A 72,089-nucleotide genomic window follows, 5' to 3' on the forward strand; every position below is an offset into this window, starting at 1 on the left:
GCTATTGAGTTGTTTGAACAGCCCAAGTGCCTGTTCAATGAATGCATAAAGAAAATGTGGGAAATATGTATATAATGGGATGTTATTCAGCCTTGAAAAAGAAGGAAATCTTGTCATTTATGACAATATGGATCAACTTGGAGGACTAAGTAAAATAATCAAGGCACAGAAAGACAAACATTGCATGATTTCACTTATTTGTGGAATCTAAAATATATGTATATATATATTTTTTAAGAGAGGGAAGGGGGAGGGGCAGAGGGAGAAGGATGGGGAGAATCTTAAGCAAGCTCCATGCTCAGCATGGAGCCAAATGCGGGGCTTCATCTCACAACCCTGAGATCATGACCTGAGCCGAAATCAAGAGTCAGATGCTTAACCACCTGAGCCATCCAGGTGCCCTGAGTTCCTTATATATTTTAGATATTAACCCCTCATCAGATTATGATTTGCAAATATTTTATCTCATTCCATAGGTTGCCTCTTCAATCTGTCAGTGGTTTCTTCTGCTTTCTTTTGCAAAAGCTTTATAGTTTGATGTAATTCCATTTGTCTACTTTTTCTTTCATTGCCTCTACTTTGGGAGTTGTAGCTAAAAAAAAAAATCATTGCCCTAACCAATGTCAAGAAGATTTTTTTCTGTGGTGTCTTCTAGTAGTTTTACAGTTTCAAGTCTTATGTTTTTAATATATTTTGAGTTGGTATTTGTATATGCTGTGAGTTAAGGGTCCAATTTCATTCTTCATCAACTGGATATCCAGTTTCCCCAGCACCATTTATTGAAGAGAGTCTCCTTTCCCCATTGTGTGTTCTTGGCTCTTTTGTAGAAGATTGAATGGCAGTAAATACTTGGATTCATATGCTCTCTACTCTGTTTCATTGGTCTGTATGTCTTTTTTTGTGCTGGTATCCTACTTTCTTTATTTTTTTAATATGTATGATGTCAAATGTACATATTTCATAGATGCCCTATATCAATTTGAGGAAGTTCACTTCTATTCAAAATTTATTGAGAGTTTTCAATCACTATTAGGTGTTGAATTGTATGCATTGCCTTTTCTGTGTATTATGAGGATTATATGGAGTTTTTTTGTCCTTCTATTAATATGCTGTGTTATATCAATTAGTTTTCAATGATAAGCCATCCTTTTATTCCATTTGCTCATGAATTTGACATGGATTGGTATTAATTTATCTTTGAATGTTGGTGGAATTAACCAGTGAAGCCATCAGGTCCTGAGCTTTTCTTTGTCAGGAGGTTTTTATTATTAATTCAATCTTTTCACTAGTACTTAGTCTATTCAGATTTTCTCTTTCTTCATGATTCAGTTATGGTGAGTTATATGTTTCTCAGAATTTATTTATTTGTTCTACAGAATCCAATTTGTTGGTGTATAATTGTTTATAGTAGTTTCTTATGAACTTCGTTTTTCTATGATATCAGCTACATTGGTAATTTATTTGAGTCTGCTCTTCTTTTCTTAGTCTGGATAAAGATTTCTCAATTTTGTTGATCTTTTCAGCAAACCGACTCCTAGTTTCATTAATCTTTTCTGCTGTTTTTCTAGTTTTTATTTCATTTAGTTCTGCTCTACTCTTTATTATTTCCTTCCCTCTGCTAACTTTGGGCTTAGTTTGTTCTTTTCCTAGTTCTGGGGAGGTATAGCATTAGGTTGTTTATTGGAGATATTTCTTATTTCTTAATGTGGGTATTTATCACTACAAACTTCTCAATTAGGACTGATTTTGCTGTATCCCTTAAGTTTGGGTATATTGTGTTTCTATTTTCATTTGTGTCAAGATATTTTTTAATTTCCCTTTTGGTTTTTTCTTTTACCCATTGGTTGTTCAGGGGTGTTTTGTTTAATTTCCATATTTGTGACTTTTCTAATTTTCCTCCTGCTATTAATTGCTCATTTCATACCATTGTGGTCAGAAAAGATATTTGGTATTTTTTCAGTTTTCTTAAATTTGTTCAGATGTGTTTTATGCCCTAACTTATAATTTGTCCTGGAGAATATTTTATATGTGCTTGTAAAGAATGTATATTCTGCTGCTGTTGGATGGAATGTTTTGTATTAGTCTGTTTGATCCATTTTGTCTCTAGTGTTGTTTAAGTCCAGTGTTTCCTTACTGATTTTCTGTCAGGATGATATATCCATTGTTGAAAGTAGGGTATCCAAGTCCCCTGCTATTACTGTATTGCTAAGATATGACCCCTTGAGGCCAAAAGACAATCATTGTCGATGCTCATAATCCCTGAAACTGGATGCTTTTGCTACTGTTACTGCTTCATCACCTCTTGATGTCAGACATAGGGGAAATTATACTCAGTGAAGAATACTCATTGCCAATTGTTATCACTCCCAATGATAAAACTTTCAGAATCATTGACATAGCCTTTTCTGTAGGATGACAGGGTTAGGAAATAATCTCTCTGATCAAGCACCAAGATTTCACTTCCATATTGGATAGTTTTGGGAAAAGTGAATCCACTAATCCTATCTCCTTCTACCATAACAGTGAATTATTTTTCATGAGCCTCTTTGTGCTTTTTCTACTATTTAGCCAGGGCCAGCGCCATCCCAGTGGATCTGATCCTTTAGTGTGAAGTCTCAAAAGAGACTTGGTCATCTCTCACTCCAGAAGGTCTTTCTGCTCCTCTGTAATGTTGTACAGCCCCTAATGAACTCTAGGCAGCAATATCCAAGCTTTATATTCCCATGGATATGTTCAAATGGAGGTAACACATTGTGGGGTCAGAGTCCCAGTACTGTCTCCTTCAAAAAATTAAAAATGACCAAGAAAAGGTTCTATACTGCAACAACGAAAAAATACAAATGACTGAATATAATCAAGTCTAAAGTATGCAAGGCAGACTGTAAATCCCTTTGGTCTTCTTCTATACTTTCACCAAGGGGAGCTCTACTTTTCTGCCTTTACAGTCACCATCACTGTCCTTCAAACAATACATTACTCTCTTATGTAATATAAAGGACAGAAGAATTAGATATGAGAATCAGAGGCAGAAAAATGAGGGCTTATATCTGATGCTGTACCTTCCCATGAGTCTTTCCCTGACTGGTCCTAAGATTTTACATAAATGATGCATGTCTGCAAACATATAGTATGCCCCTAATAAATGTGTATTGAACTGAGTACAACATGGCCAAATAATACTATGATTATACAGATATACACTGGATTTGCAACATCTCATTTAATTTTATCAACTTAAATATTTTTACTTCTATAGGAGCAAAAAAATTAAATGATGCAAAAGAGAAATAACTTAAATAATGCAGACAATTTCATCCAAGAAGCACATGCCTTAAAGTGAATGGTCATGAGAGAGATATTTAAGACCGCTGTGCCCTAAGTATGTTTTAGTCCCTATGGGAACTCATAGCATAGTAATTACACCATGCTGAGTGTGAACTTGAGGACTCATTATATGCATCGTTCATACACTATGGCCCCTCAGCATGAGTTGGCTCCACCATCTGGTGCTCATCTGAAGAAATCAAAGTCTATTTCAGTGTTGGAAGAAAACTGGCCATATTGGACTTGTTGAGAATTCCCTTATCAGTTTCCAATGTGGTACATAAGCCAAAGTAAATCTTGCGTCATGCTACCAAGAATATACAGAACAGAAATTATCAAGCCATGGCACCAAGCGCTCCATTGAGTACAATGTTGAGAAGTCAGGTGCAAGGTAATGGTAAATGACCGTGTGTGATTTTCATCTTAATGTTTTTATATTATAACACCCAAGGGAGATGCAACTCCATCATATTTATGATATTATTTTAAATCTAAGCTTTGAACAGTTGTACTTATTGACACATACCTTCTCATTTTCATTGTAATTGAATTTGAAATACACATAACATAGCTGCATAACCTTGAACTAGTCATATAAATTCTGTTTTGTCATCTGTAAAACCAGCGGGTAGGACTTTTTGATCACTAATGCCCCTTCCAGTAATATTATTCTCACTTGAAATACATTAAATCTCACTTTGTATGCAGAATAATCTAATTGGGAGATGATTTGGTTACAGCTTTGTTATAAAAATCAGAGCTAGGAAGCCATTTTTGTGACATGGAGAATAGTCAGACAGAATTGGGCATATGAGCTCGCTGGGTGAATTGTTACGATTAATACTAATGAGATTCTATTTTTATGAGTTGTCCCTTGACAGCAATTCTTAAGTAAAAAGATAGGACTAACATCTCAGGCTCAATGCACTGCACAATCAGCAAATAGAGAAATACCTTTATTAAATTACCCTTGAGTCAAAAGCCTGTTGTCTATAAGATTAGCCCTTGTAATCATTTTTGATTAAAAAACCAGCTACCACTTATGGCCAAGGATTTAATTTGAGGACATGTTGGAAAAATAACTATTTACAAGAGTTTTATACATTCGAAGCCCTTATTGGGCACATTTGAATTTCCATTACAATAAATACAAGAGGAATGTAATAATAAAGTATGATTTCTGATCATTCTCTACAAGCACTGGGAACTTAACCCTACCAGGCCCATCCTGACATAATGAAGACATACTTTGGTTACACATATTCTGCTACTCTAATTAGATATTTGCTAAAATGTATGTAACAACAAAAAATCTCTGGGACATACTGATAGATAATAGAAGTGTTTCAAATTATATTCCTATTATGAAAGTTTACATTTTAATCCAGATTTGAGTATTGCCTATACTTTGAAGGAAAGGTTGTGAGTCCATGGGGGAAAATATCTCCCCCAGTTAAACTCTTTACAAGTAGTTAAACTGCTCTGGTAGTTGTTTGTTTTGCTCCCATAGAGCATCATTTTTTTAATAGTCCCCGCATCCCCTGTTTATATGAACAATTGTCTAAGAAAATACTGAAAACTCAGAAAGTTGTTAAAGTTAATTGAGAGTAACAGGTCCAGAATTTAGAATTCAGCTTATTAAAAATTAGAGTCTGGGTCATTCATTTGCAATCAGATCATGGGGTTTTTTTTGTTTTGTTGTCTTGACCAATATGTTTTTAGTTCCTAGTATTTATTGTTACTTCATCTCCTATTAAGTAAGGCTCTAGCTTAAGTATTTTATGCTGAGGACCTCAGAAAGGGATGACTCAGCATAACACGCAACAATTAATTTTTGGCTTTTGACTCTGAAGACACATAATCATTGTTATGGCAAAAGGCGACTGCTCCATGAGAGAAGGCTTCCTGATCCCTCCCTCCCTCTCCCTAACTACTGTCACAATAACAATACCATGGGTTGCTGAAATGAGAGGAGAGCTGGGTGGTAAACAAACAAACAAACAAACAAACAAACAAAAAAAAACTTGGATAGGCGTGGGCTTCAAGAAGGAGCCCTGGGGGTGCCTGGGTGGCTCAGTCAGTTGAGCATCTGACTCTTGATTTCAGCTCAGGTCATGATCTCGGGGTCCTGGGATAGAGCCCTGCCTGGGGCTGTGCCCTCAGCTGGGAGTCTGCCTCAGATTCTCTCCCTCTGCCTCTGCCCCTTTCCCCACACTCTCCCTCCCCACCCCAATAAATAAATAAGTCTTTTTAAAAGAAGAAGCAGCAGAAGAAAAAGAAGCAGCAGCAGCAGCCCTAACCCTGAGACGGAGTCCCAAGGTGGGCATACAAATAAACCTAGAAGAGAGTGAGACCCCCAGGCCTGGTAGAGCAGATTCTCCTGGTTACCTGCTCTACATATACCTTTTCTTTAGTAACAGAAATGGCAAGTTTTAATTACCACATGGTCTTATAGGTAGGTAAGAGACTATTTTTTCCTTCTATAAAACAAAATTTGATCATGTGCGTTAAGTATAGCCTTTCCCCTTCTCCTTGCCTGCAATTAAAAAAAAAAATGGCAAAAACTGGACCACAATATAAAAGTCACAGGTTGAGGATAACAGAGCAAGACAGAGAAGCCTAAATAATGACACATTGAAAGCATTGTATCAGCCTTCAACCATGACACCAGCACAGAACCATCTTCCTATTTTTGCATGAAGGAGAAATGAACTTCTATCTTGTTCAAGTGACATTATTTTGATGCCTGAGAAAAGAGCTCAACTCTATCCTAATACACTAGGTAAAGCCCAAACATGGCCAAATATTGGTTTTCCCCACTCAGCATGGTGTGGGTATAGACAAAATTTCTGTAAGATATAAAGAAGCAAATTAGACTGAGATTCCTTGGATAGCCTCCATGGCGGCTACAGCAGAGTTTGGAAGGGCCAGGGAACATGGGAGTAGAGATTCCCACCACTCAGCATAGTGCAAGAAGGATTTGAAAACGTCTGGCAGTTGAAAACAAGGGAGACTCTCAATAGACACCTGGACTGATCACCAAAGTCCAGATAGGAATGAAAATTTATCAGCAAATGCCAATGTTGATAGACTATTGACCCAAACAACCTTGTGCCTACCTCCACCCTAAGCTAATGTGCCCTGCCATTACATCAACCCACTGGAATGTAGGCACAAACCCAGGGAGAAAGGAAGGGAATAAGGGGTTCTTAAATTTATTGAAAGTAATTTTTCCTCTGAAAAAATAGAATCTTGTTATAGACATTAAGTCCTAAAGCACTCAAGTTCCAGAAGTGAAAATATTCCCAATTCTTACATTTCTCACTTTGTGGTCTGTGACTTGTATTTGCTGTCCAGCAACTGGTGGATGGTAGAGTTTAAAATGTTTTCATAATAATCAGCTGCTGGATTACTCATTGCATTCATCCATTTACCAATCTGTCTCCAGTTCTTATGTAATGACTGGCATATAGTGAGCACTCAAATATTTTAAGATATTTCTGTAGTTATTCTAGTTCATTCTATGGTATTATATAAATAAACTGTGTTCCATAAATAATTAAAGGTAAATTTTAAAATTATCCCTCTCCTATTTTAAATATGTAGAAACTCCTTAAAGTTCCTATAGACATCCTCTAACCTATATACTACCAACTCATTACCTTGTATACACAGGTTCCATATTAGAATCTATTCTGTAATACCCTATTAAATTTGGTGATAATATTGGGTGACGTTTATCCTTTTAAAGCTATTTGAGTGATATTTTGCAATTGACAAAAAACTTTCATGTGGCATACTTAAATTTCCAAATTTTGTTTACCTTAACAATCATTACATATAGTATTCGTTATTTATTCAACACATATTTTTGAGCATTCATTATGCCCAAGATGTTGGGGTATCACTGCAGAGGTAGCAGAGAACAGGCCCAGTGAGGTTCTTAGAGTTTTAATAAGAAAGGAAAGTCTGTTTAAGATGAGATCTGACACTTGAATTGCATTAACTAGACCAATGGGGTGAAAGATGAGGGGGAGTGGAAGGGAAATGTTCCCAAACAGGGAAGAGCACATTTGAAGTCATAGAGGGAAGGAAGTGTGTCTGAAAAATTTCAGATTCTGAATGGCTCTATCATAGGAAAAAGGGAAGCTAAAAATGGTATACAACCCTAATGCAGATTTCAGGAGTCAGCAATCCCTAGGACCTATGGATAAAACCCACTTTCCTAAAAACTCTTACAGAGAGTTAGAGCCTTACAACCATAAGTCAGGTGCTTTCAAACTTGTGATTTAGCTCGAGTCAACTGTTTTCCTTTCTGCCTCTCAGTAGAAGGTATCAAGAGGTCTGGAGGAGAGAGCAACCAGCAGATTTGACCACATTTATGATTGTATATTTTAACAATTATTTAGGACCTTGACATATACTTTAGATTAATTTTATTGATTTTTACAAAGATTTACAGTTTATAGATTTTTTTAAGGGAATTTTTTTTCCCTACTTCCATTGCTGGTCCTCAGTATTAGACTGGAAATCTCTTCAGGAAAGAGATTATCGGTTGAGATAAACAGGGAAGAAAATTGATTTGCCCTCAACCTCTTGGACTGTTTTGCTCCAGGAACAGAAATAGAGTGCCTCTTGAATAAAGGATGGTGATTGGGTGAAAAATTGTTAAATTAGAAAAGCTAATTCAGTTCATTAATGGGTCATTTTATCTTCCCCAAACTGACAGAATTTGAGGTAATTCAAATTTGCCAAGACATAGGAAACTTACGACTGCTGGAAGAAATAAGAATACTTTGGGGAAAGCATCACTGTTCCTCACATCCTAGACACCAAGGCAAGATTGTGAACAAATTCTACTGAGAACTCTAAAAGAAATATCAATTAAATAACACATGATAGAAGACAACTCTGGACTTTAAAAACAGTCACATTGCCAATATTCCCTTAAAATTGCCAAACAAGAAGGGGTATCTATATAGGATGAATGAACCCCAGTTCAGAGTTAAGGGCTACAGTTACTACCCCTCAAGAAGATACACCAAAAATATTGGTATAGAATTCCAGATTTTGTAAGATATGGGATATTCTGACTATATTGGAATTAACTAGTTCACTAAATTGCAAACTTCCAAGACACGGGAAATGGTTGAAAAGAGAGGAAAGACTGGGAGAATATTTGAATATTCCAACTGTGTACAATTTGAAAATTGGCCTTAAAATAGCATGAAATTAGAGAATCCATTACATAAAGTCCAAAAGCCTTTCCCATAAGAGTAGATTCATCAAAGATCCAAAATTATAAATAAAAATAAAGAGGAGTAAAGGGGGCCTTTAAAAATAGACTTTTGGTAACTTTCAACCATTATTCTGGGGTAGATTCAACAGTAGAAGTCAAAGGAGCCTTGTTCTCTCTTATGTAATGGATTCAGAATGAGGGCCTGAAATGGGGCCATAGTCAGAAAAATAATTGGAGTGGGAAATTACCAATTTAGAAAATCTCCAACATGTGGCTAAATATTTTCAAAAAGTCCTAGAATGTAAACAAGCTAGAAATCAAAACAAACATCTGGCTCTACAAATAAAACAACTGCCCCCCCCCCCCCGCAAATACAAGTAAGAACAAAGGGTCCTCTATTCTCCAAGAACCAACAAACTATAAATAAAGATACTTGTAGATATTGCAAATGAAAGAGTCCTTGGAAGAGCCAATATCACTTCTTGGTTGCAAAACAAAGGACAGCTATTCCAATCGATTTAATGATCCTGCTCCAAGGGAAATATTAGAACCCAGTACTTCCTGTCCTTTCTTTAAAGTCCGTGAATTGTTTACAAATACAAATAAACAATAGTACACTTGTCTTATTGATACAGTCACTCTATATATTTCAATCCCCCTGCCATAGCAGATCAAATCCCTCAGAGCACTAAAACCACTCAAATAGTGGGATCCTAAGTCCTTTTCACTGTCCCAGCTTAAAATTGTTACTTGGGGACTATTATTAGAAAAACCCTCCTTTCTCTTCTGTGACAGAGCTTCTGCAAATTTAATAGGTATTAATCTACTTAGCAAATGGAACTGTGAGATAAAACATACTACGGAAGGATTATGTTTAGAAGTTGCAGAAAATTCTCCTACACACAATGAAATTACTGCTATTGTGGGTAGTAATATGCTTCCATTGAATATGATTCAAAAAACACCTGTAGTATTAGCTGGGGTTCCAGAAACTCCGTAGACAAAAGACTCTTCACACTTAGGCAAAAATAACTAGAGCAGAACCTATAGGATTCTAGATGGATTTTTCTAAAACTTTGCCTAAATTTCCTCAATGCCCTCTTAGAGCTGAGGTCAGTGAAGTTCTCACACTAATTGTGTTCCCATCTGGGACATTCCAACTTAACAATCAAGTGATAGGAAGACACATTTATTGGTACAGTTGTTTGTGAGTTATGCAAAGCCTTGCCACAAACTCTAAAACTTTACCATATTTATCATTCTCAATACCCTGGAAGTGTAGTAAAAACAAGCGAGCCGTTAAAATTGAAACTACCTAAAAAATCAAATACCTTTGGGTGCCCATGGTCTCAGGTCCTACCCTCAGCCCCTACAGTCCTGTACTTTTCCCCCTTCAGGATCTCATAGATTCTCTCCTCATGAAGTAGTTACTACCAGCCATATGTGATAAGGGATAACTCCATGCAGACCTGATTCCAATCTTACATAAGTCCATGTAGCTAAATATTATAAAGAAAAAACAACTCAGTAAACTCTGTCCCATCATTTACAGGTACAGGCTATATCTGTCATCACCAGTCACTCATCTGTGTTTCAGGAACTAAAAGCAAATGATTTGTTAAACTGGGAAAACATCAGAGTGTAAGTGCTATACACTCATTATCTCATTCAAATCTTGTAGCAACTCTAGGTATTATTATTACCTTCATTTCGCAGAAGAGAAAACTCTTCATTAATTCTTTTGCCCAAGGTCATGTGTTAGTACGTGGGAAACCTGGGATTTGAACCCAGGTTGTCCAAGAAATGTAACTACTTGGAAAAATGACACATGCAGGGGATTTGAGAAATTAGTTGATATTGAATTTTATCAATACTGGGTAGCCCTTCAAAACTGAAATTCAATTACATTTGGTGTTATATTCCATAGAACTATGGCAGATTTGTTCACCAAAACTGCTTGATCAGGGGAGTCTCAGGTACTTCTTTCTTCTCTCTGGCATGGATTTTGTCACATCCATACATTGGAAATTGTGACTCAGAATGTTTATTTGTGCGCAATGAACAGGCAAAATTCTTAGAGATAATGATAGGAGAACATGTAATCCAGCTGTCATACGAAGACCCGACCAAAAACAATGTTGGTCTTTGAGAGTGGCATGATTAGTAAGAGAAGAACGAACAGGTTTTCAGAGTTCTGGCCAGTTCCATCATTTTGTGGTAGTAATTATCCTGAAAAATGACCCGACTTCTTGAGTTCTCACGGTAACTGGGTAAAATCTCCTCCTTCAGAACTTTCTTCCAGCTCTTCAAATTTGTGAGGCTGACAGAAACGAAGCTGGCAAATTAATGCGTAGAGCATCATCTCGCATATGTAGCTCTGCCCAGATTCTGCATATGCATATCGTTTTCTCATTAGCATTTACTGAAAGGAAAAGAGCACAAAATAATAGAGGCACATTGGCAATCTCTAGAGAAATAGAAATAATGAGGGCCTCGTCACTTTTAAATTCCTCTAAAAATATTTTTAGAAGGCAATTTCTGTTGATCTTTATTTTCACTGGTGTATGTTAAATAGCTCTCCTGGATTTGTTTTTGTTTTGCAATAGACATGACATGCATTTTCCTGAAGACTGGGAAATTAGATGCAGGCCCCACGTGCGTTTCTCATCCTGAAACTTACATTACAAGCACTTGATTTATTGGTCTTTTAAAAGTCCAGAACACCCACAGATCTGCCAACTGACTTTTATTTATTATCAATTTCCTCTAGTGTAGACTGAAGTAACTCCATCAGTTATTCTTCACCATTACCATATTCACTATCATCTACCTATATTCTTTTTCATTATGCGAAGTATTAATGTTCCTTTCAAATCCCTTTCTGCCACTGCTCCTCTTCATTTTATTTCCCCATCTTTGCCTTTCATTTCCCACACTAAATTTCTACTTACCTGGTGATTGCTTTCAAACCCTTTTGCATTAACCATAGATTTTGAACTTTGTCATAAATGCTTTATAGACCCATTTTCATTACTTAAAAAAAAAAGCATACTTGGGCTCCCAAATCCATGAGATTATAGAATCCAGCCATTTGATTTTAAAGTGGATATGCTTTATATAATATAAATTTATTATATTATATATAATAAAGATACATTTTAAATATACATTATTCCACACCAAATATCTAAATTTTCTGGGCTCAATTTTCTCATTACTCAATAAACCCTGGAAACTGAGTAAATTTTAATTGAATTCATCAAAGGAATATTCCTGAATGACAAATACAGTGTACATCCTTCGCAAGAAAGATCTTGTACCCATTTATGAATTTATGCAACCCATGAATAACCAAAATCATGTTCATTTAAAAGGCTTATTAATCCTGAATGAATTATTTAGATACCACCACCGGTCATTTTATAGAACTAAGGTGCCACATTGATCCCCTAAAAGAATGAATGAGTAAAAAGGTTGATAGAGCTGTGGCAGAATGTAAAAAATACAGACACTAGAGAAAAAAGCATGTTTCTAAAGCCATTTTAAAAAACCAAATAAACAACATTTTTCTGGACATCCCCAAATTGTGATCCCAGTGTTCCTCCTACCCAGCTGATAAGTAGAATTTCTGCTCATTATAAAATAATCATTGTGTATAGTGCATTGTTTTTCTTCAATTCTAACACCAAAATTGCCTTGGATAGCCCCTATTTAAAAGTGATTGGGTTTATTTTCAATGTCACGAATCAAAGAGTTCAAAATATATCATAGTAATTTTATTTAGGAATACATTTTGCTGCAAATCATAAAAAAACCTGTAATGGCGTAAAAATATATTTTGGTATGATAGTGGGTTTGTGGTTCAGAACTGACATAGCAGTTCAGTGATATCAATAGGTACACAGGCTCTTCTGTCTTTCCCACTTCAATCTGTAGTCTTTCATCTTCATGTTGTTTTACCTCATGATCACAAGATGGCTGCTGTATTAGTAGGCTTCATGTTTGTATTCCAAGCATGAGGAAGTGCAAAGAGACAAGTTATTCTTACATCTCAGAGAGATTTTGCCTTTATTCCTAGAAAGAAATCTTCCCAGAAGATTTGCCTCATTAGCAAAAACGATATAACATGGCACACTCAAAACCCCATCAGAGTCAGGAAATTGAATAATTTCATGTACTGGTCTGTATGCTAACAGCAAACAAAGATGAATAGGACTATGGGTGACTTTATAGTAATTGATCTGCATTATTTCAGTTTGTTCCTACTTCAGGATCGAAAAGGAAACCTGAGAGCTTACTCAAGATACTGTTATGACAAAGAAAGTTTTAAAAGATAATAATTGAGCATAAGATATACAGGATAAGTGTGGTGGGTTCTGAAGCTTGATGAGTTTGAACCTATTTTGATAACTGAGGAATACTGTGCTAAGGGGATTAAATCTGATCCTATGGACCACTATTTAATACTGGGCTATACACTAAAATCACTTAGAGGGCTTTTCAAAAATATCAATAGCAGTTAAATCAGAACTTCTAGGGGTAAGGCTTAAACATCTATATTTAAAATTTTCTGAGTGATTTTAAAGTGCAGCCAAAGTTCAGAAAAGTCCCTCTGAACATTATTGAGAGGATTCAAGATTTTAGAGGAAACCACAAGTGGAACTAACCATTTATAGATTCATTCATAACATAAATAGGGAATAAAATTGCCTGGTCAATGTAAATGTCCTTTACAGAAGACTCATGTAAATAGATCCTTAATGAATGGAACTTGACCATGAATAAAAATTTGGAACTTGAACATCTCTTTAGAAATTATTTGCAAAAGTGTAAAAGTACATCATTATTCATAGTTTTAATATCATTAATCATGAAGACCCTAAAAGCCCCAAATACATCACTGTCACTTTTGAATTACATGTTTTAAAGAATTTCTATTTAAAGCCTGATTTGTTTCAAAATACTTGAGGTGTTTTGATTTGTGCAGTATTCAACCTTGGTTGCATATTTTGGTATCCATGTCATATAATTAATTTGTATGACACTTGTGTTGATGCTAAATCCCTGAGTCTTCTTCATACAAACTGTAGATAACACCTGAGCTTCCTCTATGCCATTTTTTTATTATTTAAAATATATATATAATATAAAAAGCCTTATACTTATCCCTATTAAATCTCTGCTTATTTGTTCAAGTCTATTACCTCCCCCCCATTAAAATTCCTTTGAATCTTATCATTTTGATCCAAGTTTATTTCTTATCTTTCCTAATTTTCAATTATCTGTCAATATGATTATCAATTTTAATGACGTTTCAGCCGCAAGAAACATGAGTCATGTCAAACTTGTTTAAACAACAAATTTGTTTGTTTGTTATTATGTTGGCTCATAACAAGTGCAGAGGTAGAGATTGCTTTGGAGCTGAATGTTCCATCGTGTTATGTCATCAAGGACTCAGGGGCTCTCCACTCTTGCTCAGCAATTCATCCTAAGACTGCTCCTCTTTATGGTCATAAGATGCTTGTCAGAGCAATTGAGGCTACATGCTCCCACAGTCACATATAAGATAGGATATACCTTCTGTTCCAGTGACAATTTTCCAGAAGTCCCCAGAAAGTGTTCCATTGTACCCCACTGGCCCACCCCCTCTCAAACCCTCAATTAGAGAAGTGTCATGAACTGAATGACGTAAGCCTAGACTCCAAACCAATCATAGACGAATAATATGGGATGACTAGGATTGATTTAATTAATCGAGTCTAACTCCTAGAAATGTGGTCATTGTACAAACCCTTTAGTCTTCTGTAGTGTCGTTGGTTTACAAAGAATATTAGGAAGACAATACCAGCTTCCTCTATACTGGCCTCTTCAATTTTTATCCAAGTTGTTGATGAGACTCAAGATTTTTGCATATGCTTTTCCTTCTCCCTGGAATATCTTTCCCTGAGTATGTTTTCCCATGCTCACCCTTGCATTTTATCTGGTTCAGTTTTAGTTATCTTTTAGCTCTCATTCAAAATGTCATTTTTCTCTGTAATATCTTCCCTAAGCTTCTATTGCATACATACTCTGTCTCTCTTTGGTGCCCTTATAGCATCATATAGATCCTTAATCCTGTCATACAGAATGTTCCTAGAGCAGAGCAGAGTAGAGCATGGGATGTATCACTCCCTGTGGTTAGTGCTTTCTTTTTCCTTGGATTTCCCTGCTAAATTGTCTTGCTATCTCTGACATCACCAATGCACAGCCTAGGTACCTGCCACATAATAGGCTGTCAATAAATACTTATTGAATTAAAATGTTAAATTAAAAAAAATCTTTCAGATTCTGTGATTCTTATAAATTGACATTAATTAATGAATCAACTCTATTTTTATGTAAATTAAATTAATTAACATATAGTATATTATTAGTTCCAGAGGTAGAGTTTAGTGATTCATCAGTTGCATATAACACCCAGTACTCATTACATCAAGTGCCCTCCTTAATGCCCATCACCTAGTTACTCAGTCTCCCCACCCATCTCCCCTGCAGCAACCCAGTTTGTTAAGAGTCTCTTATGGTTTGTCTCCCTCTCTGATTTCATCTTATTTTATTTTTCCTCCCTTACCCTATGTTCATCTGGTTTGTTTCTTAAATTCCACATGAGTGAAATCATATAATTGTCTTTCTCTGATTTTGCTTAGCATAATACTGTCTAGTTCTATCCATGTCATTGCAAAAGATAAGATTTCATTTTTTGATGGATAATTAATATTCCATTATATATATATACATATCTATCTATCTATCTATCTATCTATACCCTCTAGTTCTATCCATGTCATTGCAAAAGATAAGATTTCATTTTTTGATGGATAATTAATATTCCATTTTATATATATATATATATATATATATATACACACACACATATATCTATCTATCTATCTATCTATCTATCTATCTATCTATCTATACCACATCTTCATTATCCATTCATCTGTTGATGGACATCTGGGCTCTTTCCATAGTTTGGCTATTGTGGACATTGCTGCTATAAACATTGGGGTGCAGGTGCCCCTTTGGATCACTACATTTGTATCTTTGTGGTAAATACCTAGGAGTGCAGTTGCTGGGTCTTAGGGTAGCTCTACTTTCAACTTTTTGAGGAACCTCCATACTGTTTTCCAGAGTGGCTGTACCAGCTTGCATTCCCACCCGCAATGTGAGAGGGTTCCCCTTTCTGTGCATTCTCACCAACATGTCATTTCCTGACTTGTTAGTTTTAACCATTCTGACTGCTGTGAGGTGGTATCTCACTGTGGCGTCAGGGAAATGAATCAACTTTAAATATAATTTTCCAAAGTAGTGATAACCCACCTAACTGGACTATCACCCAATCCAAATGTCTTCAAAAGGAGATCTGGAAGCCTAAGACTGATCATTCACTGAAACAGTCTATCATTTGCCCACATCACAAACACAGCAAATATCAGAAAATGAAATTCATTTCTGCGACTGGTTTTTAATAAACCCAAACTGGTTTTCCAAGATTACTGATGCTTTTCTTTCATTTTATACCTAAACATCTACAACATATCTGCTCATTAATAAAAGCAATAGAGGAATCAAATGTGGTATCATGAATCTAAGTTGAATATTTGTACCTTTGATGGAATGGAAGGCCAGATTTTACCACAGATAAATAGTAGATGGAGAAGGTTGTCCTGTTGCAGTTTGGATCATGGTTCTTCCTTTTCATTAGAGTTACTATCCAAGTATTGATTATTGCCCCTCTTTCTCCTCAGATTGTCATCATTTCCAGCCTGTGTTACGTGGGGGAAATCCAAAAGCATATTAGTAATGCGTGTTTCTCTTTTGTTATAAAAGTCTTCCTGGATTTTTCTCAGAGACTAATTTCTTATGGTATCAATTGAAGTTACATATTTCTACAAGACAATGAAGAGTGAAAGAAAAGAAACCAAGAAAAGCAATGTTTTACGCGGAGCCAATAAAAAGCAGACAGATTAGCTCTAAATCAACTTGCAGTGTGTCAGAGAAGTAAATTTAACTGCTCAGACTCAGAGGGAGAATTCATCTTTGTCTCTGTGGTTTAAGGAAGATTTTGACAAGAAATTTAATAACATGAAAGAATAAGTATGATACTATACACAGTGGTTTATTTCGTGAAAGGAAAGGATGAAAAAGTCACTAGATATAAGTCATCGTTCTCAAGTCATTGTTTCTAATTCATTGCATCTATTCATAAAAACAATCCTCACTCAACCTCCACGACTTTGGCAGTTGCAAATAAAAATGGAAGGAGAGAAAGAGTTCCCCAGAGTTTTTGACTGAGTGTTTGAGGCCGTAAACACTAAAGCAATATATTTAAAAATACTACACCATAAACACAAAACATTCCTATCTACTGAAATTAAAAATAGATTAATTCTAGATTTTTTTTTATCATAAAATTTTGGATAAGCTCATCAAACTACACGTTTATCTTTGCCCTGGCATTCCCATTTTAGAGGTCTCATAAACATGTGCCTGTCATTTTTGCCCATTGCATAATCTGCACTAGAATGTGTATATGTTCCAGTGGGGTTCTACTCTTATTAACTACTTCTTAGCAATGGAGAAGATACAACAAACATCAAACATCTTGGCCCACCAGTATGCCCTGTGTTCGTTACATGAATGCTTTTCAATTACATACTTTATGGAAGAACTGGATGAGTCCTTGGGTCTTCATGGAATAAAATGTTTCCTACTGTGAATATGTGGTCCTCAAAGGTAAGAGGGATTTTTATGATCTCTGAATTCCTTGGTGCCTGTTGCAGCATCTGACATTTGGTGGTGCTCATGGAACACTGCTTGAACAATATCACTGAGTGGAAAGGCTAGGGTCTTAGAATCATTAAGACTTGGCTTCAAATTCTTCCTCCTTCACTTATTAGCTTGGTGACTCAGAGGAATTTCCTTTTTTTCTCTGAGCCTTCAATGAAGACAAAATGGAGCGATGATATCAGCTTTGCAGAATTGTTCTGACAACTTGAGGTTGTGTAGAAGGGGAAAAAAGTCTAAACAACTAGATATGTATATAATAAGTTTATGAGTTGAATTTCATCCCCTCAAAATTCGTATGTGGAAGTCCCAACCCCAACACCTCAAACAGTGAGCTTACTTGGAGATCGAATTTTTATAGAGGTAATCAATTCAGCATGGGATCAATGGGGGAAAGAGTACTAATCCAATATAACTGATATTCTCATAAAAACAGGACATTTGGACACAGAGATTCACATAAGGGGAAACAATGCTAAGATGAAGGGAGAACACAGCCATCTACAAACCAGGAGAGAGACCTGGAACAGATCTTCCCTCAGGGACCTTAGAAGGAAAAAATCCTGACAGCACCTTGACCTTGGACTTCTAGACTCCAGAACTATGAGACAATAAATTTCTGTTGTTTAAGCCACCCTATCAATGGTACTTGGTACAAAATTATTGGTATTTACTTCCTTTGGCTGAACGCATTTTTATTCCCTCTTGGGTTTTACTTCTTTCAATCTCTTGGCTGTGATCAGTTTGATTTCTGACACACTGGCAGCCTTAGTTCAAGAGATGAATGCACACTAATGTATTAGCACACTAATATAACAAGTCAATAAAATTGGTTTATTTCCCATGTATTCACCTATAGACTCATTCTTTTATCAAGTCACTTGCTTTCCTTGAGCTCCCCACACTTTTTCTTTGCCATGTCCATGAGCATCCTCTAGGAAATGGGCTAGAGTAACCAGAACCTTGCTCTAGTGCACCCAGAAGTGTGGCTGGTAGAATTCACCACAATCGTTACAGTTTGTAGCCAGGCTCTCCCTATCTCTAGCCAGTGAAGTGGCTCCAGTTTGGGCAAGAGGGACAATAAAGGGAATGCAACTCGTTCGTCCCTGTGACTAGAAATAAGCAAAATTTTACCATAATTTTATCATGATACGCTTAATAACTTACAGTGACATAGTGCCTCTTTCTTTTTAAAATTAGCTTCTTGTATAAGAACTAAAGTTAAAAATTGAAGGATAAAAAGTTTATAAGATAGAACCTGGGTGGCTCAGTCAGTTAAGCAGCTGACTCTTGGTTTCAGCTCAGGTCATAATCTCAGGGTCCTGGGATGGAGCCCCTTGTCAGGCTCCCCACCGAGCAGGGAGTCTGCTTGAGGATTCTTTCTCTCCCTCTCTCTCTCTGCCCCTGTCCCTGTTTGCGCTCTCTCTCTCTCTCTCAGATAAATAAATAAACCTTTAAAATATTGAAGGATAGTTTGCATTCTCCTGGATTTGGCTGGCTTGATTGTAGGAGTCAGTGGTAAACCATTCTCTCATCCATTTTCTTGAGTTCTGAATGTCTTTCCTGTGTACCTCTTGATGTAAGGATAAACATTGCAACCATCTCCAGTGCCTTCCTTGAGTGGAAGTAAGAAAGGCACCATCGCTTAAAGATTCTGACCCCACACTAAAATTCCATTTTGTCCACACCAAAAGCACTGAGCATTTAGTAGCCCTGAATTCAGAATCTCTAAGCTGTTCAGACTTGACACAAATGTGCACAGTACCTAGCACCCTGGCAAAGAAGCAATTCCCTACTAGAAATTAACTAAAAGATGTCTATTTCCATTATTATTTGTATTTACTTCCTTTGGCTGAACGCATTTTCATTCCCTCTCGGGTTTTACTTCTTTCAATCTCTTGGCTGTGATCAGTTTGATTTCTGACACACTGGCAGCTTCAGTTCAAGAGATGAATGCAACCAATTTGGGAGATAAAATTCTAATCTTCCCTGTCTTGATTGTCAATTTTTGAAAGGTAATCTACGATGATGTCTTTATCCCATAATTTATGTTGTCTAGATTTGACTAACACCAGGTTTGAGGAGTTGATTACATTCTCTCATCTGATCAGCTGAAGGCTAAGACCAATGACACTGGCTCTAATTGTGGGAAAAGAACACATTTCCAAAATCTTTTGTGACAAAACATCAGCTATAAATTTGCCATTTAATGTGTTTATGAAGTTGCTAATGAATGAACTTGGCTTTCTTCCTTGAGGTCTGACTCACTCTGATTTCCTTGGTCCAGGAGAAAACTCTCTTGGCATATTTATGAAGAACTGGGAAAGATTTTCTTGCAGAGAGAATTCCCTCAGCTCCAAAGAAAACTCCATTCCACAAAGTAAACTTGATATCAGCCTGAGCAGGTGCCAGCCACTGGCATCTGGCACTGAGAAATATATTTATTAAATTATATTTTGGATCACAAGCCAGTGAAAAATATTTCTGCAAATTTAAAATCATCTAAATCACTTGTACCTGTCTAACAAAAACCTTACCTATAAAAAATACACATATATAAAAAAAATAAATTTAAACATACACACACACACACACACACACACCCTTGGAGCTCACTAACACTTAAATCCTGTAATCTCGGGACGCCTGGGTGGCTCAGTTGGTTAAGCGACTGCCTTCGGCTCAGGTCATGATCCTGGAGTCCCGGGATCGAGTCCCGCATTGGGCTCCCTGCTCGGCAGGGAGCCTGCTTCTCCCTCTGACCCTCCCCCCTCTCATGTACTCTCTCATTCTCGCTCTCTCAAATAAATAAATAAATCTTTAAAAAAAATAAATCCTGTAATCTCTTCATCTTGAAAGGTTCCGTTTACGCAAATGAGTTTAAACATTTTCACTTGAATTCTAGGCTTTTTTATTTAAGCCAATAACGAGCGGACTCATCTTTGTGCATTGCTAAGTAGAAAAGCACCCCCAGTGTCTTTGGACACAGCCTCCCTACACTAGGCCAGGACAGTGTCTCCCTGACTTTCTCAGCTTTAACCTTTAATGTGGCGTGAGCATCCCAAGCCCTGCATGTATGATAAATGGAATCTCCGGCCCATCTGAAAACGAGTTTATGTGGGCAAGAAGATTTAGTATCCCCCATGCACCCTCAAGATAAAAAATCATCTGGGCTTGTGGGAACAATTTGTCTAAGAAGAGTAATTTTAGAAATTCTTGCAATGTCTTCAGAGGGGCTGAATTCATAGTGGTTTTCCCCTTGATTTTATTTCAAACACCTGTTCTTCATGAACAGGAATAATTCGAAGCCCAAGTAATGGGGGCCCACAGATGCAAAAAACACACAGAGTTGACTTGTGTCCTTTGTGTGGTTTCTCTTCACATATTGAGTGTGAGCCTGTGTGTGTATTAAGAACATTTGCTAAAACTGGTTCTTGCATCTTCAAAACTGCAGTCTCTATTATGAGGCTCTCGCAGCATGATAATTCTAACTGATAAATTACTAAAACAAAAATAGAAAATTGATAGTTGCGATAACTTTCTTTAGTACACAGCTGGTGCGGGCATCTTGTTCTCACATCTGTGTGTCAGCAGCCTGCCCCCCATCCCACCACCGCAGACACTTCCCTTCTTCTCTGAAGTAAATCTCTTTGCCAAAAATCTGTTGGTACTGCTCAACAAACGGCGCATGTTCTTATTAATAAGCCCTCTTCCATTTCTCACAGGAACGCTTTCAATCGTCTTTTCCTTTCACTTAGCCTGTTGGCTAAAGCCTAACTTCCTAACTATAGGTAGTCTCCAGGTGAGCAATATTGTAGAGAACGTTTGTCTCTGGCCTCCTTGGGATTTTGCACAATAGCAAATGCTGTAACACTTAGTCTGGGTGAGCTGGCCAGTCCTAACGCAAGGAGAGCAGAGCGTTGGAGAGCAGGAAATCTGCAGCCGAGCAGACCGGACTCATGTGTTTGTTATGTGTGGGAACTGAGGAGGGTGAGTCCATCTCTCTGTGAGCCCAGGGTGCTCATTTACATCAGAGCCGTGGTGACACGGGTCAGAACCAGAATGCGGGCAGGATATTAATGCAGCCTGAGTTGAGGCTACTATCACAAAGACCTGGCATTAACCCAGTGGCTTACTTAACTGCTATAGAAGTTTACATCTTCTATATATCAGAGTCTGAAGGAAACATTCCAGATGGGTGGGTGGCCCTATTCAATATAGTCACTCAGACGACGCCATTCATGTTGCTCTGCTATTCCCTAGAACTTTGATTTTACCTGCAGAGCGTAGGCTGGGCTTCCATGGGTTATGGTTTGTTGACAGGGATACAGACCATCAAGGAAGCTTGCCCATGGCCTTACAGCTGTGGGCTTGACAGCTCATATTACTTCCTCTCAGATTCCATTAGCCTGGACATAGTCACATGATGGCACTTAACTGCAATGGAGGCTGGGAAATGTCATCTTGCAGGGGCCCAGGAATATAAAAGGTAGATGAAGGTGGGAAGTTTTAGAAGTCTAATAGAACCTATCTCAAACTCCTCAGATGATTAAGTGAAGTCACACATATTTCTCCCTGGCACGTGGTCAGTGTTCAATCCATGTAAACCCACATTACTAATAGTAGTAGCAGTATCTGATAAACATAAACGTTAGGGTGAAAACAGACTACCAGCAGACCGAGTCCCAGCATTTCATTAAGACGCCCTTCTGACACGATATTAGGAGCTTCTGCCCCACCAGAAAAGGGATCTGGAATTAGTCGACATTCTGATGTCTGCTGGTTGGACTCCATGTGAGGTGGGGTTTGCATGGGTTTCCAGGATGGCTCATAGTCCATTTCTTTGCTAGGTTAAGACACTCCCCCCACCACCTAGTTCTTAAAATTTCTTTTCTTCAGGACATGGACCCTGCTTTCTCTAACCCCAAGCATCTAAATGAGTTCCCCTCCCTCTTATTGAAATTGCCCCCTTACTTGTCTGCTTTCTACCTTAAACTATGAATTTTCCAAGAGCTGGCACAAGATATGCCTTATTTACCATTACATCCCAAACTTTCAACAAAGTACCTAGCAGATAGTAAGTGCTCAATAAGTATCTGAACAAAAGAGACACTAAATACAAAACAAGTGAAAAATATCCCTATAAACGTAATATGTCAGTTACTTTTCTTAGATATAAGCAAATGAAGCTGATAGTGAACAGAGTAAAGCAGAAAAAAATTTATTCTAAAAGGTCAACACACAGGAAGTTAGAATATTATTGAGAGCATGACAGAACTAGACTTGAGATCAAGCAACCAGGGCAACACCCAGATCCACACTGGAGACGGATCAGAGGCGAGAAAAGGTACCACCACTGACTAGAACAGTGTGTTTGTATCATTGCGACTTCTGCTCTCAGAACTTGATCCTGAAAAAACCATCAAACCATGCCTGGTTGCTTCTATTTGAGGCTACATCACATGCCAGTGCTTCTCTGCAAGGGGGTGCCCAGTGGCTGTGGTGTGAGTCAGTAGCTGCTGTCCCCCAGTATTCACAGAAGGAAAGCTTCTCAACAAACACAGGGAGGGTCAATTGGCCAATGCCAATTTAATGCTCTGATTCCATGGAAAGAAAGTGGACCTAAGATGCAAAGGAGGAAAGTATACCATACCATATGTTACTAAGAAAATTACTAAGATTTTGTCCTGCTTTCTCTTACTCTCCCACCTCTCCATGTATGTGTATTTCTGAAGGATTTCTTGACCAGTTTATTTATTCATTGTGGCACCAGCCATATTTTAACTCTCTCTAGATACAGAAGAGAATTGCACAAAGATTTCTCAAAATCTACTGCTGTACAAAGACAAGAGCTTATTCACATACACAAGATTAAGGCAGTTGCTAAGCTTTAGGACTGAGGTGTCTTTCCTCTTTGAGAGAACAGGAGACATATTCTCTCTATATTTATACATTTGCTTATTGTCTTTTTCCCCACAGGATGCAATCTTTATAAGGGCAGGAATAAAGGTATTTGTTTTTAATTGTTTGTTTGTTTGTTTCACTGCTGTAACCCCAGAACCTAGAATAATGTATGATGAATGGTAGGCACCCATAAATGTTTGTGGAATGAATGAATAAATGGGTATGTGCTATAAGAGTGTGGTGGTTAGCATAAAACTGAACATTCTGATCTGTTTTCTTTCTTCTTCATGAGGCTTTGGTCTTTGCATATTATCTTTCTATTGAGTAGGAGATAAGGAGACTATAGGAATCCGTGAAGAACTTATGTCCTTCCTCTCTCTACCTTTGACTAAGTGCCTAACCTCCAGAGTCTCTAATCCTGAAACTTCTTTCAGTAGGTAAAACCCTCATCCTCCTGCTTCTCTTACTCTTAACCTCAGACTGCTTGTTGGTCCTTTAACCCCACTTGGTTATTATTATTCATCATTACCTTTGTAACTTCTTCACCCTTCAGTCTGTATTCTACAATCATCATTTTAAGGATGCTCTTACTACCTGTACTGGGTTGAATCATGTTCCTCTAAAATTCATGTGAACATGAAGTCTCAGATTGTGACCTTACAGATTGTGAAATAGGGTCTTTGCAGATGTAATCAAGATAAAATGAGGCCATGTTGGGTGAGGGTTGAACATAAATCCAAGGACCGGTGTCCTTATAAGAAGAGAGAAATACAGAGGTACCAACAGACATACAGGGAAGAAAGCCATGTGAACACAGAGGCAGAGATTTTAGTCTTGTTGCCACAAAGCAAGAAATGCTAAGGATTGCTGGCAACCACCAGACGATAAAGGCAAGGAAGGAGCCTCACCTAAAGTCTTCAGAGAGAGCATGGCTCTGCTAACACCTTGATTTCATACTTCAGCCCCCACCCAGCACTGAGAGAGAATAAATTTATATTGTTTTACCACAGTTGTTCCTGGGACTTTGTAAAGGCAGCCTTAGGAAACAAATACACTATCTCTGGAGTCCCTCACTACCTTGTTCCCCTAATAAGTCATGATAACTCATCTCTAATTCTGAGTCCTTCCCAATATTTGCTGCTGGTTCTCTTAAGCTGAAAAGCTTGCTGGAAAAAGTCACACAAGGCACTGTCCTTGGCCTTCGCCCCATTTTTTCCCACCTAACACAATCCAGTAAAATACCCACCTCCCCCAACCCCACCCCTTACTTCTAGATTCTCTCTCTTCACTAGCCCCTTTTGGAAAACTTACCCTAAAAATCCTCTTGTGTCTCCATGACCTCTTAAGGACCATCTTCTTGCTTTCTCCCTCCTGCCATGCTTCTTAAAAGAATATACCTATGTACTTTCTCTGCATTTGCCCATCTCTCATTCTTCCCAAACACATCTGTGAGTACATTCTTGACATCTCTGTGGTGTTTGGCCCTACAAAGCACTCGTGATTTTCTTCCTAAAATCTTTCTCATGCATCAAATTTTGGGACTTTGTGTTGTTCTAGTTCCTTCCCTCCTTGACAACCACTCCTTTTCAAATGTCTCTTCCTCATTTCTATATCCCTTAATATTGGCATGCCCTCAGATCTGGTCTTTTTACCTTTTCTTTTACTATTCCTTTGATGATCATGTTTATTTTTCTGAATTCTTGTACCCTCTCTACTTTACCTATCACATGCTTTGGAAGGTCCTAAATACATTTTCTTTTTAAAGATTTTATTTATTTACTTGACAGGGAGAGACACAGTGAAGAGGGAACACAAGCAGGGGGCTGGGAGAGGGAGAAGCAGGCTTCCCACGGAGCAGGGAGCCCGATGTGGGGTTCAATCCCAGGACCCTGGGATCATGACCCGAGCCAAAAGGCAGACGCTTAATGACTGAGCCACCCAGGCGCCCCTAAATACATATTTTAATGAATAAATCAATGAAGCCCAAATCTGTATCTTTTAGATCCATGCATTTCTAAACATATATGAAACTGGGTTTATTTATTATATATCTAGAATACCTGCCATAGATCTGTGTTTTTCACATCCTGAATGAATGGCTATTTTTACACAAATATCCCATTCACACGTACAAAGTTCAATAAACCCAACCACTGAATGTATTTCCCCACCTGTACCCACAGCCAGATCTTCCTTTCATTTTTTTCCCCAGCTATATGTGTCACACCCATTTTCATTTTCATGTCCTCTCTTTCTCTTACACTCTATTAATTTCATGCCTATAAAACATTTTAAATCTCTTTTTTCCCATTCTCAATTCTCATATTCTAGATTGGCATTCACTTCTCTAGTGTTTTCCACATTTATTTCCATTCAGCCTAAACCTCATGATTATAACCCAAATTCTCATCTGTTTTTTCTTCCCATCTAGCCCCTATAGTAGTATAGCCTGGTTATTAGGAATACCAGTTCTGGTGTAAGCTGGACTCAGGTTGAATCCCCACCTCTGCCACTTACTAGCTGTGTGAACTTGGACCAAAATGCAATCTCCCTGAACCTCAGTGTCTCATTTGTAAAATAGGCAAAATAACAGTCCCTGCCTCACATGTGCAGAGCACTCTGTCTGGCATGTAGAGAGTGTTCAGTAAACATGAGGATTCATGAGTCTGCAGATGGTGGCCATGGTGGTAGCAGTAACAGCAGCTGGAGGTCCAGTGTCCATCCTTCCCGGCTCATCCAGTAACCTTTCAGAATCTCCTGAAACAGCATCTAATGACCAGCCATCCAAAGGCAGCCTTTTGCATCCGGGGAGGAAGAACACAAATGCCAGGAATGGCACAGCCAGTAAGACGCTAGAACCAACATCAGAGAATTTTGTAGGAATTCAACGAGAAAGTTCATATACAAAGGCCAGTGCAGTACCAAGCACAGAGTAAACACTCAGTAAGCAAAATAATCTTGGGGAATATTTTAGAGGGTTATGTATAATAGTACTACAATGAGGATGTAATCTTGTGGTAACCACACAAAGAGACTGTGGCAGACATTGGAGCCATTCTCCATTGTTTCAGCTCAGGAAGGGATTGCATTTTCCTGCCTTCTTCAAGTTAAGCACATCCAGAAGTTTTCTTTGGCCAATGAAATGTGAGCCAAGATGACCTCTTACTTCTACATGGAAACTCTTAATTGCCAATACTCACTTCTCTGAGATTCTCCTGCTAAGCAGAACCTCTCTGTTCATCTTCAGTGGACAGAACCTCTCTGTTCACCTTCAGTGGACATCAGGTGTGAGTAAGAAGTAAACCTTTGTTTTCCTAAGCCACTGAGATTTGGGAGTTGGTGTTACTGTGGCAAAACCCGCCCTATTCTGACTGTTAGGGCTTGATAACTAGAGTCAAGGGGAAATTCTGTGTGCCCAGAAAATTATCTAAACTTCCTTCCCACCCTTGAGTTATTTTTTTGATGAGGTGCTGCAAAATTTTTTAATGGACAAATTAGTAAAATCCTGGGAGTATCTCTTTAGTGAGAAATGGCACTGATACTCATAATTGGAACTTGCTAAAAGACCAAACACTGAAGGAATCTCATTTCTGTTCTCTAGCTTCCAGAACTATTCCACCCACTACTCTGCATCCTGGAATAGAGTTGCTTATCAGCTTATACCTCCTGCTCCATGCTTTGTTGACCTTTCCCACTATATCTCCTCAAGTTACACTAGATGAATATTCCCCTAATAAGCCATGTTTCCTTCTTTCACACATGCATGCTCACTGTTCCCTCTACCCAGAAAGCCTTTTTTTCCTTTTAAATCATTCCTTTCTCTGCACTTCTAAATTTTACCCATCATTCAGAGTCCAACATAAATAAATCCCATCTCTCTCTAAAAGACTTCTTGCTCCCCCCCTTTCTCTCTCTAAAATAAATATGTTTTTTAAAAAGGGGTGCTTGGGTGGCTCAGTTGGTTAAGTGTCAGACTCTTGATTTTGGCTCAGGTTATGACCTTGGGTCCTAAGATCAAGCCCCATATCAGGCTCCATGCTCAGCAGGGAGTCTGCTTGAGACTGTCTCCCTCCCTCTGCCTCTCCCTCTGCCACTCCCTCCTCCTGTGCATGCTCCCTCTCTCTTTTTCTCTCAAGTAAAGAAAGAAATCTTTAAATAAATAAATAAATAAATAAATAAATAAATAAATAAATAACTTCTTGCCCTTCCCAGATGGAAGTTAGGGCCCCTTTTTTAATGTCCTCATGGCATTTTATGTATGCCTCTCTTAACTTACTCTTTTTAAAATTTTGCATTCTTTTTATCGACCTATATATTTTAAATCCCTTAGGAGACTGAAGCTTTTTGATGGCTTGATCCACGACTCATATATGTTATCCTCAGTAATTTAACATATTGCCCAGGCCTTCGTAAATCCTTATAGATAATTATAATGAATGATGATGAATGACAAGTATTCCTTCATTTTTAATGGTATGACAAGACTTGGCCATCTATGGTCCAAGAGATAAACTATACTAAGATCTTTAAAAAGATATTTTGATGTTAAGAAACCTAACCACTCATCGCTACTCCCTTCCAAATTCTGACTCAATTGGGAAACTGACCCAGAAATGGAGTTTATGTGATTGTTTTTACGAATGATAAAACGGGACTGGAAAAGGTAACTTGGATTCAAGGCCAAAATGCGCATTCCTACAATAGGCCTCTGGAATAGACTGGCCCAACCGGTCACAGACATGGCAGCTGGAAGTGGGGGTGACCCTTTGCCTGGTGAGGATCCAACACAGTGGCCAGAGTGGAGTGGAGAGCATGCAATACTTGGGACGTCTTGAGACAGAATGAATCAAACTCCAGTCAAGACATGAGCAGTGACCTTCATCCAGACTCACCAACAAAACAAGACAGGAACAAGGGAGAGAAAGAACTATTTCCTGTTTGAGGGAACCAGGAAGAAACATAAGAAGGAAAGGCGAAGTGTCCTCCCTACAAAAGACTCAGAAGCATTGGCCATAAAAACTAAATGAAATCACTTAACCATAGTAGATCAGAATATAGAAGGAAGAGTACCCAATTCTTCCAACTTCCTGTGGTTTTAATGTCATATTTTTAAGAAACAACAGATATGCTAAGAAAAATAGGCATTAGATCATGTTTGGAGAGTCCTGTATGACTGGAGTCTCCGAAGTACATTTTTTAAAATATGCCAACTTTAGGGGGCGCCTGGGTGGCTCAGTTGGTTAAAATATGCCAACTTTGCACTGTTTAGTTATTCATTTACTCAGATACAATTTTTGTGCTTTAACGCATAATATTAGGTGGGCTACATCATATTGTCCAAAGATCTTATGGAAAGCAGAAGGTTTAAATAGGCATCACTGTTGTTGCCGACCTGACTGCCCAGATACCAGTAGACCATGGTGGTGTATGTACATAAGTGAAATCACATACTCACAGCGAAGTTTGTACTATTTTTACTTCTGACACTGCAGTCTTTCTGCCTGACCCAGAAATCCAAATATCCAGTTGTTTAAAAGAAGAATGTCAACTCTGTAGATTTAGCAGTCCAGGAAGCAAATGGCTTCTCTGGTGGGGAAAAAAAATACCCTGGCTCTCGGTAAAGTACATTTCATTAAAATTTAGAAGCAGGTTGAAAGTGTGCTATTGCTTCTATTGTTTGAATTATGTCTCCTATATGCCATATTTCATATTAGTTCCCTTACAAAGAGTCTTCAAATCATTAAAAGGCCATTGTTAATGGGGTAATGGGAAAAGAATAAGAAAGTGTCCCCTCCCCCCTCCATAATTCTGCCCCCTCCCCACACCCCAACACCTGGAATAAGCCATGCTGTGCTTTCATAAAAAGCTGTTGGAAGCCAGAGAAAAACAGGCCAGATAGAATTAAGAAAAATGGATGTATCCCACTGACCCTGAGTATAGAAGAGAAATGTGGAGAATGTGTGAATTATTAGCACAGTAGAAAAATATTTTATTTAAGAACCACATCTTCACAGCTCTGCCTGAAGGGTTTCATTCAAGCTGGAAAAGAAAAAAAAAAGTATAGATTCAAAGCTCTGGATACTCAAGAATCCATCATGTTGTGTGTAGGAGAATCATAAAATCACCAGCAAAAAAAGACACAGTGGGAGTCCCAACTTGTAAACCATTAAGCTCCCGGGCATGCATCATACTTCATCCTAAGGGACAAAAGAGGAATTTCAAAGGAATTTCCCAGCTCTGTCTCTGGAGTAGCTCTTTCTGACAATAAAGTTTATCTTTTAAGGAATCAAACACAGGGTTTTGTTTTATTTTGTTTTGCATTCATCTTCAACAAGAAATGAAATGCATTTACGTTATAGAGGTCCTCAACCTAAGAGATTGCAAAGAACTCACTGCAATTTGTTATCCAAAAAAGAAAGGAAAGAAGGAAGGGGGGAAGGGAGAGAGGGAGAAAGAAAACAAAACAAAACAAAACAAAACAAAAATGGTATCTCAGCTCTTAATTTAGTGAATCCTTGGATAATTCATGGGTCACCAGTGTAACAGCTGTATCTCAAAAGTCTGATAATGATAACTGTTCTACAGGAGCATTTGATTTTCTCTGGGTCTGTGGTAAAGAGTCTATCTGCATTTGCTCACTTCATGTGCACAACACATTGCCAACTCAATGCTTTGTAGAAGAAACAGGTGCTTACAGAGACAAAATCCTGTGTCACACTTAGAGTAAGTGGCAAAGCAGGAGTTTGATTCCCACCCCTGTCTGATTCTGAAGTCATGCTCCTAAAAGAGTTTCTCAGCTGGGGCACTTTTGTCATTTTTGGTCCAGATAATGCTATGTTGTGGGGGCTGTTCTGTACACTGAAGGATATTTAGTAGAATCCCTGGTTTCTACCCACGAAATGCCAGGAGCACCCCTCCCATTCAGGTATGACAACCAAAAATGTCTCTGGACATTGTCAAGTGACCCCCGGAGGCAACCCCCCCCCATAAGTACCACTACCCTAAACGAGTGTGACTCTGAAATGGGAAGCGTGCACTAGTTACCAGACTGCAAACATACAAAACTTGTGCCAGAATGCTAATTAACTCTGTCACTAAGCATACTGTTTACTTTGAATTTTTTTTTCAATAGCAAGACTTTCTTTTTTTTTTTTTTTTTAAGATTTTATTTATTTGACAGAGAGAGACACAGCGAGAGAGGGAACACAAGCAGGGGGAGTGGGAGAGGGAGAAGCAGGCTTCCCACGGAGCAGGGAGCCCGATGCGGGGCTCAATCCCAGGACCTTGGGATCATGACCTGGGCCGAAGGCAGACGCTTAACAACTGAGCCACCCAGGCGCCCCAATAGCAAGACTTTTTCAATGAAAGCAGCAATGTGTGGATTTTCATTCTGTGTCAAGCTCTTTATCTCTTCAAAGATCAGCATTATGGATCGGGTTGCCATAAATCACCGGTGTATTGCCTCCATGACATGGTGATATTCAATGAGGATTTAATAAATCAATACTTTTAAAGTTGTTTTTCCTCTTAAGCCCGTATTAGGCAGTGTTTATTCTGGCAAAACACCTCTCATCAGTGACAGAAAATTACTGTAAAGCAGAGTTTCAGAAATGGCTTGAAGGTTGGGTTTAAGTGTTGGATTGTACTGCTCACTCCCGGACCTCCAAGCTCTAAGATCATAGTCCCACGTGAAAAGCTCGGGGCCCAGCCACACAGCCTGTCCCACATCACGCTAATTCCAAGGTCTAACACAGCTCGGTCCAGAGTAGCCATTGCAACATACAGGTTACTGGGGACTCTGCAGTCCCCGCCATCCTCCTCTGCTGCTCTTCTCCGTGCCCATCGTTCCCTATATCCAATACAGTCGTCCATTGTCATGCTGTCCTCAGCCATCTCATCAACAAAAGCCCACCAATATCGGCACATAATGAGAAAATAACAACAGCAGTAGCAGTAACACTCTCCCGCAATGACTGAAAGCTCCGTTATATGTAAGGCAGTCATTAAGCTCTGGGTGTGCAGTAGCTCATACACTGGTCACCATAACCCTATGGAGTAGGCATCATTTTAATTTCCATTTTACAGATAAGGAAACTGCAATCAGAAAAATAAAAAAAAAATCTAAGCACTTTGAGAGAGTTCTTTTGACTGGAATCAGCCCCTGTTAGAAATCCAAAGTTTTGTTTTGTTTTTTTAACTTTTTACTATAAAAAATTTCAAATATATTTAAAAGTAGAAGAGTGTAATAACCCTCATGAATCAATCATCCAATTACAGCAATTACCAGCTCACGGACAATCTCCCTATATCCACAACCCCACTCACTTCCTCCCTACTTGTTACTATATTGCAAATCCCCACACAGCATCATCCATCAATATTTTAGGATGTATATAAAAAATATAAGAATTTTTTTAAAAATTATCACACCTTAAAATGTTGTCAATAAAATATCATTAAATCATTAATATCATTAAATCATTCAATATCAATTATATCATAATCGCTATGAATGTTTCTTTTGCTGTTTTGTAGTTTGTTTAAATCAGAAATCAATTCATTGTGAGTTCGTCTGTGACTTCAGTCTCTGTTAATCTCTCTTGGTTTTCTTTTTGCAATTTATTTTTGGAAAAAACTGGGTCAATAGTCCCCTAGAGGAGGCGTCTGTGTCACATTTTCTTCTTTAATTTTTTTTTAAGCTTTAAAAAATGGAAAATCATCCTAAACTTGAGGGCATACAAAAACAGGCAAGGGACAGGCTGTAGTTTGCAGATTGCTACTTTAGAACACCTCACAATCTGGATTTTGCTGAGTGCAACCTCATGGTGTCATTAACATGTTCCTCTATTCTTTGCATTTTCTGTAAATTGTGGTTGGATCTAAAGGCTTGATCAGATTCAGGATCAATTCTTTTAACAAATCGACTTCAGAAGTAGTAGTGTATTCGTCCACATGCAAGCACGTAATGTCTACTTTCTTTCTCTTCCCCAGATTTGTCTTTTGTTTTGTTTTTTTTTTTAAAGATTTTATTTATTTATTTGAGAGAGTGAGAGAGAGAGAGCACATGAGAGGGGGGAGGGTCAGAGGGAGAAGCAGACTCCCTGCCGAGCAGGGAGCCTGATGCGGGACTCGATCCAGGGACTCCAGGATCATGACCTGAGCCGAAGGCAATCGCTTAACCAACTGAGCCACCCAGGCACCCCCCAGATTTGTTTTTTAACATCAATGTTCTGTGTATGTTCTTGACTTCAAAGAACCTTTAAGTCCTTATCAGTACATACAATATACAAAAATATAGTATCAATACTAAATAAGTGGTTCCCTAACTCATTTGGGCAGTATTTATTGAGTAGCTACTCGGTGCTAAGCATCAGGTTGGACTTTTGATACACAGAAACTCTATCTTTAAGGAGGTCAGTCTTGTGATAAGTGCTTACTGGAGTCACGTGCGAGAGCTGGTGAAATAACCAAGCTGGCTTCTAGGGAACCAAGGAAGCTGAGAAGGAAATAGTTAAGAATAAGTATTTGGAGGAGGGGGAGATCAGGTCCTCTTGCTCTGTTCCAAGGATACTTCATAGAAACATGATATGAGTTGGACAAAGTATAGGTAAGAGGTGGGTAAATGGTGGAGTAGATTCCAATGCACAGGAATGGTGTGAACTAAAGTACTGGTGTAAGAAAGTATAGAGTGTGTAGATGGCCAGGGAGATGAGTGGTTGGGGGAAGCAGAGGAACCGTGTAAGTCATCACAGGCAGAAACCTATTATCTCATGCAATCTAAGTTATAAAATCTCCAGATCAGAAGGGGCCTTAGGAAACCATCTTGTTGAATAACAACAGCAACAAATATAATGATATTGAACACATTTATTTTCATATTTTATTCAATCATCATACCAATACCACTGGTTAGGAATTATTAATCCCTATTTTATAACTGAGAGAAAATTCTTAATTCTCTCCTACCCAAATTTACCTAACTTGTAAATGCCAGAGCAAGTATTTGAACTCAGGTCTGTGCTACTATGAACTTCTATGTTTTCGAGCACAACATGCTGTCCCTACCCTAGCTTAAAAACATAGACCCCCCTAAAAGAATATTCATAAGGGGTGACCCAATCTCTGATTTTAAACATCTCTAATGTTGGAGGTTATCCAGGAATATAACTTCCCAGGAGGAACTACCTATACTTCTTCAGATACTCATTTCTGTCCCAAATCATTTAGATGATTTTTTTTTTTTTAATTTAGGCTCACATCTTAAAAAAAAAAAAATGCATTGATAAAGAAATATCTAGTAAAATAGCAAGCCTGAGGAAAGCAAATAATTTACCAAACTGGTCAACACAGTTGCTCTGATTGATATAAAATCTGGCTCTAGGCTCTAAGAGCAAAAGGAAACAGAAGTAGGAAGGTAGAGAAGATACTCCTATTGACTGAGCATTTCTGTGCCTGGCACTATGCTAGGATTGATTAACATAATTCATTTAATGTCAAAACATCCCTGTGAGGTATTTGAGAGATGATAGAATGTTGTTTTCCTTTGAAGACAAAGTTCTTGAGTGTAGAGCCAGAGAAATTTCTCACGTAAGAGGAAACTGAGTTATAGAAGAGCCAATGCTATCAACAGAAGCTTTGCAAACAGCCTCTGCCAATAATACCCAAATCCTTGTCTTCAGTCATCTTTGCTGGTTAATACCCAAATTTTGGCAAATTCATAAGACTAAAATGATCTCAGGGTGCAATTTTAGTCTGTCCAAGTTTTATACGAGTTTAGAGGGGGGTGAGTAGTGACAACTAGCAATAGCTAAAAGACTGATAAGCAGAAATAATAAGCAGAGCAAAGAGAAAGGTGTCTGAGTAAATGGGGTGGGGTGCAAAATAAGGGAAAAAACCCAAATATTTATAACTTGCCTTCAAATTCAGTTACTGTTCAGCCTACCTTCTCTTCAGGAGACAGTCTCAAGAGAACAGATTCTTCTGGTTTGAAGTAGGTTTCTGAAAGACAGCTTTCCCCTCAAAAGTCCTTTTTCCTTGGTTCAGACCCTTTAGCCTCAGTAGCACCTGGTGGTAAGAGAAAACCATGGGATCCACTGTAGAGACAGAGTATTGATTGCTGATTATTCCTATAAGAATATTACTGCACATGAATGATACAACTAAGGTGCTAAAATTCAGGGGTGGGGGGAGAGATCTATTCAAATATGGAGCTCAAGAGCTAAATACTCCCAAAGTATTTCTGGAACAAATTGAAAATAACACTTTTCAAGTGAACTTAAATATTTATATCGGATTTGGTCTTTCTTTAAATGTTAATAATCTGAACATTTTCAGAGGTTAGATCATGCAGAGCTAGCCATAGGATAAACAATAAGTGCTGACTGATTGTAAGTAAATATTTCCCTGTCATTTCTTCTGAGAGCAACCTTCCTAGGTTAATATGGACTGGGCTAAAAATATTGATTCCAGAAATGAATATGAAATGTCGTGATTTCCAATTATTCTAAGAAATTGCTCTTTGAAATTCTGAATTATGGGAGGATAAAGCGGCTCCAATTTAATCTGTGAAACAGGACTTTTATTTAGAGTTCTTGCTCAAGTTAGGGAGGAAAAAAATAAGACAAGGAAAATGGTGGGAGAGTAATATTGTCGACTGGTGCCCTCCAGTGGCAAAACTTGAGGGTGTTTTTAGTTAAGTAAAATTCAAAGTGTCTTCTTCTTTTTTTTTTTTTTAATTTTATTATGTTATGTATTGCCAAGTCTCAAGCATTTAGAACAAATGAGCCCAAACCTTTTGACAGCCTCATAGTTACGAATCAAACCAAAAAGGCTTTAGACCGGACTTCATTTTACGTTGAACAGTCCTGAGATGCCAGCGATGGAGGTTGTTGGCTTGCCTCTAATATGAAGTTGTTTCACATGCTTGCAAAAGGCTGAGAGACACAGGTGCTCAATTTCAATTTCAATTGACTTAGCAGGAAGAGATTGGGAAGGCATTTTAGAATCCCCAGGTTGAATGCTTCCCTTTCTCATATTCCTCTATGACACCCCCTTTGGCTTGAAGGAGTCACCCTTCCAGGAAGGAGCAGGTCCTCACATGGGGATACAGACCATTTGCTTCTTTCTGGAGATGTCAACAATCCCACCTGCTGAAGTGGGTGTTTTAGAGGAAGCTGATGGCCACGCATTCACGGGACAAATGTCTAACTTGGGTCTCCTCGCCAAGCTCTAGGTCATTCATTTCCTGTGTTATTTTAATGTCTTTGCCTCGACTTCCTCAGGATGTCCCTAGGTCCTGTCTGTTTTCTTACTGATCTCCTGTAGGCTTCTTCCACCTTCCTCCAGAGTCTTCCTTTTCAGCAAGTATCAGTGTCTTCACTTCCCGCTGGGTCTGAGTAAGTGGAAAAGCCTCTCGGACATCAAGAGAGGCCTAAGGCACCTATGGTTTTGAGTATCTTGGTATATTAAAACATAAAGAAATGCCTAGAGAGATTTAGCAGATTTGTGGCGTAAGTTAATGTTTCCAAAATTGGAGTCTATTTTCCTGTTAATAATTTTTTTTTTTATTTGACAGAGAGAGAGAGATAGCGAGAGCAGGAACACAAGCAGGGGGAGTGGGAGAGGGAGAAGCAGGCTTCCCGCCGAGCAGGGAGCCCGATGTGGGGCTCCATCCCGGGACCCTGGGATCATGACCTGAGCCGAAGGCAGACGCTTAACGACTGAGCCACCCAGGCGCCCCTCCTGTTAATAATTTTAACACAAATGCAATATAAGCGTATTATTTGTAAGCTGATTACAGGTGATACTTCAAAAAGTTTGACTCCAAGCAAACTATGAAAAGAGATCTAGGACATACTCATAAATGTAAAGATGTATGAAGAACACCTTGCTCTATAAGTCCTGCCAATACATCTCTCTAACAATAAGTATAAATTCATTGAAGGATAATATGATAGCATCGAAAGTCTAAAATTATATAACATCACAAGTCTCAGCCCCGATTGTGACACGTGGACCAAATGAGCACTCGGCCTTCTCTGAGAGAGAGTAGTGTTGCTATGAAATAAACATGGAAGTAAGTTCAGGCATAAAAGCAAGTCAGAATTGAGGAAAGTATTCCAATTAGGGGAGGGAGTTAGACAGTCTCTTAGTAACAACACCCACAAAATCCTCAGTCAGTTCAGATGTGAAGCATATGAATTTTAACTGCATGAAAAACATGTGGGCTCACCTCCCCCTGCACCACAGACTTGGGGAAGAGGTGTACATTACAGAGAGAATAATCACCTCCGAATGGAAGCCGATGGTTGAGGATCTCCTGTTTGGATGCCCACATCCACTAGAGATAGTTCATATTCTAATAATTTTATCAACTCTTTCTAGTATTTTATAGCATCTAGAGGAAACAGGAGAAGCTAATTATACTTCTCCCTCATAACCCTTGTCATCATAGTGAAACCCACCCCCACCCCCAGTCTGTGTTTGTAGAGAGATGTAAAGCAGTCAAGCAGAGTTTTGAGTATAAATCAGAACTACTCTTTTAAGGAGAACTACTCTTTTACTCTTCTTAAAAATTTTTTTTTTAAATTGAATTTAATTAACCTATAGCCTATTATCAGTTTCAGAGGTAGAATTTAGTGATTCATCAGTTGCAGATAATACCTAATACTCATTCCTTCCAGTGCCCTCCTCAATGCCCATCACCCAGTTACCCCATCCCCCCACCCACCTCCCCTCCAGGGGGAGACAATAACCTTAATACCCTCTCCTTTTATTCCCGTACAATCTGAGAAAGCATGCAGGCAAGTCCCCCTCAGTCTAAAGTCACATAGCTGTTTAGAGCATGTAAATTTAACTCTCAACCTCATGTCCTGCCCATTTTGCTAACTTGAAGTTTCAATAACAATGATTCTCTGTTGCTAAAATGGTACATATAATCCCTCTCCATTGCTGTAATATTTCGACCAGAATCTGCTCCTTCATGGATTTTCTTGCTAAGTAATACTCGAAATGAATTGTTCAAAATCAGTATCCCAACGCTAAAGGATCAAGATGGCAAAACAACAGTATAGTTTAAGAAGACTGAAGTGTTTAGGTTCATCATGGGAATTGATTTCACTTTAAAAAGGCACAGGCAAAAGTTTGGATTTGTGCTGTGAATTCATTGGTGGTATGCACCTAATTGCATAATTTAACAACTCTTCCCACTAGATCAGTGATTTTTAAATTTATTTTGGGTCAGGGATACCTTTGGGAAGCTATAGAAAGAAAGAAACTCTCTCCTTCCTCCCTTCATCCCCTACCCCCCACCCAAATGTAGGCACATAGGTACTATCTTGTTCAGTTCCAGGGAATTCACTGACCTAGCTTTAGAATGCATATTCTAGATCAGTGGTTTTCAACTGGGGCACTTTTGCCCTTGAGAGGACATTCAGCAATTTCTGGAGATAGTTTTTATTGTCACAATTGAGAAGGCACTACTGTAACCTAGTGGGTAGAGGCAAAGGATATCTGCTGAACATCCTGTTATGAACTATCGCAGTCTCCCGCAACCACGTATGTTCCTGTACAACATGTCAGTCGTGCCAAGGTTAAGAAAACCTGCTCCAGATCTGTACTGCCTGATACAGTGGCCACCAGGCACAGATGGCTACTGAGCTCTTGGAATGCGACCAGACTCAACTGAGATGTGCTGTAAGTGTAAACTACACACCTGAATCTCATATAAAAATGCAAAACATCTCATTAATGATATTTACATGTTAAAACAATATTTTGAACATTTTTGGTTACATAAAATGTATTGTTAAAACTAATTTCACCTGTTACTTTTTGCTTTTTGTAATGTGCCTACTGGAAATTTAAATTGCCTATTTGGCTCACATGTCATTCTTATTGGACAGAGCTGTTCTAGATTCTATGTAACACTGAATCAATGAAAACTGATTAAGCGTGGGCCTGTGAGCCCAACCTGGTCTGACACCTGTTTTTGTAAATCAAGTTTTGTAAGAACACAGTCACATTCATTTACCTATAGTCTCTGGCTCTTCTCATGATACAACCACGGAGTTGAATCTTATGACAAAGATCACATGTCTGACAAAGTGTAAAACATTTATTATCTGCCTCTTCACAGAAAAAGTTTGTCAACCCCAGATCTAAAGGTATGTCCATGGGTAGGATAAAAATGTTGTCATTTTGACAACAGTCATGTTTTCATAGTTGAAATAAGCAAATTGGGGACTTCTGAAGAAGAGCTGGCTGAACAGATGGGGTGCCCAAATAACAAAACACACTAATTGGCTAAGCTGCCTTCATGTAACTGTACTTTACATTTCTATTCACCTGGAATATGGCTCTTTACAAAGGAGAGTAAAAAAGATAATATCTTATGTTAGAAACAGATCATGAATTCAGTCAACATTTATTTATAGAGCACCTGCTATCTGCTAGACACGGTTCTGAGAGCTGGAGATACAACAGTGAAGAGAAGTAAAGTTCCTCCACTGGTGGAGCATATAGTCTACTGGGGAAGAGAGAACATAATACAAACAAAGAAATATACAATATGTCAAGTAGTGATCACTGCAATGAACAATGTAATAGGATCAAGAGCATTGGGATGGAAGAGACACTTTCACTTAAGATGATGTCATCATGGAAGGATTCTCTGAGTAGGCAATATTTGAGACTGTATAAAACAGACAATTGTAAGCTTTCCCTGAGGACAATTGGATAGCATGTGTTTAAATCTTAAGTGTGGCCCACTAATTCTACTTGTAGTAATTTAACATAAGCAATTATTAAGACAATTATGCCAAAATAAGTGTACAAGAATGTGTACAAGGATATGTTCCTTGGAGCATATTCCTCATAATAAAAAGAGAAAACTTTCTAAGGATTCAACTAAATTTATCAATATAAACAATGTTCATGGCATAGTAAGTTTTTTATTTTTATTTATTTTTTATTTTTTTTAAGATTTTATTTATTTATTTGAGAGAGAGAGAATGAGAGACAGCATGAGAGGGAGGAGGGTCAGAGGGAGAAGCAGACTCCCCGCCGAGCAGGGAGCCTGATGCGGGACTCGATCCCGGGACTCCAGGATCATGACCTGAGCCAAAGGCAGTCGCTTAACCAACTGAGCCACCCAGGCGCCCAGTAAGTTTTTTAAAGAAGCAAAAAACATAGGTATTCTAGTATAATCCAAGTTTTACAAAAATTTTGTGTTTAAAGATAAAAAGTTTCAAAGTCTTAGACACGAATGTTAGGATAACTAACGTGTTTTTTTTTTTCTAAAGATTTTTTATTTATTTATTTGACAGAGAGAGACACAGCGAGAGCAGGAACACAAGCAGGGGGAGTGGGAGAGGGAGAAGCAGGCTTCCCGCCGAGCAGGGAGCCCGATGCAGGGCTCGATCCCAGGACCCTGGGATCATGACCCGAGCCAAAGGCAGACGCCTAACGACTGAGCCACCCAGGCACCCCATGTTAGGATAACTAAAAGGTGGAATTTTAGGCATTTTTATATGATTCTTTATATTTCTCTGTAGTATCTTTTTTTTTTTAAAGATTTTATTTATTTGACAGAGACACAGCAAGAGAGGGAACACAAGCAGGGGGAATGGGAGAGGGAGAAGCAGGCTTCCCACTGAGCAGGGAGCCCGATGCGGGGCTCGATCCCAGGACCCTGGGACCATGACCTAAGCTGAAGGCAGACGCTTAACGACTGAGCCACCCAGGCACTCCTGTAATATCATTTTTAAAAAATAATCTATAAATACATTTATTTAGACAAAGAAGGGAGACTGTATTCCCTCAAATATGCAAATTTTAAAAATCCTGTTAAATATCACCCTCGTTGTGATAATCTTCCACTGAAACATCAGAAGTGAGTTGACAAGGGGTAAGATAATTAGTGGAATGAAAAGAATGAATTGCCTTTCAAACAAATCATGTAGATTCTGGGACACAGATTTTTTTATATAATCTACCAGAGAACTAAGGTAAACCCAATTAATTCCTTATCACATGGCCATGTTGAAATACTCAGCGATGTCAGCGCACCAACAGGAAACTCCAGGTTCAACAGAGATCACCTACCAATTGCAGGTGGCAATTGCAGATGCTATACCACCTAGAAAAACTCAAAGTTTCCAGTGTTTCTCAAAGCATGGTCCTGGGATCTCTACACAAGCTCATTTGATGATGGTGGTAGAGATGTTTGGGGGCAGGAGAGGAGTCTTAAAATTTGGAGTCTTCAGCCCTATTCCGCGATTGTATCTTGGTGGGATCCAGGATTTTCATGTTAAAGAGGTTCCCTGACTGATTGTCATGCAGACCAAAGTTTGAGAATAAGTGTTTATGGGAGGGGAAGAGGATCCCTTCCAGCTTTGCTATCTCTTTTAGCTTAGAAGTGCTTATATTGTAAGAGAGGGAAAAGGACTGCTGAACAGCTAGAGGAACAGTATATCTGATCAGAGCTCTTGGGAAAAGAAAAGGCATATTGGGACCTGTCTAATCATCAGGTACTTATTAAAGGAAGGATTCTTGCTTATGTTGACTCTGTAAGGAGGACTGTGGCTAATACAGGTTAATGTAGCCTTGGCCTACTTCTGAACATTGCTGATATATTTTTTTTTTGTCTGAGAACTGAAACTAGCCTAATTTCCTGTCCCTGATGAAACAATTCTGGGATTGGGCATATTTTCCCAAGCATATGTTAAACAATACTGAGAACAAGAAAAAATAAATACCTACCTCTTCCTGGAAGGAAATAAGTCCTCATGGAAGATAGGACTGCCTATCACATAAAATAGATTATTTATTAAGAATTAACTTATGAAGGGACGCCTGGGTGGCTCAGTCGTTGAGCGTCTGCGTTCGGCTCAGATCATGATCCCAGAGTCCTGGGATCGAGCTCCGCATCGGGCTCCCTGCTCCGCGGGAAGCCTGCTTCTCCCTCTCCCACTCCCCCTGCTTGTGTTCCCTCTCTCGCTGTGTCTCTCTCTGTCAAATAAATAAATAAAATCTTTTTTTTTTTAAGATTTTATTTATTTGCGAGAGAGAGAATGAGAGACAGAGAGCATGAGAGGGAGGAGGGTCAGAGGGAGAAGCAGACTCCCTGCTGAGCAGGGAGCCTGATGTGGGACTCGATCCCAGGACTCCAGGATCATGATCTGAGCCGAAGGCAGTCGCTTAACCAACTGAGCCACCCAGGTGCCCAAATAAATAAAATCTTAAAAAAAAAAAAAAAAAGAATTAACTTATGAAGACTTAATTTAAGACCTTCTCCTCTCAGTGCCTACCAGTGACAGTGAATATGTCATAGAATATGTTTAATAGAATATGTTTAATTCCAGCCATTCCCCACCTTGCAAGACCCACCTGAAAGCATCTAGCCTGGGCCCCTTATAAATACTCTTCCTTACTCTTCCCATCCCCATCCTGAAACACTACTAGACTGTGGCATGGTGACATTTCCCTTATAGCAGTGGGTCTAATACACATATAGCTTTGCTCAACCAACAGTCCATCCTGAAGATCTATCAGGTCTTAACTGTAAAGATGCCATTATTTCGGTTGCTGTGGATTAGCATATTTCAGCTTCTCTGGGGTATCTGTTGTATACATCTCATAAAGATTCTGTTTCCAGGCTTCACTGTTCCCCTTTCAAGAACCTTAACCTCTCTTATTCCCAACTAAGACTCTTGGCAAACATCTCCCCCCAAAGTTGCATTTATCAAAGCAGTACCCAGATGAAAAGCTTAAAAGAAAAAGGACCAGATCTGCTGAAGTTTTTGAAAGACTCTCTCCTAATTTATATTCTAGAGATGCTTGTAAGCAGTGGCAGCTGAGTTTTACCTTTTATTAACTTTCTTGGTGCAACAGCTGTCTCCCTGATACTTAGGAATTAGAGTATAAGCCCCAAGCTCAGTGGAGAAGCAGACAGAACACAAAAGAAGGAAAGCAGCAAAAAATGTGTGGATTAAGAGCTTGGGCCCATCTTGATACCAAGGTCAGACCTCTCTGAGTCTGTATTTGTCTCTCCCCTTTGCTGCCTGTGAGACCTTTGGCATCTCAATGTCCCCAACCGTCAGTTTCCTTAACTTTAAAATGGGAAATGAAAAGTTGTGCAGTGGTGAGGATTAGTTTATTATTATTATTAATTAAAGCTAAACCACAATATTTTATTTCTACAAACCATATCTGAAAGCTCTCAGATGAAAAATGAAATAAGATATAAATTCAGATTTACAGTTGACACCTAGTTCTTTCTCTTACTAGCCTTATGTTCTTGGGTAATTAATCCCTTTAAGCTTTAGCTTTCTCATCTATAAATCTTAAAATACTACTACCTTATCAATAATAAATAAAAAATGTATTTAAAATGCTTAGCACATCAATCCATTCAATCAGCTCATATTGAGAGTGCAAACTCTGGAGTCAGACTACCTGCATGTAAAATTCCCACTTCCTTCCTCTAATTCCTTATCAAAGTATTATAAGAGTCAGAGTATTACATATGCTAGAATTCCTTCAGAAGCAGAGAACTTTGAGACCATTCCAGTGGTACCCACCATTGTAGTAGGCCAAGATTTCACTCCCATTGGCTCCCAAAATGTTTCTAATATACACCAGTCTGAACTCTAAACTGGCTTTCAAAAAACAAAAAAAACTCCTATAATTTTACATCCTTAGCTTTTCTCTATAAGACACATTAACGATATTACTAGGTCCTTTTGTCCCCCCTCTTTTTCTTTTTGTTCTATAACTCGACACTCATGTTTTAATCAGAGATGATTGCTTCAGGGACATATCCACAAAGTAGTCAAGAAAGAGAATTTTAGGACCAGTGACCTGATGCCTTGAATATGAACCTCTTCCGTGACTGAAAATTACAAAATTGTAAGGATGTTAAGAAGCAAATATTTCCATGGTCTGTTAAGATATTCAGAGGCTTTTCGTTAGTACAAGTTTACATAATGTAATTTCTCCAGGAACAGGCAAGAAAATACGAAGAGTCTGCCACTGGGGAGATGCCATTCCATGAATGGTGAAGCAATAATGAATGGTAAAGCTGAAATTTCAAGGAATCATTTTTGAAGGGGAAATGTATCTATAAAACTATTCAGCTCAAGAGACTCACATAGGATATCCTTACTTTTCAACTATCTGTCCATATAGTCAATAAACAGTTATTTACTTATTTAGTAACTATAGCATCTCATGCACTATAGTATTGGAAAGGAGTTACTGCAAGTTCACTGAGACCTTCATTATTGGAATGTTTTTATTCAAGAGAAACAAGTTAGGAAGTAGCGTCTAGAAGCACAGTAGGCATCCTGGGACCAGAGAGTGGAAATAATATTGGGTATGATGGAAAAATGACAGGAGGATGGAACCAAAGGGAAATGTACATGGAATATACACCTCAGGAAGGTGGAGAAGGAGGATAAGGCAGTCCTATCACAAATTGCAAAATGAGCTTAGAAGCATGATCTAGTAGCAACGTGAGGGTTCAACTATTTAGACGTGTGATCCGAATTCACATCTGGTTACAAAGCCTTGCTTTTAACCACCACACTAGTGTTCCTTTCAAAGTACCTTATAGATAGCCGAACTAAAATGATGTCCCTCCTGAGTGCTTAACTGTTTTATCTTCCCTCTTCTGTTTTCCCATAGCATCCAATTTCTTCTCTTAGAATAATTCCAATCATTCTCTATAATAATTGCTGCCTTAACTTTCTCCTGTACTGAACCATACAGGTTTCTTGAAGACACAGATCATCTCTCGTTTTCTTTAATCTCACCAGTGGCTGGTTTAGTGTCAATACTCAGTAAGCGCCTGTTGCATGTGGGTGTACATGGACAAATGGATGGACCCATTGGCTGATGGATCTATAAATAATGAAATCGGTGAGGGAAGGCTCTGCATACTTGTTTACCCAAGAGGAGACCAAGATAAAGTAAAGGTAAAAACCACCAAAGTGGCCACTGTCTATCAATTTAGATGCCAGTCAGTCATTGATCTAACTGAAATTAATCATCTAAAATACATGGTAAATTTAGTCTAAACTTCCCACATCTTCACTGAAGGAAGAAGGGGATGACATGATAGTTACCGCTCTGTCTTCTGTATTGTCTCCAGAACACACATTCCTTGCAATCCTGGCTCTGCAGTGGTCTGCATGCACATGCGTGGTTTGAGTACATTCAGCCCCAACCCAAACAAAATGGCTACTAATTCATCTTTCTCGTGAATTAGCCACAGGCAAGGAAGATGCTTGCTCCTCTGCTCCCCCCTTCACAGTTCTGTATACCATCATAATGGAGAACAAGGCAAGTTATGAAACCCTGTTCACTCTATGACCCTACTGGCATTAAAAAGGAAACCTACATATATATATATATATATATATATATATGAACAAATATGTCAGAGAAATGCCAGATTGATAACAGTGGGTATTTCTGGAATCGAGAAATAGTGGAGACTTTCTGAGCTTTCTATCTCTATTTTGGGGTTTGTTTTTCTATAACCAAACTGTATTTCTGGTGAAATAAAAACAATTTAAAACTTAAGATAGCAGTTCTGAACTCACAGCAACAACTGTGACTACTATTGCTTTACCACTCAATATATATACTGCCAAGTCACCCTATGTTCCCGGAGGTCAGATCATGTCGTGCCCTAAAGTGTCAGCTCCTTAGCACTGAGCACTGGGCTGTGTAAAGCAGGGACAAGATACTAAATGAATGAACTCTCAGTTTCTGCTTATAATTTGAACTCTCATACCTAGAAGTGAGGAGGATGAATATTTTAGTCCTCATCTCAAATTTGGAGAAAATCTGAAGGATATTTGTACACTTTGGTACTGCCAGTCTTTGGACTAATGTTGGATTGAGGTCAGAAAGAAGAGAGAGGGAAGTAAACGTTGAGTCAGTAATGCAAATATGCTCATTGATTCTGACTGGCTTTCAGTGGTAAACCATTTTCATTTTTCTTCTACATTCTTCTTAAACAGATTTTTTCCCATTGCAAAGCAGGTCTGTCCTTATAGTGCCTTTCTGTGGAAGCCTTTGTCTTTGTACACAGTCTGGCTGACAGTCCAGGGAGGGACAGGGGGACAATGTTCAATTTATTCCATTTCTTCTAAAACAGGCAAGTCGTGCATAACCACAGCAAGCCTGACGAGGTCTCACTCTGAGTGCATTTCAATGGGCTGTCATTTTCCCTAGGCTTCCAGCAGACCCGGTGAAAAGCTGACCTCAGGCCTCAAGCAGGGTCAACTTTAATAATAAACATGAAAAATGGGCACAGCACAGGAAGAGCACTACGGGGAGGGACCTTGATGTATGCCCCAATGACCAGGGCTGGGTGCTTATCTTGCAAATGCAATCAAGAGAGACTCCTTTCAGGGGAGCCTGGGTGGCTCAGTCTGTTAAGTGGCTGCCTTCGGCTCAGGTCATGATCCCAGGGTCCTGGGATCGAGTCCCGTATAGGGCTCCCTGCTCAGTGGGGAGCCTGCTTCTCCCTCTCCCTCTGCCTGCCTCTCTGCCTACTTGTACTCTCTCTGTCAAATAAATAAATAAAAATCTTAAAAAAAAAAAAAGAGAGGAGAGAGAGATTCCTTTCAGAACGTGGGAAGAAACATTCTGGAAAACAGGGTGCAAAGAGTTAAGAGGAAGCTTCGCAGTCAGGTGAACTTGAATGCAGCACTGGGCTCTCCTTGACCTCTACGGTCAATGTCTCTCAGCCTCGCTTCCTTCCTCTGTAAAATGAGGATACTATTAATCTTTATTCCATAAGTTCCCTAAGAGGTTTTAAAAAGATGTATGTGGGTTTCACTTAGCACAGTGCCTGGCACACTGTAGGTGCTTAATAAATGTCCTCATTATCATGAACAGCTGTAGCATAGCAATGTAGGATCACTGGAAAAACCAAACACTGCAACTGGAGTCAGGCTCAGTCACGAATTCCATCAGCATGAGCACCTGTGTAATTTCTGATTCTCAGCTTCTTCATTGGTGAAGTAAATAAAGTGGACTGGATTTAGAGTTGCAAACTGGAAGCCCCCAGGTATGTTTCGTTTGGCCCCTTTATGGTATTCCAATAAGTTGGAGACATTTCTCTAAAATACCTAGATGTCTGGTTTCTAATAAAAATCAGGACAGCATTTCCAGATGGCTACAACTGTGCAAAAGAATGTTTTTAGACAGAGTATAGAGTCTCCAGTCTAATGCATTCCACCCCTGCCCCGCCCGTTTTCTTAGAATGGGACCACTCATTAATTTGCATTAATTTCCGGGTCCCTGTCATGATTTACGTTTGCAACCCATGGGTTAGACCAGTGGTTCCTAACATTAGCATCATCTAAGGAGTGTTTACAAATAATAGTGAAGTCTCCCCCCATACTAATTAAATCAGAATAACTATCCATATAGGGCCTGGACACCTATCTATTTTAAAAAACTCCTTAAGTATGTGAAATCCACAGCCGGGGTAAGAACTGCTGGGCAAAGTGTTTTCTAAGTTTCTGTCCTTGTGACAGTGTCTTGATTCCAGAATCATTAACTTTTACACCTCTCTAGCCTAAATGTGTAGATAGCTACTACATAAAAATTACGTCCAAAATACAACTCCTACATATTCAAACACAATGAAACAGAGCAAACAAGAACCTACACTATTTCCTTCTGTGCCTTCTTTTTAATAGCCATGAGAAAACTTAGAGATGAATTTCTTTTTGCTTATTCCAAAAAAAAGTCATTGTAAAAGAAAAAATATACATAGTCTTTGTCACTTTTATGTTCCCTTTTTGCATCTTACTGGTTACCAGTTCCTGTGTCATGCTTAGAAACCTTTTCTAGATTTAATGTTTAGACGTTCTATTGTAATTACTCTAGGCAAGCCAGAAAGGATGTGTTGTTACACGCCCCAAAATTTGGCCCATATTAATACCACAGTAACATTAAAAATAACCATTAATTCCTTTAGAGACATAATTTCCAAGTTTCAAAATATTTTCTTTACGCTTACTTTTTCCTTTCAGCTCCTGTGAATATTTAGGATGAATATAAGTTTAATAAATTTTCTCATCAAGTTACAACTTTTGGAAAGCTCATTTTAGTGTTTTTAAACTTTTAGTTTAAAAAGATGAAAATATGTTTCATTTAATTGCTTTAATTCACCTATCGCCAAATTTTATACATCTATCAACTGTGCTTCCTAGAGAGTGTGGGGTGACAAACAGGAAAGCAAAATTAAGATTGATATCTAGCAGTGGTTCTCAATGGGGGGAGATTTTGCCACCCCGGGCACATTTGGCAATGACGAGATACTTCTGGTTGTCAGGATTGGGGATGTTGGTGCTCCTGGCATCCAGGGAGTAAAGAGCATTATGCTGCTATATGTCCTATAAGGCACAGGACAGTCCCAACAATGGCATTATCTGGCCCCAAAAGACAACAGCGCCCAGGTTGAGAAATTTAGGGGCGCCTGGGTGGCTCAGTAGTTAAGCTTCTTTTTATTTATTTATTTATTTTTAAATTTTATTATGTTATGTTAGTCACCATACAATACATCATTGGTTTTTGATGTGGCGATCCACGATCCATTGTTTTCGTATAACACCCAGTGCTCCATGCAGTACATGTCCTCCTTAATACCCATAGCCCGGTGACGAGTAGTTAAGCTTCTGCCTAGGACTCAGGTCTCTGATCCTGGGATCAGACCCCTCCACCCCTCCTTAAGGGTCCCTCTTCAGCAGGGGGTCTGCCTATCCCTCCCCCCTCCCCCCCCAGCTTGTGCTCCTGCTCTCTCTCAAATAAATAAAATCTTAAAAAAAAACCCACCAACCTTTATTTATTTATTTATTTATTTTTTACTTTGCTCCACATGAATAAGTTGTGGGTTTTCAACCCCTGACCATGGAAAAATCATTAAGAAAGTGCTTTCAATTTAAAAAATGTGGATGATTATTTTTCCCCCTTCAAAGAACTTCGTGCTCTGAAATGAAGGGTTGTATGTAAATTTTGGCCCATTAGTCTGTGGATTACTCATGAACGGGAAGAGGACAAGGTGTGGCAAAGGCTCAAGAAAGAAGGCAGCCCAAAAAAATTATATTTCATCATATTTATGCCACATCTTCTAGGCTTTACGTCTTTGAAAACGTAAGAAATTCTTGTGGAAAAGGCAGCCCTTTCTGGGGGACATGAGAACTTGCCAGTATTAATCAATTAGCATAATTACAAAGTGGCGTGGGGAATCTCTGCATTTACTGTTAAAAGTGCATCTTGGACAAAGGATGGAGGGTTAAATATGGCAGAAATCTGGCTCAGACAACACATTGCCAATTGCCAAGGCTCAAATCCTCAGGTTTTTAAGATGGTTGGTTCTCAGTTGGCATGCACATTATTTAGAGTGGGAGTTCTCACTGACCACAGTTATACAAGGCTCGCGGCTGTTAAAAAGAAAAAAAAAAACAAAAACGACCACCCTTTGAAATATAACTTGGGATAGGATAAGACATACCCAGTAACACTTCTTTTTTGGTCGGAACTTTGTTTGAAGTTTATTTAGCAAAGGGTTCTTCTTGTCTCTGAGCTCCACCTGACGATTTCACAGAGTTTAACTGACATACCAGGAGAAAAAGCTACAAATCAGAGACTGCATGTTCCAGCTCAAAGCTAAAAGAAAAGGTAAGACACACCATGAGGACCAAACCAAACCAAATATATGTACCTTTGGACTCCTGTCTGGCCCCCAGACCACTAGCTTGAAACTAATGGACAAATAAACTCGAAAGTCTCTTTCAGTTTAAAAATTCTATGATTGCATTCTTCATAAGAAAACTCACTGCTGCTAGACACATTCTTTTCTTTTAAAGATTTTTATTTATTTATTTATTTATTTGGCAGAGAGAGAGGGCGCACAAGCAGGGAGGACAGCAGGCAGAGAGAGAGGGAGAAGCAGGCTCCCTGCTGAGCAAGGATCCCAATGTGGGGCTTGATCCAAGGACCCACTGGATCCTAGGACCTTGGACTCATGACCTGAGCCAAAGGCGAGACGCTTCACCTCCTGAGCCGCCCAGGTGCCCCTGCTAAACACATTCTTAAAATGCACTCATTTCCCTACTCAGAAACATAGTGGCTCCCCACTGTTCTGCAAATTAAGTCCAAGCTGCAAAAAATGCAGAACTCTAAAATTAGACTCAAACCGCCCATTCTCCCCTGATTTCTCAGCATTCTCTGACATAAGTTCTAGCTTTCAGCTGCACACAATTGCTTTCTATTGCCTATTGCCTTGTACTTCTCGGGCCTGCATCTTTGTCCAATTACGATCTCCAAGCAGACTGTTCTCCCCTTACCCTATCTTGTGCCCGGGTCAGTCATTGTCCTCCCTCAAATGCCTTCTTTTTCAATTTTGCCTGATTGTTCCAGGAGCAGATGTTTATCCACAACATTTGAACACAGCGCCCCCATCATCTACCTGATGGAGTGAAGTGGGTAAGAGTTCAGTCCTGGAAATCAGTCCCACCATGCACCAGCACTTAGCACTGGGCAGTGAGTTGAACCTGCTCAAGCTCAGCTGCCACACCTCTCCAGACAGTCTGTCACCCACGGCCAGTGCCACCTCGTCCATGGAGGTTCACTAAGCTCCACATCGAGTAGGTCACCAATTGGTTTCTACGAGAAATGACACCATGCATTTTATAAGTTTATACTTTTTATTGAACACCTATTTCACTTGACATTGTATGTGTATCTTCTAAAAACTTGCTCCCTGCTTGCTGAAGCTGACGACGCCCCCCCGCCCCAGCTCTTCAAAGTCCACTTCCGGTTTCTTCTCTCCATCTGCGCCGGCACACCATAGGCCTCAGCCTCAGTTATGCAGAGATGCTTCCTCTCTCTGTGATTCCTGCATCCATCCAAACAGTTCGGACTTATCTCCCATTTCTATGAAAGAAGGGATGCGTTGACAGCTTAGAAAGTATTTTTTTTTTTTTTTGTATCAGTGATAGTAATAGTACCCACCTTATGGTGTTCTCAAAAAGAGCTGTGATTATCTAGAACATGACATAGAGATGTAACATCTAAAGTATGATAATACAATATATTTACCTGGGTTGTTAATCAGGTAAATTAGCAATACAAGGCAAAAGGTAGACCTTCACTTCAGTATTTTCATGGGTTGCCCATTAAAAAAAAAAAAAAAAAAGTGGGGAGGATACCTGGGTGGCTTAGTTGGCTAAGCATCTGCCTTCGGCTCAGGTCATGATCTCCGGGTCCTGGGATCAGCCCCACGCTCTCCGCTCAGCCGTAAGCCTGCTTCTCCCTCTCCCTCTGTGATCTCTCTCACTTTCATTCTCTCTCAAATAAATAAAATAAAAATCTTTAAATAAATATGATGTCATAAAAAGATAAGATATCCAGCACAAGGTTCAGCATTCAAGGCTTAGGCTACCATTATCATAGTCCATTCTGGTTTTGTCTGTCTTCCTGATGAGACTGTGGATGCATTATGAAGAAGATTCTAAATTTACTTATCTTCCAATAAAAGCACAGCTGTTCTGTTCTCCACCTTGGCTCCACACTAGAGAGCTTGAGAAAATGTTCAGGTCCTGCTCCGAACCGAGTACATTAGAATGCCTCAAGCCGGGATGGGTGCCGATGTTTTGCAGGTGATGTTAATGTGCAGGCTGGCTTGCAGTCACTGAAGAGAAGAGTATCTTATCCACGGCAATAGTACTGGCCAATGGGGAGCACGCTCCTCTAATAGGGCAAGCGTTATGCTAAGCACTTTCCTTGTGACCCCTCCCTGCAATAACCTTTAAAGACCCTCAGGCGATTCCAGCCCTCAGCCAAGTTTGAGAACCAGTGTTGGTTCCAGCCCGCGTTTGAGAGGCTCCCCTACCTCCTCCCAAGGTAAGAGGACCTGACCTAACTTCAAATCCACATTTGCAAATAAGAAGAGTCTCCCGTTCTTGTGTACTTGCCTGTATTTGATAATAGTGATTTACTTAAGTTTATTTTTTTTTTTACTGACTTTAAATGAGGCAAGATGGAATCCGTCTTTTTAACTCTGAAGGGTTTGCAGATTGGGTTTTAGCTATGTGTGTGAATGAAATTTCAGTTATTGAAGAGATTTAGTGTAATCTCATAAATGAGTTTAACGTCAGAGAAAATAGAACACAATATAAGCCAACATTTCCTTTAAAGTCTTGATAGGAAAAATAAAATTTTAGCTAGACAAAAAAGTATGCAAGTCCTAATGTTGCTAATACATGAGATCTATTTTTATCAGAAACAAGTATTTTCCATTTGCCCATTTATGAAGCCATGCAGCTGCGTCAGGCTTTTCTTAACTGCCTCCTCCCTTCCCTTCTATAGGCTCCCTGGCTTCCCTTTATCCCTCATCCCACCCTCTCTATAGAAACCCCACTTTGACACATGCAGATGGCTTGGTTCTAGAACTTCGTGCATTAGAACCAGCTGGCAAGCCTGTCAAAACAGATTTCTGAACCCCATCCCCAGAATTTCTGATTCACAAGGCTGGGGTGGTGCATTTCTAACCAGGCCCCAGGTACTGCTGCTGATCCAGAACTAATACTTTGAAAACCACCAACTTAGAGAGGATCAGTCTATTATGAGCTGAGTTTGTGCCTTTTCTGAAATTCAAAAATTAGCATGGGAGTAAAGCATAAATATTTTTAATGTCTTATTTAAAGGAGTGTTTTTGACTAGCAGCCACTGACAATAATTTATTAACAAGAAAACAAGTATTTATGGAGGCCTCCTAGATTCGGAACAAGGGCCCCTGCATCAAAAGCCATTTAATTAATATTAGCAAATGTAGCTAGTCTTTGTGAAAACTGTAGCAGCCCTTGATTACCTGCAGGTGGCAGAATATTCTAGCATAAATGTTATCTTCTGTGTTTATCTTGTGAAATGATTGACACCTTTCAGAAGGAATCATCAAAATCTGTGTGTGACAGAAAAATAGAGGAAAACATTCTAAAGTCTATTGGGTTCAACATTCAGCACAGCCAAAGGAATGTTATTAGCAATTTGGCTGATTTATTTGGCAGGTCTTGAAAAAGCAACAGCATTTAATAATTACTATAAATGGGTATTAAATGTTAACTTTATAAGAGGCTATGTATTAATTGCTTTAGATGGATTCTGTCTCTAAATGCTCAGAGCAAGCCTATAATGTGAATTATTATAGAGAAATCAAAGGTTCAAAATTCTACCCTTCAAGTTCTATGTAGGCTTTTATTTGTTCTCTGAAGCTTTCCGTGTCTCCATAGATGAAGCAAACTCTCCCTCCGTATCTCCCTCCTCTCCTCTGTCCTATTCTTTATTGGATGACTGGTATTCATGTACTCCTATTCCTCGTGATTAAAATTTTAAATGAGACAACGCATATGAAACTTTTTTTAAGGCCCTATTACAAACAGGAGCTGCATAGTGAATTGAAAGCTGGCCCCCTAAAATATATGTTCATGTCCTAATATCCAGAACCTGTGTATGTGACCTTACTTGGGGGGAAAAAAAATTTATCTTTGCAGATAAAATTAAAGTAAGGTCTCAAGATGCGATCATTCTAGAGTCTTCCAGCAGGCCCCAGTGGCAAATATCCTTACTTAGATACACCGAGAGGCATTTAAGACCAAGGCAGAGGTTGGAATGATGGGACCAAAAGGGGCAGAGAGAGGTTCAGTAACTTCCCCAGGTCACACAGCTACCAGAGAGCTGTACAGAAACTCCAGCCCACACTGCCTGACTCCAAACTGCAATCTGCCCACCACCTTTAAAGACCCCTCAGTGTATGACGACACACGGCAGGTGAAAAGCGGAGACCTGTCTCCTTCCCTTAATGCCTCGGTTCACACTTTTTTGACAAAGAAAGATTTAACAAATTCAGAAGGATTTTTTCCTTAGCACCATTGCCTTAATGATAGTGACATAAACTTATATCACTAAATGAATAGAAAGAAATTTTGTTTTAGTTATATTCGGAAAAGCAGACTGCATAACAGATTCTGCTCAGACATCGCCCCCTGGAGGTGTGGAGGGAAAATGAGGATTTTTGCGGAGTGCTCCGCAGTGATAGTTGGAAAGGGACATAGTCACAGTTACATGTTTGCATTTCTTAGGCGATGAGACCCTTTTCTTAGTTCAATAAACTTTATTCTGGTGTCATCAATTCCATGTTCCTCACAATGCCATCATTTTATCCCATGCACGAGCTTCACCTGAGCGCTCCTTAGGAAGCCCCCTCCCCCTGTCACACACGTGATGAGATGAGGCCCATGCCTCTCTAGCAAGGACTGAGGGTGTGCGTTACTTGGAGAATCGCTGCCCTCATGTTGCCCTCAGGGATGGTACTATTAAGAGCAGGACCGCCTATTAGAGATGCAGTGTGTGGGACACGCAGGGTTTGAAGTCGGACCTCCGTGAGAGTCTAAATGCCACCACTTGGTAACTTTCTATACTTGGGCCCTAAAACTAGTACAGTGAAGTGGGGTAGCATCTTCATGCTAGGAGAGTAGGGGTGGGTTGGAAGTGGAGTAGTGATTAATAGGGAAGTTCTAAAGTCAGAAATAGCAAAATAATGGTATTTAAAATTATTCTTGAAATGAAAATTGTTTCAATTGCCGGGCATTGAAAGATTTCTGCTTCTTCAATTGTAAATTAAGAATTTTTGCTTTCAGTGGTCATGTGTGTGAGGGGGAAAAAAAATGAATCTCTACATACTTGACTTATCCTGACGCCAGTGTGATTCTCAGTCACTGAGAACAAAGTAACAGACTGGGGGAAGAAATGGCAAGTCTCCATCTTCCTCCTTACACCAGCTCCTGGACACGAGATCCTCCTGTCAATGCAGAGCCAAGTGACCCACCTTGGGAGAGTCGTCTTCCCCCTCATCCTTCTCTTGGCTTCTCTTTCTTCCTCTCTCATTTTGCCAAGGAACTGTAGTTTAATTCATGGCAGTTAAACACGTTAATGATGGGATTCCAATACATTCTCCTCTTGAAAATAGATATCACAATGTCAGAGTGTATTAAATTATATCTTCAGTGCAGTGCCTGGCATAGCAAAAGCGCTCAGTAATGGGGAGCAATCATTTTAAAACTGTTCCTGTTACTATCATTAGTTTCTGGGTTGTTTGAGAATTAAATGAAATCTGTATATAAAGAACCTGGACCGGGGCGCCTGGGTGGCTCAGTCGGTAAAACCTCTACCTTCGGCTCAGGTCATGATCCCAGGGTTCTGGGATGGAGCCTCCCATCTGGCTCCCTGCTCAGCGGGGAGCCTGCTTCTCCCTCTCCCTCTGCTGCTTCTCTGCTTGTGCATGCATGCTCTCTCTGTCAAATAAAATCTTTAAAAAGAAATGAAGAACCTGGACCATAGTAGATGATTTTAAAAATAGCTATTGTAATTAACCTCACAGCATGGCCACATATCTAGATTTTGAAGACTCTGAAGATGTGTATGTTACATGTCACTGTGTATGTTACAATCCTTTGTATCCGAGGAACATGAGATATTGGCTAAGTGAAGAAAGTTTGAATGACCACCTTCTTTCCTGATTGCTCTCAGCTGAAAATCTTCCCAAAAGAAGAAGAGAGAACTTGAAATGTCTCTCCATCAGCACCATCATTTTCTCCACAAGGCTAAATTTGGCCACTTTTGGAAATATTATTTATTCATTTTGGCAAACCACAGATCCCTGTCTGCAGTTTTGTTCTTACATGTCATAATCGAAGTCATTGGCCCTCCCAACTGGCTGGGATTATCTCTTGCAAAATTGCATTCTCAGAGTGCCTCAGTATTTGGCCCCCTGATGTGATAAACCATATAGCCTCCTCTGATGCCCATTGGAATACTGACACAAGCCAATAAATAATGCAGCTTATCACTGAGCAGAGTATCTGATTTCAGGCACTGCCTATGGGATACGGGACATCACCCTTAAAAACTGCAAAGAAACCTAGAAATGTAAGAAATCCAGGATGTGGTGAAAGACATTAATCTCTTTATATTACTTTGGTAATGCTTTGTCATCTGATATTTCCCAACTTATGAAATCATCTTAAATGTCAAATATTTCCTTGAAAAGAGAAAGATCTATGGGGAAAAAAAAAAAACAAAATGGAAAGCTGAAAAATATTCAAATAAGCTTCCAATAGACAAAAGGCAAAAATTAGATCTCATTGTAGACCTGCTCCTCAATATGAAAAACATTTTTTCTTAAGAGCTGCATTTGCTTTCTTTAAATTAATGTATCCTAACATGTAAGCTATATTCTCTGCCATTTCAGGACTAGTAATACTTCACAGTACTTAGGTTAATACTTGAGTATTAACCATACTTAAGCAGTATTTCAATGCAACATTTTAATGCTTTACACATACTTTTTAAAGTAAACATTTTATAGGAGTACAGGTTACATACCAGAAAAGTGCACACGGCCTAAGTATAGGGCTCAGTTTTGTTTTTTAACAAAGTGGATATATCCATGTAACCAGTATTCAGATCAAAAAATAAGATCTTATCAGCACTGGAATGCCTGCTCAAGCTTATTCGAGAAAATACTGTCCTTCAACAGGTAACCAGTGACTTGTGTGTGTGTGTGTGTGTTCACTATTGTTCTTTATTTTTTTAAATTTTTATTGTTATGTTAATCACCATACATTACATCATTAGTTTTTGATGTAGTGTTCCATGATTCATTGTTTTTGCATAACACCCAGTGCTCCATGCAGAACGTGCCCTCTTTAATACCCATCACCAGGCTAATCCATTCTCCCACCCCCCTCCCCTCTAGAACCCTCAGTTTGTTCTTCAGAGTCCATCGTCTCTCATGGTTCGTCTCCCCCTCCAATTTCCCGCCCTTCATTCTTCCCCTCCTATCTTTTTTTTTTCTTAACATATAATGTATTATTTGTTTCAGAGGTACAGATCTGTGATTCAACAGTCTTGCACAATTCACAGCACTCACCATAGCACATACCCTCCCCAGTGTCTATCACCCAGTCACCCCATCCCTCCCACCCCACCCCCCACTCCAGCAACCCTCAGTTTGTTTCCTGAGATTAAGAATTCCTCATATCAGTGAGGTCATATGATACATCTCTTTCTCTGATTGACTTATTTTGCTCAGCATAACACCCTCCAGTTCCATCCACGTCATTGCAAATGGCAAGATCTCATTCCTTTTGATGGCTGCATAATATTTCATTGTATATATGTACACCACATCTTCTTTATCCATTCATATGTTGATGGACATCTTGACTCTTTCCACAGTTTGGCTATTGTGGACATTGCTGCTATAAACATTGGGGTGTGCATACCCATTTGGATCCCTACATTTATATCTTTGGGGTAAATACCCAGTAGTGCAATTGCTGGATCATATGGTAGCTCTATTTTCAACTTTTTGAGGAACCTCCATACTGTTTTCCAGAGTGGCTGCACCAGCTTGCATTCCCACCAATAGTGTAGGAGGGTTCCCCTTTCTCCGGATCCCTGCCAACATCTGTCCTTTCCTGACTTGTTAATTTTAGCCATTCTGACTGGTGTGAGGTGGTATCTCATTGAGGTTTTGATTTGGATTTGCCTGATGTTGAGCACTTTTTCATGTGTCTGTTGGCCATTTGGATGTCTTCTTTGGAAAAATGTCTGTTCATGTCTTCTGCCCATTTCTTGATTGGATCATTTGTTCTTTGGGTGTTGAGTTTGATAAGTTCTTTATAGATTTTGGATACTAGCCCTTTATCTGATATGTCATTTGCAAATATCTTCTCCCATTCTGTCGATTGTCTTTTGGTTTTGTTGACTGTTTCTTTTGCTGTGTAAAAGCTTTTTATCTTGATGAAGTCTCAATAGTTCATTTTTGCCCTTGCTTCCCTTGACTTTGGCAATGTTTCTAGGAAGAAGTTGCTGCAGCTGAGGTCAAAGAGGTTGCTGCCTGTGTTCTCCTTTAGGATTTTGATGGACTCTGTCTCACATTGAGGTCTTTCAACCATTTGGAGTCTATTTTTGTGTGTGGTGTAAGGGAATGGTCCAGTTTCATTCTTCTGCATGTGGCTGTCCAATTTTCCCAACACCATTTGTTGAAGAGACTGTCTTTTTCCCATTGGACATTCTTTCCTGCTTTGTCAAAGATGAGTTGACCACAGAGTTGGAGGTCCATTTCTGGGCTCTCTATTCTGTTCTGTTGATCTATGTGTCTGTTTTTATGCCAGTACCATACTGTCTTGATGATGACACCTTTGTAATAGAGCTGGAAGTCCGGAATTGTGATGCCGCTAGCTTTGCTTTGCTTTTTCAACATTCCTCTGGCTATTCAGGGTCTTTTCTGGTTCCATACAAATGTTAGGATTAATAGTTCCATTTCTTTGAAAAAAGTGGATGGTATTTTGAGGGGGATTGCATTGAATGTGTAGATTGCTCTAGGTAGCATAGACATCTTCACAATATTTGTTCTTCCAATCCATGAGCATGGAACGTTTTTCCATTTCTTTGTGTCTTCCTCAGTTTCTTTCATGAGTATTTTATAGTTTTCTGAGTACAGATCCTTTGTCTCTTTGGTTAGATTTATTCCCAGGTATCTTATGGTTTTGGGTGCAATTGTAAATGGGATCGACGCCTTAATTTCTCTTTCTTCTGCCTTGTTGTTGGTGTATAGGAATGCACTGATTTCTGTGCATTGATTTTATATCCTGCCACTTGACTGAATTCCTGTATGAGTTCTTGCAGTTTTGGGGTGGAGTCTTTTGGGTTTTCCACATAAAGTATCATATCATCTGCAAAGAGTGAGAGTTTGATTTCTTCTTTGCCAATTTGGATGCCTTTGATTTCTTTTTGTTTTCTGATTGCTGTGACTAGGACTTCTAATACTATGTTAAATACCAATGGTGATAGTGGACATCCCTGCTGCGTTCCTGACCTTAGGGGGAAAGCTCTCAGTTTTTCCCCATTGAGAATGATATTCACTGTAGGTTTTTCATAGATGGCTTTTATGATACTGAGGTATGAACCCTCGATCCCTATACTCTGAAGAATTTTGATCAAGAAAGGATGCTGTACTTTGTCAAAAGCTTTTTCTGCATCTATTGAGAGGATCATATGATTCTTGTTCTGTCTTTCATTAATGTATTGTATCACGTTGATTGATTTGCAGATGTTGAACCAACCTTGCAGCCCAGGGATAAATCCCACTTGGTCATGGTGAATAATCCTTTTAATGTACTGTTGGATCCTATTGGCTAGTATTTTGGTGAGAATTTTTGCATCCATGTTCATCAAGGATATTGGTCTGTATAATTCTCCTTTTTGATGGGGTCTTTGTCTGGTTTGGGGATCAAGGTAATGGTGGCCTCATAAAACAACTTTGGAAGTTTTCCTTCCATTTCTATTTTTTGGAACAGTTTCAGAAGAATAGGTATTCATTCTTCTTGAAATGTTTGGTAGAATTCCCCTGGGAAGCCATCTGGCCCTGGGCTTTTGTTTGTTGGGAGATTTTTGATGACTGCTTCAATTTCCTTAGTGGTTATAGGTCTCTTCAGGTTTTTCATTTCTTCCTGGTTCAGTTTTGGTAGTTGAATCATCTCTAGGAATGCATCCATTTCTTCCAGGTTATCTAATTTGCTGGCATAGAGTTGCTCATAATATGTTCTTATGATTGTATTTCTTTGGTGTTGGTTGTGATCTCTCCTCTTTCATTCATGATTTTGTTGATTTGGGTCATTTCTCTTTTCTTTTTGATAAGTCTGGCCAGGGGTTTATCAATCTTGTTAATTCTTTCAAAGTACCAGCTCCTAGTTTCATTGATCTGTTCTACTGTTCTTTTGGTTTCTGTTTCATTGATTTCTGCTCTTATCTTTATTATTTCTCTTCTCCTGCTGGGTTTAGGCTTGATTTGCTATTCTTTCTTCAGCTCCTTTAGGTGTAGGATTAGGTTGTGTACTTGAGACCTTTCTTGTTTCTTGAGAAAGGCTTGTATTGCTATATACTTGCCTCTTAGGAATGCTTTTGCTGCATCCCAAAGATTTTGAAGAGTTGTGTTTTCATTTTCATTGGTTTCCATGAATTTTTTTAAATTCTTCTTTAATTTCCTGGTTAACCCATTCATTCTTTAGTAGTGTGCTCTTTAGCCTCCATGTATTTGAGTTCTTTCTGACTTTCCTCTTGTGATTGAGTTCTAGTTTCAAAGCATTGTGGTCTGAAAATAGGCAGGGAATGATCCCAATCTTTTGGTACCAGTTGAGACCTGATTTATGACCTAGGATGTGATTGATTCTGGAGAATGTTCCATGGGCACTAGAGAAGAATGTGTATTTCGTTGCTTTGGGATCAAATGTTCTGAATATATCTGTGAAGTCCATTTGGTCTAGTGTGTCATTTAAAGTCTTTATTTCCTTGTTGATATTTTGCTTAGACGATCTGTCCATTTCAGTGAGGGGTGTGTTAAAGTTCCCCACTATTACTGTATTGTTGTCAATGTGTTTCTTTGCTTTTGTTATTAATTGCCTTATATAATTGGCTGCTCCCATGTTAGGGGCATAGATATTCACAATTGTTAGATCTTCTTGTTGGATAGACCCTTTAAGTAGGATATAGTGTACTTCCTCATCTCTTATTACAGTCTTTGGTTTAAAATCTAATTTTTCTGATAGAAGGATTGCCACCCCAGCTTTCTTTTGGTGTCCATTAGCATGGGAAATGGTTTCCCACCCCCTCACTTTCAATCTGGGGGTGTCTTTTTGGGTCTAAAATGAGTCTCTTGCAGACAGCATATCGATGGGTCTTGTTTTTTATTTTTTTTTATTTTTTTTTTATTTTTATTATTTTTTTAAAGATTTATTTATTTATTTGAGAGAGCAAGAATGAGAGAGAGTACGTGAGAGGGGGGAGGGTCAGAGGGAGAAGCAGGCTCCTCGCTGAGCGGGGAGCCTGATGCGGGACTCGATCCTGGGACTCCAGGATCATGACCTGAGCTGAAGGCAGTTGCTTAACCAACTGAGCCACCCAGGTGCCCGGGTCTTGTTTTTTAATCCAATCTGATAGCCTGTGTCTTTTGATTGGGGCATTGAGCCCATTTACATTCAGGGTAACTATTGAAAGATAGGAATTTAGTGCCATTGTATTGCCTGTAAGGTGACTGTTACTGTATATTGTCTGTGTTCCTTTCTGGTCTATGTTGCTTTTAGGCTCTCTCTTTGCTTAGAGGACTCCTTTCAATATTTCTTGTAGGGCTGGTTTCGTGTTTGCAAATTCCTTTAGTTTTTGTTTGTCCTGGAAGCTTTTTATCTCTCCTATTTTCAGTGACAGCCTACCTGGATATAGTATTCTTGGCTGCATATTTTTCTCGTTTAGTGCTCTGAATATATCATGCCAGTCCTTTCTGGCCTGCCAGGTCTCTGTGGATAGGTCTGTTGCCAATCTAATGTTTCTACCATTGTAGGTTACATATCTCTTCTCCCGAGCTGCTTTCAGGATTTTCTCTTTGTCTCTGAGACTCGTAAGTTTTACTATTAGATGTCGGGGTTTTGACCTACTTTTATTGATTTTGAGAGGGGTTCTCTGTGCTTCCTGGATTTTGATGCCTGTTTCCTTCCCCAAATTAGGTAAGTTCTCTGCTATAATTTGCTCCAATGTACCTTCTGCCCCCCTCTCTCTTTCTTCTTCTTCTGGGATACCAATTATTCTAATGTTGTTTCATCTTATGGTATTGCTTAGCTCTTGAATTCTGCCCTCGTGATCCAGTAGTTGTTTATCTCTCTTTTTCTCAGCTTCTTTATTTTCCATCATTTGGTCTTCTATATCACTGATTCTCTCTTCTGCCTCATTTATCCTAGCAGTTAGTGCCCCCATATTTGATTGCGCCTCATTAATAGCCTTTTTGATATCGACTTGGTTAGATTTTAGTTCTTTTACTTCTCCAGAAAGGGTTTCTCTACTAACTTCCATGCTTTTTTCAAGCCCAGCTGGTATCTTTAAAGTGATGATTCTGAACTCTGGATCCGACATTGTACTAATGTCCATATTGAGTAGGTCCCTGGCAGTCGGTACTACCTCTTGTTCTTTTTGTTGAGGTGATTTTTTCCATCTTGTCATTTTGTTCAGAGGAGAATAGATGAATGAGAGAACAAAATGCTAACAGGGTAACAATGTACCCAGAAAATATACTCTAAACAAATCAGAAAAGACCTGAAGCTGGGGGAAAAAGAAAGGGAAAGAAAGAAAAAAAAAAAAAAGATAAAAACAAACAAACAAAAAAAACAGAACAAAACAAACCAAAAAAACAGAATATGATCAAATATGATCAGGCTGGTGCATAGATCAGTGCCATACACTGGATTTTGGGTGTATTTTGGTCCTAGAAGAAAGTGCCTCCCAAAATTTTAAAGAAAAAAAAACTTATATATGTACAAAAATAAGGGTTGATATGATGAAGGGATGGAATATGACTGTAAAGATGAAAATTATTAAAAAAAATTATAAAAGGAATTGATAAGAATTTGTTTGAAAAAAGAAAAGAGGATTTAAAAAAAAAAAAGGAGAGAATGTGATTAGGCAGGAGAGTAGAACAAAACCAAACACTAGAGATTTAGGGTATATTTTGATCTGTTAGACTATCTCAAAATTTTAAAGAGAGAACAACTTATATATATATATGCCAAAAATACAGGTAACTACTATGAAGGGATAGACTATGACTCTAAAAATGAAAAATAAAAATGTTTTTTAAAAAAGGGATTGATAAGATGTTGGTTGAAAAAGGGAAAAAGAAAAATTAAAAAAAAAAAAAACAATTAAAAAAAATTAACTTTGGAAGACTAAAGAATTATGGTAAAAAAGCCATGGAGTCTATGTGCATTATTCCCCTAGCACTGGAGTTCTGCCGTTCTCATTGATCAGTAAACTTGGTTTTGGCTGGCTGTTCTCGCTGATCTTCTGGGGGAGGGATCTGTTGCCGTGGTTTCCAAATGTCTTTGCCAGAGGTGGAATTGCCCCACCCTTGCCCGGTCTGGGCTAAGTAATCTGCTTGGGTTTGCTCTCGGGAGCTTTTGTTCCCTGCAAGCTTTCTGTACAGCTTTGGAGGCCGAGAGTGAAAATGGCGGCCTCCCAATCTCCGCCCTGGAGGAGCCGAGAACTTGGGCCCCCGCTCCTCAGTGAGCCCCCAGAGAAAAGCAGTTGATCACTCCCATTTCCCCGGTCTCCAGCCACACTCCATGCTCACCCGGTCTGTGACCGAGCTTTTATATCTCTGGCACCCGACCCCATGTGGAGTCTCCAAACCCAGCAGATCCCTGTGGTGCGCTCCTGCACCACTCCTCCCGGGGGAGGAAGGGGAGTCTCCCCAGATCTGCCGCTTGCTGGGTCCCTGCTGGAGGAACAGTGGCCCGACTATGCCGCGGATCAGGGCTTATGGCAACCCTGAGCTGAGAGCCCATGCCTCGGCTCCGTCTCTGCAGCTGGTTTCCCTGCTCTGATACCTGGGAGCTCTGCCGCACTCAGGCACCCCCGGTCTTTCTGTGACCCCGAGGGTCCTTAGACCACACTGTCCCATGAGGGTTCCACCCCCCACTTAGCCACTGGAGTGATGTCCCTCAGCGGAGCAGACTTCTAAAAGTTCTGATTTTGTGCTCCACAGCTCTATCACTTGCCAGAATCGGCCAATGGAGGCCCCTCCCCCGCCGTCTATCCTCCCGAATATTGCCTCGGATTCACTTCTCCGCACGTCCTACCTTCCAGAAAGTGGTTGCTTTTCTGTTCAGAGAATTGTTGCTATTCTTTTCTTCGATCTCCTGTTGGGTTTGTAGGTGTTCAGAATGGTTTGATCTCTATCCAGCTGAATTCCTGAGACCAGATGAAATCCAGGTTTCCTACTCCTCTGCCATCTTGCTCCACGCCCCCCCCCCCCAACCAGTGACTTTTAACTTCAGATATTTTCCACCTGTTCCTGAACTCTTCTTCAACAGACTTCTACAATTTGTGTTCTTCTGTGCCTCGCTTTTTTGCTCAACATCATATTGAGACTTTTCCTATGTCATTACATTTATTTATTTTCATTGCTTTCTTGGGTTTGTTGTATAGCTATGGCAGTATTTATCCATTGTCCTATGAATGGACATTTGGATCACTTCTGGTTTGGGACTGTGAATAGTGCCACTGTAAACATTGAGCACAAACCTTTTTTTTTTTTTTTTAAAGATTTTACTTATTTATTAGAGAGTGAGAGAGAGCATGAGAGGGGAGAAAGTCAGAGGGAGAGCACAAGCTTTCTGATGCAAAGTTTATGCATTTCTTTTGGTTGCACACCCAGAAGTGCATCACTGCATCATAGGATAGGCTATATTTAGTGTTAGTAAATACTGACAGTTTTGAAAGTATTTTCCAGCAGTCCATGAAAGTTCCAGTTGTTCCCTATCCTTACTAATATTTAGTATTATCTTTTTTTAGTCTAGCCATTCTGGTGGTGTGAAATAATATCTCATTAGGGATTAATTAAATTTCCTTGATAACTGTTGAAGCTGAGTTCCTTTTATGTTTTGATCTCTCTCTCTCTCTCTCTCTTTTTTTTTTCCAACTGACTAGTCAAGTGTTTCGCCTGATTTTCTATTAGGTAATCTGCTTTTTCCCTTACTGATCTATTGAGTGCCTTTGTGTGTTCTGGTTCCTCGTCCTTTCTCCTACTGACATTCTGTGAATATCTCCCCCCACTTTGTGGGTTGCATTTTCACCCTCTCAATGGTATTTTTTTTGATAAATACTTTGGATAAATTTCTTTAAGTGTAATGCAAATTACTTTGTTTCTTTTATAAAAGTGCTTGTGTTTTGTCCAAGAAATCTTTACCTACCCCAGGCCTATCCTATTTTATTTTTCTAAAAGCTTAATTGTTTTATCTTTTGCATTTAGACCCACAATCAATCTAGGATTGATTTTTGTGTTTGGTGTGAAGGGCTAACCACAATTCCTTCTATTCTACATGGATATCTAATCCTACACAGATTTTGTTATAGGTACTTAGACTGTTTTTCCTCTGAACTATTCAAGTCAAAATCCATTCTCCCCATGATTTTGCATAGAGGATAAATATTGCTAAAAATGGATTCACAGTTTTCTTATTTTCATGCTTTTTTATTTTGTGACCTAGTTTTTATGCACTTGGTTTATAATGAACCTTTTAAAAATAAAGTTCTGCATTATTTTTCATAACTATGATATTCTATTGGATGGCTGTGCAATAACTTATTTGACCTATCTTCTGTTAGTAGATATTCAGGTTGGTCCACATCTTTCAGTATCATAATCAATGCTGTGAATCTGATCTTTGAGTGGACAGCTTTGCACATTTATTAAAACAGTTACTGTTAATACCATCAAGAATTAGGTTGCTGGGGAGTGCCTGGGTGGCTCAGTGAGTTAAGCGTCAGACTCTTAATCTCAGCTCAGGTCTTGATCCCAGGGTTGTGATTTCAGGCCCCACATTGGGCTCCTCATGGGCATAGAGCCTTCTTAAAAAAAAATTAGTTTGCTGGATCACATTGTAAGGCTTTTAAGAAGTGGATGTGAAGATTAAGTTCTAGGACTTCTCAAGTTCTAGGCATCTTTCAAGGACCTGTAGCAAATTTCTTACTTGTAATTTTCTATCTTTCTACAGTGATTGAGGAGGGTCATTGTCCTTCATCTCTGCCTCATGTGGTATCATCAACTGAAGGTATCAATTAAGGTCCCATTGTTGTTTTGATACAGTATACCTTTGGTTTGATAAAGTCCACTGGTTCTCTTCCTGGTGTTTATTGATCAACTGGTTATTTGTTAATGGGAAGAAGTGCTTGACTGGCCCAATGAGGTAGAAAGTACCTCTCCAATGGATTTCTGGTGACATTTTGTGTTGGTCTTTCCATACTAAGAATGTTGTCCATTTTGTTCTCGAGTCAGGAAGGAAATAGCAATACATATATACTTGTCCTTGTGTCCCAAGGAAATGATAGCATTGAGAAATGTATGTGTGACTCAGTGTAAAGAGCAGGGAAAAAATGCAATTTGCTATGTTTTGGAATCCAAGTGATCTGAGCTTGATTTAAAATGAAAAGTCAAGGTCAAACTACCATGCCATCTGCTTAGGTTGCAGCTTTATGTCTTCACCCATAAATTTTCACTATAAAATTTTCTTCCTAGGCAGAAAAAAAGATGAGGCAAGAAAAGGTCTATTTTTGTTGAGAGGTATGATAAACACAGTATAATCTAATCTGATTTCCTTGTTTAAATCATAAAATCTTAAATCTCAATCACTGAGACATCACAAATGAATGATAAAATTTCTCTCTGCTCATTTAAAACAGGTAATCTAGCTACCTTTTACTTAAAACTTTGATAGGTAATAATTTAAATTTTGGAAACCCTATTGATACAAGGAGCAGTGTAGAACCCATTAGCATGGAATGTAAATTCAAAAGCTGCTTGATTTATAGTATATTTCAGTTCTTGCTCCTCCCTCATACTTATATTTCTAAGTTGGTGGGGTTTTTTTTTTTAAGTGACCTTTTCCCCTTGATGAGTTTATACACAAAAACCTTTAACATAACAACTTGTTGGCCATTTGTGCAAGAAATAAAATTCATTTCATGAATACAAGCTACTCATTTTTGGTATGGAGTTTGGCTTTGACTGTAACTTAAGATTGCAGCCTGCAGATGTTAGAGAGTGCCATCCATCATGCTAAACAATCCTGTGCAGTCAGGTTAAGCTAAAGCATCTGGAAACAGCACATCTGAAAGTGGGTTTTATGACACCCAGTAAGCAGCCTTCTTAGCTTGTAATACCTAAACATTTCTGAGCAAAGAAGGCATTGGCTATTGATAGATAAGCTGTGCAGAAATGTCACCCACTAAGTACTAAGAAATCTCCTTTCATAACAAAGATCCCAAAGGACAAAGCAACTAGATTCAGGAATTATACACACGTGTGTGCACACAGACATAAATAAATATATATATGAACAAATACATAAATAAACAACCCCTAAGTTTTCAAGGGGTTTCTTTGGGTAGATTTTTTTTCTTTTCAGCTGAGTATTTCAAAAGTTTTGTTTCCTTTTTAGATCAAGTAGAAAGAGAAATACTACTTTTCGGTTTTGCAGCCAACTTCACTTGTATGGATAGCTCTACTGAACAGATAGTAGTCTGAGTGTATGATGGCATTGAAAATGACTAGAAATGCCCTAAGTCCTACCATTCCCTTCCAACATCAAAAATTAAAAAAATCTCTGGAAACAGTCCATGTTTAATTTTAAGTTCTAAAGTTTCTTAATTATGTTTAAATGATGTTAGAGTGAGAGTTCAAACATAGAGGTATGAATAAATAAAATGAAAAAGAGTGCCAGTGTTCCCCCAGTCAACATTATCAAGTTATTTCATCTCTTGATTATTTTAAAGAATTAAACAAGATAGAATCGAGCCCTCCCCGATGAATTCCTGTTTTTACAGTTTCACTAAAGATTTTATTTTTTTAAAGATTGTATTTATTTATCTGACACAGAGAGAGAGAGAGAGAGCACAAGCAGGGGGAGCAGCAGAGGGAGAGGGAGAAGCAGGCTCTCCACTGAGCAGGGAGCCCGATGCAGGGCTCGATCCCAGCACCCTGGGATCATGACCTGAGCCGAAGGCAGATGCATAACTGACTAAGCCACCCAGGTGCCCCATGTTTCACTGAAAATTTTATATTGACAAACATTACAAACTATTCTGACATTTTAAAACTTTATTTATAAACATATATTTTATATATTTCATATATTTATTTTTCCCCAAATTGCCAATACTTCAAGCATTCTCTTTGGTACTGGTTGGATAGGCAATGGTGAACAGACCAGGTATGTTTATTGTCTTCACTTATAGTCAAATCACAGAAAAAAAAAAAATCTGAGTTTTCAAAGACACTGTGTGAAATCTATTTGTGAGTCTCTTAAACAGCAAGGAAGATAATGATCATTGATTTTGACGAAGCATGTAAAATAAGTTTATTTAAGGCTTGCCTTCTACTTAGGAAGTTGACCTAGTTTTTCTTTTGTAATTCTCTAATTTTGAGATGAACTTGTGGTTTTCAAGGTGGAGGATCGCAGGTGTCAGAGATAGTTACAAAGTATTTACCCTAGTCTTCTGGTCTCTTAAAACATTTGCTAGTTTAGGTGGAGAGCTGATGGCCACTGAGAAGCTTGAAGTTTTGGTGCTAATCTCTCTGCAGCTTCATTTGACAACGCTTGGGACCATTTGACTTTCTCTGCGCACTCAACATCCCTCTTCCTTACAAATAATCCTGAATTGAAGTAGGGAAGGTTTAAGGACCTCTAGTCTAATATTGCCACCCATGGTGTGTTTTTGACTCTATTCACACCAGTCTGCCTATAGTCCTCCCACCTGGACAGTCCCTCTGCTTATGCAGCCCTCCATATCTTTGCATTCCTTTCTTTACACTGCACATACTTTTCTCCAAGCTGCTTTGCTGTTTAAGCACACTTCATAAGACTTGGTCCAGGGTCACCTGGGTGGCTCAGTGGTAAAGCGGCTGCCTTCAGCTCAGGTCGTGATTCCAGGGTCCTGGGATAGAGCCCTGCATCGGGCTCCCTGCTCAGTGGGAAGCCTGCTTCTCCCTCTCCCACTCCCCCTGCTTGTGTTCCCTCTCTCTCTCTCTGTCTCTCTCTTTAAAAAAAAAAAAAAAAAAAAAAGACTTGATCCATGTATCACTTCATTACTAAGGCTTTCAAATTAAAGAGGGTACCATTCCTCCCTGCCCACCTCTATATACCTCTATTGGCTCAACTTCATTATAGCTATTGAAACCGGCACTAAGTCTAAAGAGAGCTATCAACTATTGGGGCCAACAACTTGTATCCCAGGCTTTCCAGGAGTTGCCTAAAAAGTCCTTACCACCATCAATCAACTCCACCTACTATTTCCCATGACTAAAGAGGGGGAGTGTCAAGTTTAGCTAAACTACTCCATGGTATTGTTGCCTTGGCATCCATCCAAGTGGCCTGCAGAGACCTTCAAACTTTCACTAGACCCCTCATGCAAGTACATGTCCTAGCTAGCAGCCTACAGAGTGACTAGCAAATGGAAGTTCCTCCCTGATATAATCACCCTTGTGATCAACAGTCTTCCCTACTTGGCAGCACCTGTATGCTTTATGCAGCCCTTAGATGAGACCCCCATGGGCTTTACCAAAAGCCTTTTCTTATTATTTGAATTGACCAATCCACCGCTAGTCTGGGAACCCCAAAGCATTCTACCGGTGAATCCTAAGAAAGGCATATGCCAGATTCCTCCTTAGGCCTCCTTATCCCCTCCTTCCCCTCTCCTTATCTTTCTGTTTCTCTCTCCCCCTCCCCCATCACTCTCTACTCTCTACCATCTCTGTCTTGACCTCCCCATGCAGCACCTCAAGGCGTGCCATGTGCTTTCTCCAGAAGTACTGTGCATTTCCTTCTTATTTTGAGGGTAAACTTCTCTATTTGACTTTCTCTTGTGTTCTGTTGGGGAACCCTGGCTCACCATCTGGCAACCTGTGTTCCACTTAGCAAATAATAATTTAACAAAGTCCTAACAGAAAGGGGAGCAGAGAAAGTCCAATTCAGATGCCAAAGACCTTCTCCAACAGCCCGATCCCCTCTTGTGTTCTTCTCCCTAGGAACTTCTTCACATCCCCTCCCCAAGCAAATGAGAAAGAAGACCTTGAAACATCCTCTCATAGAGAGAAGAAATGGATGGAATGAGGGAGACTGGAATTTCTTGCTTGGCTTAGGCAATGGACTTGGAATTTCTTTCTTGGCTTAGGCAATGGACTTGAAATGTCTTTGTTCTTTCTGCTCAAGGGAGAAGAAATTTGGGGGACGATGGCATTATCATTTAATCCTCACAATTTAAGCCACTTGGCTGGTAAGTCACCCAAGAGGGCTGCCTGCTGGCCAAGAGACTAGTGCAGCTTGAGGGTGTAGGCTGGGCCACCTGGAGTAGGAGCTCAGGAGGCAGGGAAAAGGGTTCAAACCTGAATCTGACTCGAGAATCAGACCAGCATGCTGGTCTCTGGTACCAGCTGAACTCTTCACTACTGAGCAACTTGGGCAAAACACTTAATTTTTCTAAGCCTTAATTTTCCCATCTGTAGAAAGGGATAATTTTTCCCATCTGTAGAAAGGGAAAGACTTCATAGGATTTTAATGAGGAATATACAAAATAGTGAAGAAAGATGTTTAACATAACCCTTAGCATGAAGTGAAAGCGTATTTAATGATAGTAAATAAATGTAACCATTGATTTTTTTTTTTTTTCTGCTTCTAAGCCTGGACTTCATCCCAGATCTTTATCAAAGTTGGATTCTTGAACCTTCTTTCTCTTCCTTCTCATCCTTGGCTCTCTGGAAATGCCTGGTCTACGCAGTGCCCAGCTGAGTTTCCGGGTTCCAGTCTTTCCCATTGTATTGTATCCTACTATAGTTTAATGGGCTCTGCCTGCCTCTGCGCAGATAGGATAAACAAAGTTTTGTACTGCAAACATTCTTCTCCAACCTCTTAACATAGCCTAAATCGTGTGATAAGAAGGAACTTGGGAAACTTGCAAAAGCTGGAAGTATAACAAACCCCAGTATAAAGAAAACAGACATTTAAAGTGTCTAAGATGCATGCCTCATAAATATACTGAGAGACTGAACATACAAACATAAAATGGCTAGGCCATATGTAATAATAATGTTATTTATTATTATTACTATTCTCACGCACAATCTGCAGCAACCAGCCCAGGAAATTAGCTGGCTACATATAAGTCAGACTTGGAGTAATCAGACCACTGTCTCTAGGAACAACCCAGAAAGCCAAGCAAAACCCCTTTAGCATTGGCCCAAAGTGGTCAGGACTTAATTATCATTATTCTTTGTTATTACTGGCAATCTCCCTAACTTACAAGTTTCCCTGCTTATAAGTTAGAATCAATCAGAAAAAGCCAACATGCATCCCTAACCAATAACCTGGGACACCCCACTTCTAGTCATACTGGCTAGCCAGCCTCCAGCCAGAGCATACTTAAAGTTTTCCCTTTCTTCCATTATGAAGCTTTCCTACTTACACCTCTGCCTGCCTTTGAGTCTGCCAAAACACAGCAATGGCAGCTGACTCTCTTGCTATCGCCAACTCTGAATAAATAACCTCTGCTTGTTCTCATTTGGGTGGTCTTTGTTTATTTCCACACTACTTAAGTGCAAGATCTGTTTTCAATTTTATCTTAATGAAATCTGGTTACATATGAGGCTATTGCTGTATGGTTATCATGCATCATGGCCAGTCTTGCTGTGGGGTACCACAGAGGCCTAATCGCTGGCATCTCAAAAGCACCCAAAGTAAAACACGGCACAGTGAGATATAAGTCAAGGCTCAGGGTACCTGAGTGGAAGCAATTAAAACTTTAAGAACTTCTAAAAGTGAATGACAGCTTCCTATCAGTCCAGGTCAGCTCTGAGAGGATGACCTGGTTGATCTGTAAGGTAATTAGAAGTATCACCTTAAAATTAATTACATAGATGAACCACTGACCCACTGACCTCCTCACAAATGGTCAGCTCATTTCCTCTGTTTTCATACTATCCAGAAACCCCAAATGTGTTAGGTATTCCCAAACTTTCAGCAACATTTTTTGGACTATTTTTCTCTGACCTATACATACATTACCTTTTAAAAAATAATGCAAAGATAGGCCTACATATTTAATGGATTATTTTTAGCCTACTAAGGAATTTTTAACTCCTTTTCCTTAAATAATAGCCTCTATTTAAAAAAAAAAAATTGAAGCCCTAAGGAACTAAGTTGTTTCCAAGTGTTGGGTGATAGGGCCAGTTGGGGAGTAGGGAGAATGGAGCACCAATCATCAATGGAATATGGAAGAGAATTGTTCTTAAACTTTTTTTTAAGTGTCTTTTGACAATGTCCCTGGGCTATAGAGCTAAATTGTGTTGCTCATTGACGAGTATCTTTGTCTCATCAATAAGTCTTTAATGCCAACAGGGAAACAATGAAACCAGAAATAGCAATAATCATCAATCCAGGAGTCCCTCACTACAGTATAGAGTCCAAAATAAGACCAGGTTGCCTTAGATACCGGTTTCATATATTAAGGTATCTTATCTATATGTACAAAGAGAGATTTCAACTTGCTCCATCAGCAGCCTCCTTGTGTGCTTTGTAAGAGAGTGGCAGTAAGCTTAGGTTCCAGCTAAGACCACCAGAATGACTGGGAACTCATTCTTCAGATCTCAGCAGAATGATCACTTCCTCCAGGTAGCCACGCTGCCCTTCCCCACCCCCAGCAGTTCTCATCCCCCTATTATGTGCTCTTCTTCCTCTCTTTCTTCCTTACTTTGCATAGTTTCAATTTGGTATTTCTAGTGTAATTGTCTCTTAAACATGTGTTTCCCTAATAAGTCTATAAACTTCATCAAGGTAGGGACCTAGTACAGTTTTGCTTATTTTTCCACAGTGCCAAGTTTATAGAAGAAACTCAACTATGTCTTGAGTGAATAAATGTATTAATGATTGACAAGCATGGATGGGAAAATGAAATGGTGAAACAAAGAGAATTAGACTTTTCAGGGCGCCTGGGTGGCTCAGTTGTTAAGTGTCTGCCTTCAGCTCAGGTCACGATCCCGGGGTCCTGGGATCGAGCCCCACATTGGGCTCCCTGCTCAGCAGGAGGCCTGTTTCTCCCTCTCCCACTCCCC

Source organism: Mirounga leonina, unplaced genomic scaffold, assembly GCF_011800145.1.
Source record: "Mirounga leonina isolate KUSES-001 unplaced genomic scaffold, KU_Mleo_1.0 Mir_94, whole genome shotgun sequence".
Taxonomy (NCBI): Eukaryota; Metazoa; Chordata; class Mammalia; order Carnivora; family Phocidae; genus Mirounga; species Mirounga leonina.